Source organism: Coregonus clupeaformis, chromosome 10, assembly GCF_020615455.1.
Source record: "Coregonus clupeaformis isolate EN_2021a chromosome 10, ASM2061545v1, whole genome shotgun sequence".
NCBI lineage: Eukaryota > Metazoa > Chordata > Actinopteri > Salmoniformes > Salmonidae > Coregonus > Coregonus clupeaformis.
Window position 1 is genome coordinate 53,528,087 of NC_059201.1, and position 71,715 is coordinate 53,599,801.

At 42.2% G+C, this 71,715-nt stretch overlaps 4 protein-coding genes and 1 pseudogene across 5 annotated transcripts; 3 read left to right on the top strand and 2 right to left on the bottom strand.

Annotated features, from left to right (window-relative positions):
- Nucleotides 1-7,337: 7,337 nt before the first annotated feature.
- On the top strand, nt 7,338-24,019 carry LOC121575561 (casein kinase II subunit alpha). Its single transcript, XM_041888734.2, has 13 exons — nt 7,338-7,441; nt 9,958-10,242; nt 13,605-13,716; nt 13,850-13,951; nt 14,041-14,091; nt 14,763-14,822; nt 15,135-15,218; nt 15,502-15,612; nt 15,854-15,955; nt 16,200-16,300; nt 19,692-19,840; nt 20,372-20,461; nt 22,534-24,019. Exons 2-13 carry the CDS (start codon nt 10,142-10,144, stop codon nt 22,650-22,652), a joined length of 1,182 nt encoding a protein of 393 aa, XP_041744668.1. The 5' UTR covers nt 7,338-7,441; nt 9,958-10,141; the 3' UTR covers nt 22,653-24,019.
- LOC121576097 lies at nt 14,415-14,560 on the top strand (annotated as a pseudogene).
- Nucleotides 24,020-24,488: 469 nt separating the features above from the next.
- Nucleotides 24,489-31,580, bottom strand: slc2a10 (solute carrier family 2 member 10). 2 transcript variants are annotated; one of them, XM_041888732.2, is made up of 7 exons: nt 31,457-31,580; nt 30,314-30,396; nt 28,195-29,460; nt 27,902-28,024; nt 25,957-26,092; nt 25,790-25,846; nt 24,489-24,776 (listed from the first exon to the last, which is right to left on the bottom strand). In XM_041888732.2, exons 2-7 carry the CDS (start codon nt 30,315-30,317, stop codon nt 24,698-24,700), a joined length of 1,665 nt encoding a protein of 554 aa, XP_041744666.1. In that variant the 5' UTR covers nt 30,318-30,396; nt 31,457-31,580; the 3' UTR covers nt 24,489-24,697. The 2 variants fall into 2 exon arrangements, with proteins under 2 accessions (XP_041744666.1, XP_041744667.1); XM_041888733.2 differs by having other exon boundaries at nt 24,693-24,776; nt 25,751-25,846; nt 31,457-31,579.
- Nucleotides 31,581-31,998: 418 nt separating this feature from the next.
- Nucleotides 31,999-33,072, top strand: tp53rk (TP53 regulating kinase). The gene is made up of 2 exons (XM_041889318.2): nt 31,999-32,273; nt 32,396-33,072. Exons 1-2 carry the CDS (start codon nt 32,048-32,050, stop codon nt 32,887-32,889), a joined length of 720 nt encoding a protein of 239 aa, XP_041745252.1. The 5' UTR covers nt 31,999-32,047; the 3' UTR covers nt 32,890-33,072.
- An 8,390-nt stretch (nt 33,073-41,462) lies between these two features.
- Nucleotides 41,463-58,596, bottom strand: si:ch73-267c23.10 (serine incorporator 1). Its single transcript, XM_041888735.2, has 10 exons — nt 58,325-58,596; nt 56,467-56,628; nt 55,712-55,905; nt 52,406-52,485; nt 51,977-52,114; nt 50,151-50,320; nt 45,449-45,539; nt 44,829-45,030; nt 44,213-44,458; nt 41,463-43,141 (listed from the first exon to the last, which is right to left on the bottom strand). Exons 1-10 carry the CDS (start codon nt 58,361-58,363, stop codon nt 43,003-43,005), a joined length of 1,461 nt encoding a protein of 486 aa, XP_041744669.1. The 5' UTR covers nt 58,364-58,596; the 3' UTR covers nt 41,463-43,002.
- Between the last annotated feature and the right edge of the window lie 13,119 nt (nt 58,597-71,715).

Sequence of the window (71,715 nt, forward strand, 5' to 3'; positions counted from 1 at the left end):
CTGTCACGTCTGTCACATGTGCTCAGTGTGAACCTGCTTTCACCTGTGAAGAGCACAGGGCACCAGTGGCGAATTTGCCAATCTTGGTGTTCTCTGGCAAACGCCAAACGTCCTGCACGGTGTTGGGCTGTAAGCACAACCCCCACCTGTGGACGTCGGGCCCTCATACCACCCTCATGGAGTCTGTTTCTGACCGTTTGAGCAGACACATGCACATTTGTGGCCTGCTGGAGGTCATTTTGCAGGGCTCTGGCAGTGCTCCTCCTGCTCCTCCTTGCACAAAGGCGGAGGTAGCGGTCCTGCTGCTGGGTTGTTGCCCTCCTACGGCCTCCTCCACGTCTCCTGATGTACTGGCCTGTCTCCTGGTAGCGCCTCCATGCTCTGGACACTACGCTGACAGACACAGCAAACCTTCTTGCCACAGCTCGCATTGATGTGCCGTCCTGGATGAGCTGCACTACCTGAGCCACTTGTGTGGGTTGTAGACTCTGTCTCATGCTACCACTAGAGTGAAAGCACCGCCAGCATTCAAAAGTGACCAAAACATCAGCCAGGAAGCATAGGAACTGAGCAGTGGTCTGTGGTCACCACCTGCAGAACCACTTCTTTATTGGGGGTGTCTTGCTAATTGCCTATAATTTCCACCTGTTGTCTATTCCATTTGCACAACAGCATGTGAAATTTATTGTCAATCAGTGTTGCTTCCTAAGTGGACAGTTTGATTTCACAGAAGTGTGATTGACTTGGAGTTACATTGTGTTGTTTAAGTGTTCCCTTTATTTTTTTGAGCAGTGTATTTTGCCGTATCCACTATCACCTTCAACCTGGCATTTCTGCTTTCCACAACCCTGTCGTGTTGATAACCTTACCAATAAAAGCTATGACGTTAACTTTATTCACTATCAAAGTGTCCTTCGACACAGCACATTCATGATCGCAAGATTCGAAACCATGCCAGGACCAGCAGAAGCACCAGGTCCACTTAGTACAGGAACAGCCATGGAAGCTCCATCAGTCCGCACTGTAGTTCCACCAATCTTACAGCCTCTGCGTATGATACATCATGACTAATTCTATACTGAACTAAAATATAAACGCAACATGCAACAATTTCTAAGATTTTACTGAGTTACCGTTCATAGAAGGAAATCAGTCAATTGAAATAAATTCATTAGGCCCTAATCTATGGATTTCACATGACTGGGCAGGTGTGCAGCCATGGGTGGGCCTTGGAGGGCATAGGCCCACCCACTTGGCAGCCAGGCCCAGCCAATCAGAATGAGTTTTGCCCCACAAAAGGGCTTTATTACAGACAAAAATGACTCCTCACATGGCCTGAGAAGTGGTCTGCGGTTGGGAGGCCAATTTCTCTAAAACGACGTTGGAGGCAGCTTATTGTAGAAAAATGACATTCAATTCTCTGGCAACAGCTCTGGTGGACATGCCAATTGCACGCTCCCTCAAAACTTGAGACATCTGTGGCATTGTGTTGTGACAAAACTGCACATTTTAAAGTGGCCATTTATTGTCCCGAGCACAAGGTGCACCTGTGTAATTATTATTATTGATATGCCACACCTGTCAGGTGGATGGATTATCTTGGCAAAGGAAAAATGCTCACTAACAGGGTAGTAAGCAAATTTGGGCACAACATTTGAGAGAAATACGCTTTTTGTGCGTATAGAACAGTGGCGATTTTAGCATGTAATCTTGGTGGGGCAAACAAAAGAAATGTTTTAGATGCATGCCAGCAAAGCCACTACACAACACTAAACAATACATTAAGAGTCCCAACAGCAGTCCCAACACCTTACCACTGCTACACCTGGCTATCAGTGGAGCCTTGTTTGGCAGTGAAACAGTTCATTCAGCCTCATTTACTGCCTTTAAAAAAAACAGCTGATATGGCTGACTTGCTTAAACAATGTGGTTTCTACAGACAATTGAGATGTACAAACTATGGCATAAGAGAGGCAATTCGTAATTTCGATTAAGACATTAATGAGCGAGCTAGGATGGACGTAGTCAATTTAATTATTTGTTCAGCACTTTTGAAACGTACAGTGACAGAATTCAGAACATGGGCTGTTCTTACAGTATTCTCCCTGTATACCAAGTCAAAACCGTAGGATAAATAAAGGGGGCATATAAGCAGACAACGAAAGCTCTTACAATATTTGATGATGACATTTCTCTAAAACAGGCTATAGGCTACATGTGCACCACCAAGTCAGAACAGTAGGCTAAGTTATGAGAGGAAAAGGGACCAAATTATTAGGGTGAGGCACATGGGCTACTAACAGCTTACTACACAAAATACACTTACCATTACTTTCTTAGCTAGTGTATAGATCCACTGCTGTCAGAATGTATTCACCTCTTTCCTTTTTCCACATTTTGTTAGGTTACAGCCTTATTCTAAAATTGATTAAATTGTTTTTTCCCCTCATCAATCTACACACAATACCTCATAATGACTAAGCAAAAACAGGTTTTTAGAAATTTCTGCAAAAAATAAATAAATAATAAACTAAGTATTCAGACCCTTTACTCAGTACTTTATTAAAGCCCCTTTCGCATCGATTACAGTCTTGAGTCTTCTTGGGTATTACTTCTTTTGGCCCCGTGTAGCTCAGTTGGTAGAGTATGGCGCTTGCAATGCCAGGGTTGTGGGTTCGATTCCCACGGGGGGTCAGTATGAAAAGAAAATGTATGCACTGTAAAGTCGCTCTGGATAAGAGCGTCTGCTAAATGACTAAAATGTAAATGTAAAATGACACTACAAGCTTGGCACAACTGTATTTGGGGAGTTTCTCCCATTCTTCTCTGCAGATCCTCTCAAGCTCTGTCAGGTTGGATGGGGAGCGTCGCTGCACAGCTATTTTCAGGTCTCTCCAGAGATGTTCGATTGGGTTCTGGCTGGGCAACTCAAGGACATTCAGAGACATGTCCCGAAGCCACTCCTGCATTGTCTTGGCTGTGTGCTTAGGTTCGTTGTCCTGTTGGAAGGTGAACCTTCGCCCCAGTATGAGGTCCTGAGCACTTTGGAGGAGGTTTTCATCAAGGATCTCTCTGTACTTTGCTCCATTCATCTTTGCCTCGATCTTGACTAGTCTCCCAGTCCCTCCTGCTGAAAAACATCTCCACAGCATGATGCTGCCACCACCATGCTTCACCGTAGGGATGGTGCCAGGTTTCCCTCCCGCTTGGCATTCAGGCCAAAGAGTTCAATCTTGGTTTCATCAGCCCAGAGAATGTTGTTTCTCATGGTCTGAGAGTCTTTAGGTGTCATTTGGCAAACTCCAAGCGGGCTGTCGTGTGCCTTTTACTGAGGAGTGGCTTCCGTCTGGCCATTCTACCATAAAGGCCTGATTGGTGGAGTGCTGCAGAGATGGTTTTCCTTCTGGAAGGTCCTCCCATCTCCACAGAGGAACTCTAGAGCTCTGTCAGAGTGACCATCAGGTTCTTGGTCACCTCCCTGACCAAGGCCCTTCTCCCCCGATTGCTCAGTTTGGCTGGGCGACCAGCTCTAGGAAGAGTCTTGGTGGTTCCAAACTTCTTCCATTTAAGAATGATGGAGGCCACTGTGTTCTTGGGGACCTTCAATGTTGCAGAAATGTTTTGGTACCCTTCCCCATATCTGTGCCTCGACACAATCCTGTCTCGGAGCTCTACAGACAATTCCTTCGACTTCATGGCTTGGTTTTTGCTTTGACAGGCACTGTCAACTGTGGGTGCTTATATAGACAGGTGTGTGCCTTTCCAAATCATGTTCAATTAATTGAATTTACTACAAGTGGACTCCAATCAAGTTGTAGAAACATCTCAAGGATGATCAATGGAAACAGGATGCACCTGAGCTCAATTTCGAAGCTCATCGCAAAGTCTCTGAATACTTATGTAAATAAGGTATTTCTGTTTTTAATTTTTATAAATTTCTAAAAATTTCTAAAAACCTGTTTTCACTTTGTCATTATGGGGTATTGTGTGTCGATTGCTGAGGAAATGTTTTTATTTAATGCATTTTAGAATAAGGCTGTAATGTACAAAATGTGGAAAAAGTAAAGGGGTCTGAATACTTTCCGAAGGCACTGTATCTCCCTGGCATATTACATAATTTATGCAGCAGCATACAATACATTTTTTGACTCACTTGAACAGGAAGGTGGCGCGGCGGTCCTTCGTGGGCAAATTTTGTCATCAAACTTTGTCATCAAAATCTGGCATTCTCTGGATTTATGGTGCTTTCAAGAGAACTGGGAACTCAGAAAAAAACAAGGTTGAATCATGACGTCAGTGATCTTCAGGTCGGAGCTCTAGAAAGAGGCCCGAGTTCCCGACTTGGAATTCAGAGCTTGATGACCGTTCAAAATGTATTTTCCCAGTCAGAGCTAGTTTTTTCCGAGTTTCCAGTTGTCTTGAACTCACTGAAGTCTGAGATTTCCCAGTTCCGAGATTCCAGTTGTTTTGAACGCAGCAGAAGTCATGCTGGATTGGCAGCATGGCCAATGTTGAATGTTTATCCTTTTAAGCTTGGAAAAGAGACCCTTAAACCTAGACTTGGCCCACACACCCACTCCACTGAATAGCAGGCTAGTGATTGCTTTGCAATGCTTGCAGTTATATACTGATTCCTTCCAAACCACTCATTGTTGAATTTGCAATTTGAAACTTGTTGTGTAATGTTCATGTCCAATGGCCAATGAGCACCGACACGTTTTATCTATAATTTATTTTCATAATTTCTCTTCATACGACAATGATTGAAAATAATTTGCCAGTAGATAGTCGAATTTATTCATGATGATGACTGCTAACTTGCTAGCTAAGATTTTGAAAGTATGATGTTGACATCAAAGCTACGGTAGATGCTAAGCTACAGGACTGTTTCGCTAGCACAGACTGGAATATGTTCCAGGATTCTTCCGATGGCATTGAGGAGTACACCACATCAGTCACTGGCTTCATCAATAAGTGCATCGATGACGTCATCCCCACAGTGACCGTACGTACATACTCCAACCAGAAGCCATGGATTACAGGCAACATCCGCACTGAGCTAAAGGGTAGAGTTGCCGCTTTCAAGGAGCGGGACACTAACCCGGACGCTTATAAGAAATCCCGCTATGCCCTCCGACGAACCATCAAACAGGCAAAGAGTCAATACAGGACTAAGATTCAATCGTACTACACCGGCTCCGACGCTCGTCGGATGTGGCAGGGCTTGCAAACTATTACAGACTACAAAGGGAAGCACAGCCGCGAGCTGCCCAGTGACACAAGCCTACCAGACGAGCTAAATCACTTCTATGCTCGTTTCGAGGCAAGCAACACTGAAGCATGCATGAGAACATCAGCTGTTCCAGATGACTATGTGATCACTCTCTCCATAGCCGATGTGAGTAAGACTTTTAAGCAGGTCAACATTCACGGATTACCAGAACGCGTACTCTGAGTATGCGCTGACCGACTGGCAAGTGTCTTCACTGACATTTTCAACATGTCCCTGACTGAGTCTGTAATGCCAACATGTTTCAAGCAGACCACCATAGTCCCTGTGCCCAAGAACACTAAGATAACCTGCCTAAATGACCACCCACCCGTAGCACTCACGTCTGTAGCCATGAAGTGCTTTGAAAGGCTGGTCATGGTTCACAACACCATTATCCCAGAAACCCTAGACCCACTCCAATTTGCATACCGCCCCAACAGATCCACAGATGATGCAATCTCTATTGCACTCCACATTCCTTGACTACAGCTCAGCGTTCAACACCATAGTGCCCTCAAAGCTTAATGATTTTTTAAGGCTCTGCCCCACCTGCCCTGAATGACGGGTCACCACTGGTATGGAACTTCCTGGGATTTTTTTATTTCAGCTCATGAAACATGGGACCAACACTTTTCATGTTGCGTTCATACTTTTGTTCAGTGTATATCGCTGAGCCTCTCTAGCCTCTCTCTGCACCTGGCATCCACCAAATGCTGCACCTGGCATCCCCCCCCTCCCCCCTCCCCCCCCCCCCCTCTTCAATTTCCAGAATCTTCTCTTGCTGAGCCTGACTACCATAAAATATTAGCAATCTACCTTTTCCAATGAACCGGGCTAGTTTGATTTCACCTATCTCTTTCTCTACGCCATTGGTTAGTCAGATAGGGTGTAAATTCTCTCAAGTTCTCTCACGTCACCCCGCTCCTCCGCACACTCCACTGGCTTCCAGTTGAAGCTTGCATCTGCTACAAGACCATGGTGCTTGCCTACGGAGCTGTAAGGGGAACGGCACCTCCTTACCTTCAGGGTCTGATCAGTCCCTACACCCAAACGAGGGCATTGCGTTCTTCCACCTCTGGCCTGCTGGTCCCCCTACCTCTGTGGAAGCACAGTTCCCGCTCAGCCCAGTCAAAACTGTTCGCTGCTCTGGCACCCCAATGGTGGAACAAGCTCCCTCACGACGCCAGGACAGCGGAGTCACTGACCACCTTCTGGAGATACTTGAAACCCTACCTCTTTACGGAATACCTGGGATAGTATAAAAGTAATCCTTCTACACACCCCCCCCCCCCAAAAAAAAAAATATAAAAAGGAATAAAATAAATAAATACTAAAATTATTTATAAAAACTTTTAAATATAAAAATTAAAAATGACAAATAATAAATAAAAAAATATATAAAACAAATGAAAATTATAAATATACTCTAAAAAAATTTAAAAATTTTAAAAAATTTGAAAATATTTAAAAAAAAAATTGTAAAGTGGTTGTCCCACTGGCTATCAAGTAAGTCGCTCTGGATAAATGACCTAAATGTAAATGTACATGTAATTGAGGCCCTATGGTCCCATCAAACACTATCACCACTTTCCACTCCAACACATCATTACTCTTCCTTCCTACCTTGGCCCTCTTTATGCTTTCTTTACTAGACACGCCACTGCTTTCACTATCATGATCTCTCTTCTTCCTCTGTACACTATTTCCACGGCAGACCATTCTGGTCCAGGACCCTCATCCTCCCGCTCCATGTCATCAGAACTGACACCCATATTGTTCGCATTCCAGCACAGCTGTTGCTTCTCCAACGTTTTCTCCATTTCGTCCACACTACTCGCTGCCATTTCCATCCCGAGCGCGTTGTCAAGCCCTCTCTCAAACTCAAACACTGGCCAGCCTTTGTCCAGCTTTCTTCGTAAATAAAAATATGCACTTAAAATAAAAGGCCACGGAAGGCGAGCATCAATGGGTATGACTTGATATCAAGAAACGCCCCTATCAGAAAACGCCCCAAATTGCGGTCTGCAATTACACCCTTCGCGGTAGTCCGCCATATTGTCTCTGAGACAGCAGAAATCAAACGCAAGTACACCGGCGAGAGGAAAGAAAGGGACCCTGCCTTCACTTGGATCCCAAGAAAGGATTTGGGTCGCATATTTGATAAAATAGGTAGCTATACAATGGAAGTTTGGCCTATGGTTTAAAATATTTTATGAAACAAGCAGTCAGTTAGCAATATTAACCGATTTAGCTAGCAAGCCAGCAGTGGGACCCGGTGACTAGCTAGCTACGACGCATGTAAGTTGGGGCGAGAGGGTGATGGTGGGGTAGGGAGACTACCGGTACCTAGTTAACTGTATCTATCTAGTTGGATAAGACGACTATCCAATGTAGTTAGCTACAGATGCCAAACTGCGGGAACCAGCCACACGAGTTAGTTAGCTAGCTAACTACCAGCTGACACGTTGATTTCGCAAACGTTTGCCAATTAACGTTAGCGAACTTTCGTAGAGCTACTTGAAATCTGGGGCACTGGGCTAACTAACTTTTGTTATTCCTCAATATAGCTAGACACATGTTTCTTATCAAACATGACATTAGTTAACTATATCATAGGCAGAGGGCAGCAACACCACTTTTCCCTAAAAGATTGCATCCATTGCAGAAGGAGATTATTAATAGCCACATATTCAAATAAAACTAGCTAGCCTAACTTTATAATATTATGATGTGAAACTCGCCTGTGGCATGTTGCAACGGAAACCGTTTACTCTATGAACCAAACGGAACCAAACGGGAAGGGACCTACAATAATTTGTCCAATAGAAACTCAAGTTTTCGTTGCAAAACGTTTTCCGTTTGGATTAAACAGTTTCCATTGCAAAACGTTTTGCAACAGAAGCCTCGAAATGAATACACCCCATTAATATCGCGCCATCCCTGAAATCTAAAGGTAACTTGTTAATCACAGAGTGGTTGTTGGTTCGCTCCGCATCACTCAGTGAGCGACAGTTGACTTAGATCTCAGGGAAGGTGTGATGTACTCCAGGCGAGTTTCACATCCACTACAAAATACACTCTGTTGTAATGACATGTTAACAGCTTGAAGTAACTGCAGCTAGCTGACAATCCTTGTCCTACTTAGCTGGCAAGTTGAAACAGTATGGACACTAGTCGGTGAGTCTTGTGCAATTAATGTTGCAGATATTACATTCTTATATTCTTACTTTTCCCAGAAGATAATACTTCAGTTCTTCAAGCCTAGTCTAATCTGAGGTGTAAGAACTTGGTGTAGGCCTATAAATAAATAAAAATATGTACCAGGCACATATCTCAAAGCTAGGTAAAATGAGCCTCTGGGTAAAACTGCATTCCCCCAGTTCACTATTACGACCGGGTAAACCACAAATGCATGGGCTGCTTTGTTAAATTGGCTCCATTGAGGATATCTATGATAGGCACCACAGTTATGACCGTTTGTCCATTGCTGGCAAAGATAAGCTTAGGCTTTACTATATTGCAGATGGAATTGGTCTATTGGCAAGAAATATGGATGGATATCTTAATTTAGCAATAGAAGCCTGTTTGAGTATTATGAACCTTTTGCTGAACAAATGGGATTTTCTCAGTTAAAAATAGAATAAAAAGCCAAATGCTATATTATTTTCCCACCTTTTTTGACAATTTCTTTAAAAAGAAGTTGCGGCGTTAATGATGAATTCCATCAAACATATTCATGATCATGGAAGTAAGAGATGCAGGGTTTTTTCAGGATAAAAATGGGGTTTAGGTGGTGGGTGTGGCCAATGGTGCTGTTGGCAACCAAACATTTTTGAGGCTCTCTTGTTGGCCGCAGGTACAACATTTTGCAGTTTTAAAGCACATTTCCTGCAATTCTACACATTTCGCCATGACTTCTGCACTCTGAATGACTCAAACATTATAACAAAATCATGCCATGACAAAAATACTTCTGCATGCATCATTCTTGGAATTTAAAATTCTCTCTGACTGTATAGCTTTTATTTTGTTGATTGTTAGTTCTCAAAGATCTTATAAAAAAAATATATAGGTCCATTATCTTTTCTACATATTTTTTTAATTAACTGTTTGGACATAGATGGCCCGCCGAAGACTTTACTATGCAGAAAAAACCCTGGAATGGATTTAGCGTTTTAAATTAAGTCAATAGTCATATAGCTTATCCCCGCCAGCCTTAGTAATTTAACATTGTGTCAATACTTTTGGGGCGGTGCAGTGACCCATTTTAAAACAACCTACTGGTAGTCAGGCCTGGAATTTTGCATGCAACAATCCATAGCCTTCTAGCTTCTTCACTTTTTTTAGTCTTGTCAACAAATGCAGTGTTGTAAATGTAACTGCATCAAATAGATTTTACACTCACCTGTCAACTTTGTGATTGTCTGCGGGAAGTTTTTTTTTCTTCCACATATCAATGATGCTTATTTGATCTGGCCTAGGTCTCAAATAATAATAATATATGCCATTTAGCAGACGCTTTTATCCAAAGCGACTTACGTTCATGCGTGCATGCATTTTATGTATGGGTGGTCCTGGTAATCGAACACACTATCCTGGCGTTGCAAGTGCCATGCGCTACCAACTGAGCTATAGAGGTCCACGAATATAACTGACACTTTCTTTTCTTCCCCCTGTTGTCTCAGCTGTCCAGAGGTGCCCCTGGTGGCTCCCCTTGCTTACAGCCAAAGCCCCCCCCCCTTACCCCCTGCCCTGTCAAGAAGAGGCACCCCTCCCCTCCCCCCACCTTCCCTCCTCTCCCTCTTCCCTCCTCGTCCTTCTCTGCAGTAAGTGCCCTCCCCTCCCCCCTCCTCTGCCAAGCTGTCGGACATGCCAGGACCCGTGCCGAGTCGGGCCCGCGTGTACACAGATGTCAACACACACCGGCCCAGGGAGTACTGGGACTACGAGTCCCATGTGGTGGAATGGGGGTACGTACCAGCAACACACACACACGCACCCAGTCTTTAAAGTCACAGCAACGTTGGTGCTTGCTAAACTATTATGAGGAGACTGAAATTACTATTTCTCTTCATTCCATTGTCTTGACGTGACTTGTATTAATATGCCGACTGTTATTTATCGAATCAACTATGTTTAATTGTCACTCGATTTAAATTAATCATGTAACAAATAACTCATTAGGAATTTGGGGCACCTCGGAAAAAGTTGTTTAACAAGTTACCATCTCCCAAATTAAACTCTTAGAATATATATATCTAATATATCGATAACAGTCACTTATCAAATAATTACCTCTTATCGGTATCATTCTGAACGTCGCATAATCCTTGAACCTGCAAGAACCCTATCCTTATTGATGAATCAGCAATACACAAATTGCCTTTATTTATTCACTAACGAACTAAATAATAACACAGAATACAAACACACACACACAGGTTATTGATTACTAACGTAATACAATGAGAACAGGTCCCTAGTGGACTGGACGAACAATAGCATGAATGCTTGGGTAGAAGGAGGGTCAGAATGGAAGGGAGAGACAGAGATTCAAACTATTGTTGTTACTTTGGAGACTACGCTCACAGTAATCATAATACTTATGCACCCTAATAACCGCTCATTCGGATTAGAAATGCAACATGTATTTACTTGTAGCTGTCTTCGATAGTTGAGTTGATGATGTAGGACTCTGGTTTGCTCACCAGAGATCCCAATGTCCTTGGTAGAGTTTCTGGTCGTAGTGGTGGTTAGAATGGATACTTCAGCGTACCCTGTAGTTTGTAGAGTTGATCTGTTAGATAAATACATCAGATGTACCAACGGTTGTCTGAGAGGGATTGTCCTTCGCAACTCGTGTCTAGTAAAAGTTCTCTAGACGACTATACATGCCAGCTGCAAACTGGTAATGCAAAGGTCTAGTGTGTTGTCTTCTTCTTCACCTCGTGTAAAGGTTGAGAGTTTCAGAGTTTCACCATTTTACCATATTCAGCTCGCGCTGCATGTCGGCTGGTCTGTAGAGTATCAACCATATTAAGCCGTGGGGCTTCCTGTTCTTGTTCTAACCATTTTAAGCCGTGTAGCTGCAGCTTCACGCTTCCTGGTCTTGTAGAAATTCAACCATTTGCAACATCCATTGCAAAGGTGAATTTCGATACTTGAGTAGAAAAGGCGTCTGAGCGTGGCCACTGACTGAGAACAAATCAATATGGAAACAATCATCTCATCTAGAATGCTAAAATCACATTATCTTCACAAAAGTATTATTATACACTGCTCAAAAAAAATAAAGGGAACACTAAAATAACACATCCTAGATCTGAATGAATGAAATAATCTTATTAAATACTTTTTTCTTTACATAGTTGAATGTGCTGACAACAAAATCACACAAATTATCAATGGAAATCAAATTTATCAACCCATGGAGGTCTGGATTTGGAGTCACCCTCAAAATTAAAGTGGAAAACCACACTATAGGCTGATCCAACTTTGATGTAATGTCCTTAAAACAAGTCAAAATGAGGCTCAGTAGTGTGTGTGGCCTCCACGTGCCTGTATGACCTCCCTACAATGCCTGGGCATGCTCCTGATGAGGTGGCAGATGGTCTCCTGAGGGATCTCCTCCCAGACCTGGACTAAAGCATCCGCTAACTCCTGGACAGTCTGTGGTGCAACGTGGCGTTGGTGGATGGAGCGAGACATGATGTCCCAGATGTGCTCAATTGGATTCAGGTCTGGGGAACGGGCGGGCCAGTCCATAGCATCAATGCCTTCCTCTTGCAGGAACTGCTGACACACTCCAGCCACATGAGGTCTAGCATTGTCTTGCATTAGGAGGAACCCAGGGCCAACCGCACCAGCATATGGTCTCACAAGGGGTCTGAGGATCTCATCTCGGTACCTAATGGCAGTCAGGCTACCTCTGGCGAGCACATGGAGGGCTGTGCGGCCCCCGCAAAGAAATGCCACCCCACACCATGACTGACCCACCGCCAAACCGGTCATGCTGGAGGATGTTGCAGGCAGCAGAACGTTCTCCACGGCGTCTCCAGACTCTGTCAAATCTGTCACATGTGCTCAGTGTGAACCTGCTTTCATCTGTGAAGAGCACAGGGCGCCAGTGGCGAATTTGCCAATCTTGGTGTTCTCTGGCAAATGCCAAACGTCCTGCACGGTGTTGGGCTGTAAGCACAACCCCCACCTGTGGACGTCGGGCCCTCATACCACCCTCATGGAGTCTGTTTCTGACCGTTTGAGCAGACACATGCACATTTGTGGCCTGCTGGAGGTCATTTTGCAGGGCTCTGACAGTGCTCCTCCTGCTCCTCCTTGCACAAAGGTGGAGGTAGCAGTCCTGCTGCTGAGTTGTTGCCCTCCTACGGCCTCCTCCACGTCTCCTGATGTACTGGCCTGTCTCCTGGTAGCGCCTCCATGCTCTGGACACTACGCAGACAGACACAGCAAACATTCTTGCCACAGCTCGCATTGATGTGCCATCCTGGATGAGCTGCACTACCTGAGCCACTTGTGTGGGTTGTAGACTCCGTCTCATGCTACCACTAGAGTGAAAGCACCGCCAGCATTCAAAAGTGACCAAAACATCAGCCAGGAAGCATAGGAACTGAGAAGTGGTCTGTGGTCACCACTTGCAGAACCACTTCTTATTGAGGGTGTCTTGCTAATTGCCTATAATTTCCACCTGTTGTCTATTCCATTTGCACAACAGCATGTGACATTTATTGTCAATCAGTGTTGCTTCCTAAGTGGACAGTTTGATTTCACAGAAGTGTGATTGACTTGGAGTTACATTGTGTTGTTTAAGTGTTCCCTTAATTTTTTTGAGCAGTTTACTTAATCATTCATTTTATACAACAATTAGATGCAAACCTCATAACTGGGAAGTGTACACCCCAATAGATACAGTTATGTTGTTCCACCATCTTTAATGACATCACAACATAGTAACGAATTTGACATGATTGTTCTTTCAGTCCCCTCCGACCATTTCCCACATTATTTGAAGTAGGAATATTGTTTCATTATCCACTTTTGGATGTTGGAGTCTTGGCGGGAAGACTCCTAATACTGCAAGGCACGGAAAAGGTAGTTTCTGCGAGGAATTTACGACCCGTCATAAAACTGGCCCCCAGGAAAGGGGGTGTTCAAACCTTTGCCTAGCCGGCATCTTTGATCCTCAACCCATAAGGGAAAGTCATGACACCATGTTAAATCTCAAGGCTAGATCAAGGTCTGCTCCCTTTGTGTTATTTGCAGTTTAATTTCAAATTCCTTGAATGGTGTAATTGACAAACAATTCTTCCCGCAGAAATCAAGATGACTTCCAGTTGGTGCGGAAGCTGGGACGCGGGAAGTACAGTGAAGTGTTTGAAGCAGTCAACATCACCAACAACGAGAAGGTTGTGGTGAAAATACTCAAGGTAACGATGAGAAATCAATATAGTTCAGATCATAGATTAATAGATTGCCATTCGATACAGACTCGCGTTGGATTCATATTGAAGTAAAACTGCCCTGACAATCAATACAATTGGTCTTTAATTGTGTCTATAGCCCGTAAAAAAGAAGAAAATCAAGCGTGAAATTAAGATCCTGGAGAACCTCCGCGGAGGCCCTAACATCATCTCCCTCATAGACATCGTCAAAGACCCAGTGGTGAGTAGGAATGGCGGGAAAGATGTGAAAACAGTATTGTTCTTTTAGAGGACATGACTTTGATGCAACAACCCCTTCTCTTCTTTCAGTCTCGGACACCCGCCTTGGTCTTTGAACATGTCAACAACACTGACTTCAAGGTAAGCCAGAGCATCCGTTTTTTTACCCCTGAGTCTTATGCACATCGCAGCAAAACATTTTGCAACAGAAAATAAAATAGTTTCTTATTGGACAAGTTCAGGGGTGTATTCACTAGGAACCAAACAGAACCAAACGAAAAGGGGCGGGACCTACCTGAATTTGTCCAATAGAAACTCTAATTTTCAACTGTTTGGACTAATGATTACACCCCAGGTAGTCCCTCTCCGTTTCAGTCTGTTTTCTTCCGTTTGGTGGCTAATAAATACGACCCTGATTCTTGACCGTGTACAACATCTCTATTCTGAAACAAAGCCCTATGAAACCTTCTTTCTTGGCATGCATACTGTTTCCCCGTACTCCTGTTTGTGTGTGTCTGTGTGTGTTGAGGGACAAAAAGGTGCAGTGCAATGTCTTCGGTGTCAGGATGTTTTTTGTCTTCTGGTTCTATCCTCAGTCGCTGGTACACGATGATCAAGTTTGGTGTTGAATTACTTAATAGTAGACCTAAGTGTTACCAGTCAGATGCCCAAGTTGATAGCTTGTGATTTGAATAATATGTTAATTATTTGTATTGGATAATGGGTTCCGGTTGCGAAGACGGATACGCATGTACTGTGCAGGGATGAGTTAAATCACTGTATTGATTCACTGCATCTGTTTTTACTTGCAGCAATTGTACCAGACCCTAACAGACTATGACATCCGGTTCTACATGTTTGAGATCCTCAAGGTGAGTCTCGTATTTTTGTAATTTGGGTGAACTATCCCATTAATTTGTGCTAGAAGCCCAGAGACTTTGCCAGACATGAGTCAGCATTTCCCACTCTCAAAACAAGAACATTCAGGTGCTTAGAGTATATAGGCCCCTTGTTTGTCTTTGTCCGACAGTTACATACCAGCCCTCTATTTTCCCATCATGTTTGTGCGCCCAGACGGGTACACAACGTCTGTTTTGTTATTTCTGCCTTTATTTAATTACTGTGTTGAGTAAATCCCCAGCCTCCTCGTTGCTAACCGGCGGCCATTTTGGCTCTGTGCACAGGCCCTGGACTACTGCCACAGCATGGGAATCATGCACAGGGACGTGAAACCCCACAACGTGATGATTGATCACGAACACCGCAAGGTGAGATTTTACGACCAATGCAGCGGAGGCACAGTTATTCCCCCTATCTGATTCTCCCTAGTCAAGACCTTTGTCATCCATTGAATGTGACTACAATATGTAGGTTAGTTTATATAGAAATTGGAGCTCTAAGAAATGAGATATTGTACCACGACAATCCTCAAAACAATACCCCAAAGTCCAAGTAGTCCCTCCCAGTTTCACTCTGTTTGGTGCCCAAATAAGCGCAACCCTGTTATATTTCTCTCAATATTGACTTGCCTCTGTTTGTGTATTCTTCCAGCTGCGCCTTATTGACTGGGGTCTGGCTGAGTTCTACCACCCAGGACAGGAGTACAATGTCCGAGTGGCTTCTCGCTACTTCAAAGGACCCGAGCTTCTGGTTGACTATCAGGTATGTTGTCCTGCTACTGTTATGAATTGTGTGACGTGCTCAGTTTATATTCTTTGCTGTTGTGTAGATCCCATATATATATATATATAGATAATTACAGATACCCTTTTCACAATACTGAGCTGTGCTGGGCTGTTTACGCATCCACCATAGTTACTGGAACCGTGCTGGACAGGGAAATGTGAAAACCAAATATCTTGACCTTTTTTTCTAACTTATTGATTTCACTATCTTTGTCCAGATGTATGACTACAGTCTGGACATGTGGAGCTTGGGCTGCATGTTGGCCAGCATGATCTTCAGGAAGGAGCCTTTCTTCCACGGCCACGACAACTACGACCAGGTAAACACACACTCCAATACTTTGTCCACCATGTCTCAAAGGACATACTCATTATCAGTGAAGAAAATAACCTTGGGCCTGTTCAGGAGGGTGCAAGGTTACAGAACCTACAGTTAGAAATAGACTGTGTAGAACAGATATGATTCTGTCGGGTCCATTTCTATCTGCAATGGTCAGAGCGTTTCACGTCACTGAATACACCCCAGGTGAGATGAATGACTAGATGTTTTTTCTCACTTTGTAGTTGGTGAGAATAGCCAAGGTGTTGGGAACGGAAGACCTGTATGACTACATCGACAAGTACAACATTGAGCTGGAGCCTCGGTTCAATGACATTCTGGGAAGGTGCGTTGTCTGTCTTCACTAGTGTGCGTTATTGTACACTTGGTTTATAAACTTATACTCCTTTCACATAGGATTTACGATATGTTGCCTGTAAAAAAAAATAAAAAAATGCAATGTTTATGACCCCCCTTTCAAACAGGCCCATGTTTACCACATTCTTGCCTGCATACGCCTTTTATACCTCCTGTGCGCATGCCGGTGACGAGTGGTAGATGAGGGTGGGCGTCTATTTTATTAACTCCAATGAAAATACACCATCACAAAGAAATCCATTATTCATTAGTTAAGACAAATAAAATGTGTTTTTAAAAGAATACAATAGTATATTTTGAGTTTCATTTTGTTACTGGTCTGTGCAGCCTATAGGCTACATAGCTGTGCCTTGCAAATTAAATCAATAGTTTATTTTGTTCATTAAAACAGATAATACACACACATTCCCCTGTCCTGATCAGTCAACACACATATATTTTATAGTAAGAATATAATGTAATATAACAATAAAATAGAAATTAAAAAAAATCACACAACTTGAGTGTCACAGGATCGTGTGGAACCGCGGTCATATACAGTGCCTTGCAAAAGTATTCATCCCCCTTGACGTTTTTCCTATTTTGTTGCGTTACAACCTGTCAATTAAATCGATTTTTATTTGGATTTTATGTAATGGACATTCACAAAATAGTCCAAATTGGTGAAGTGAAATGAAAAAAATAACTTGTTTCTAAAAATTCTATAAAATAAATAACGGAAAAGTGGTGCGTGCATATGTATTCACCCGCTTTGCTTTGAAGCCCCTAAATCAGATCTGGTGCAACCAATTACCTTCAGAAGTCACATAATTAGTTAAATAAAGTCCACCTGTGTGCAATCTAAGTGTCAAATGATCTGTCACATGATCTCAGGATATAAACACCTGTTCTGAAAGGCCCCAGAGTCTGCAACACCACTAAGCAAGGAGCACCACCAAGCAAGTGGCACCATGAAGACCAAGGAGCTCTCCAAACAGGTCAGGGAATAAGTTGTGGAGATCAGGGTTGGGTTATAAAAAAATATCAAACTTTGAACATCCCACCATTAAATCCATTGTTGAAAAATTGAAATAATATGGCACCACAACAAACCTGCCAAGAGAGGGCCACCCACCAAAACTCACGGCCCAGGCAAGGAGGGCATTAATCAGAGAGGCAACAAAGAGACCAAAGATAACCCTGAAGGAGCTGCAAAGCTCCACAGCGGAGATTGGGGTATCTGTCCATAGGACCACTTTAAGCCATACACTCCACAGAGCTGGGCTTTACAGAAGAGTGGCAGAAAAAAGCCATTGCTTACAGAAAAAAAATTGGCAAACACGTTTGGTGTTCGCCAAAAGGCATGTGGAAGACTCCTCAAACATATGGAAGAAGGTACTCTGGTCAGATGAGACTAAAATTGGTCTGGTGCAAACCCAACACCTCTCATCACCCTGAGAACACCATCCCCACAGTGAAGCATGGTGGTGGCAGCATCATGCTGTGGGGATGTTTTTAATCGGCAGGGACTGGGAAACTGGTCAGAATTGAAGGAATGATGGATGGCGCTAAATACAGGGAAATTCTTGAGGGAAACCTGTTTCAGTCTTCCAGAGATTTCAGACTGGGACGGAGGTTCACCTTCCAGCAGGACAATGACCCTAAGCATACTGCTAAAGCAACACTTGAGTGGTTTAAGGGGAAACATTTAAATGTCTTGGAATGGCCTAGTCAATGCCCAGACCTCAATCCAATTGAGAATCTGTGGTATGACTTAAAGATTGCTGTACACCAGCGGAACCCATCCAACTTGAAGGAGCTGGAGCAGTTTTGCCTTGAAGAATGGGCATAAATCCCAGTGGCTAGATGTGCCAAGCTTATAGAGACATACCCCAAGAGGCTTGCAGCTGTAATTGCTGCAAAAGGTGGCTCTACAAAGTATTGACTTTTGGGGGGTGAATAGTTATGCACACTCAGGTTCTGTTTTTTTTTTTTATTATTTCTTGTTTGTTTCACAAGAAAAAATGTTTTGGATCTTCAAAGTGGTAGGCATGTTGTTTAAATCAAATGATACAAACCCCCCCCAAAATCCATTTTAATTCTAGGTTGTAAGGCAACAAAATAGGAAAAATGCCAAGAGGGGTGAATACTTTCGCAAGCCACTGTAACAAAATAGTGATATTTTTAAACAAAGCCCATGCCGACACCTTTTTGAGAAATTGTATGTGGTTGAGAAACCTTAATCAGCTCTTTCTGATCATGTAACTAAAATCTAAATCTGACCTGAATGAACCTCTATAATTTGAAAGTCACTTTTGATCCACGTTTCATTTTGTCCTATCCTCACACTGCGTTGTTAGGGAGTGATAAAAAAATCTAGATTTTAATGTTCATATTTCACAACCTCTGCAGGCTTTTGGAGTTGCCTATACCCAATCAAGCAAAATAATAGGCCTACACTTGATTTAGGCTACATTATTGCATGCTAAATGTTTCTGATCTGTGATAGATGAGCTACCACCTCCATGTATTTATTTGCCCAGCCAGGGACCAATTAACCAAATATACAAACAGATTCTGTGAAACAAAATCACATTGCTTGATTATCAGGCAAGTCACAGGCTTTTGGTTGGGAGTAGGCTAAAAAGTGAGTGAAGAGAAAAATAATCCACTTGTTAAGCTACATAACTTGCTAGCAAAATGTTCTGATTAGTGCTAATACAGCCAACTAGACTACAGAGGATCATGAGCAGTACTCACCTCGACCTAGCTAACATTTCCCCAGCCTAATTGTAACCAAATATCCAAACAGAGATTCAGTGAAAACAAAAATCTGACATTGATTGATTTTTCCAGAGTCCCCACGCTTGTCTGTGGCACTGTCCCAATCAAAACAGTGCTGAAATGATCATATAGTTGACCACACGCAGGTATTGCTTAGAATGTATTATAACGATTGGATAACTTGGAGTTTCAGTAAGCAACAATTTGATACATGCCTGTCAGTGTAGTGTGCGCCAATGCTGCTTAAGCATTACTGCCATTTTTGTGTTTAACATTTTTCATAATGGCAAGAACAAGTTTGATGTCGGACTACAACAATAGAATGTTCATGATTTAATGCATGCCAAAGACGGTAAGATGAAAGGGGACTTTTCTTTTATACTGAGGGGTTGGTGAGACTTTTAAACACATTGCGCCCCCCCCCCCCAAAAAAATAAATAAATATGAAGTTGGCTGCATGCCAAAGGTTTTCGTCTTGGTTTGAAAGGGATGTTAGTTGTTCCTGCCAAAACCAACACCTGAATCTAGACACACTGCTGTGCATAGGGGTTTCTCTTTCTTTTTTGCACTGCTGCTAACCTGCTCTCCCCTTCCAGACACTCTCGTAAGCGGTGGGAGCGCTTCGTCCACAGTGAGAACCAGCACCTGGTCAGCCCCGAGGGCCTGGACTTCCTGGACAAGCTGCTGCGCTATGACCATCAGGCCCGGCTGACCGCCCGTGAGGCCATGGATCACCCTTACTACTGTAAGTGCGAGGAGGGATCCGGTTGCCAGTATATTTAGCCAAACTGCAAAGTCAAAATTGGCTATATCGTGAAAACATAAATGTAAGGCTAGGGGAGGGATCCGGTTAAGTATAGGGTTAATAAATGGTTAAGTATAGGGTTAATTTTTTACGTCAGACCTCGGACCCATATTGATGAGATTGGAAGGCACCTGTGGTTTATCGCAGGGGTGGGCAAACTACGGCCTATTTAAAAAATAAAAATAAAAATAAAAAAAAGATTTAGTTTTTGGGGTAGGGGGAATGATTATTTTGGTTTAGGCACACAAGCAAAACGTTTTACAACGGCAAACGAAAACAAGCGTTTCTTGTTGGAAACGTTCAGGTAGTGGCTCCTCGGTTTACTCTGCTTTCCTTAATTTTGTGCGTAATGAACACGACCCAGTTCACTGGTTATCAGCAGTTCCTTATGACCATCTCCTTGCAGTGACTAGGGACTCGAGACTAACGATTGTTCAGTGTTTAATTTGAGTTGTTCTTTTGTCCACAAAGATCCCATTGTGAAAGACCAGGGTCGCATGCCGGGGTCGGCTAACCTGCCCAGCGGAAATACAGCCACAAGCACAGCCAACATGATCACTGGTGAGCGCAAACACACACACCCTAATCATCCTAACCCCCCACCCATGTGGCTTCATCTGAACTCCCAGAGACTCCCATCACTCAATGTTAAGAAGGATGTTTTGTCTGCGGGAGGCAGAGTTTGGAAATTAAATCGAATCAAGCAGCCGACTTGGTCTGTGTTAAGATTGAATTAAGCATGTTCGGCTGCTGTATTTGTCCACGCTAATTGGACTATCTTCCATCAAGGATTACCACATTGTCATAATTGACATACTGTAATTCAATCCAATACATTTCATAAGAGCTAAACTCACCATATGCCAGTGCATCCGTTGTCATCTTTCCTATGTAGCTCATTGGTTATATCGTAGTTCACTTCATCATCAGAACTCCCTTGGAAGAGTGTTTTCTAAGTAACCCGCATGGTTATCTCTGAGATACAGTGGGGAAAAAAAGTATTTAGTCAGCCACCAATTGTGCAAGTTCTCCCACTTAAAAAGATGAGAGAGACCTGTAATTTTCATCATAGGTACACGTCAACTATGACAGACAAATTGAGATTTTCTTTCTCCAGAAAATCACATTGTAGGATTTTTTATGAATCTATTTGCAAATTATGGTGGAAAATAAGTATTTGGTCAATAACAAAAGTTTCTTAATACTTTGTTATATACCCTTTGTTGGCAATGACACAGGTCAAAGGTTTTCTGTAAGTCTTCACAAGGTTTTCACACACTGTTGCTGGTATTTTGGCCCATTCCTCCATGCAGATCTCCTCTAGAGCAGTGATGTTTTGGGGCTGTCGCTGGGCAACACGGACTTTCAACTCCCTCCAAAGATTTTCTATGGGGTTGAGATCTGGAGACTGGCTAGGCCACTCCAGGACCTTGAAATGCTTCTTACGAAGCCACTCCTTCATTGCCCGGGTGGTGTGTTTGGGATCATTGTCATGCTGAAAGACCCAGCCACGTTTCATCTTCAATGCCCTTGCTGATGGAAGGAGGTTTTCACTCAAAATCTCACGATACATGGCCCCATTCATTCTTTCCTTTACACGGATCAGTCGTCCTGGTCCCTTTGCAGAAAAACAGCCCCAAAGCATGATGTTTCCACCCCCATGCTTCACAGTAGGTATGGTGTTCTTTGGATGCAACTCAGCATTCTTTGTCCTCCAAACACGACGAGTTGAGTCTTTACAAAAAAGTTATATTTTGGTTTCATCTGACCATATGACATTCTCCCAATCCTCTTCTGGATCATCCAAATGCACTCAAGCAAACTTCAGACGGGCCTGGACATGTACTGGCTTAAGCAGGGGGACACGTCTGGCACAGCAGGATTTGAGTCCCTGGCGGCGTAGTGTGTTACTGATGGTAGGCTTTGTTACTTTGGTCCCAGCTCTCTGCAGGTCATTCACTAGGTCCCCCCGTGTGGTTCTGGGATTTTTGCCTACCGTTCTTGTGATCATTTTGACCCCACGGGGTGAGATCTTGCGTGGAGTACCAGATCGAGGGAGATTAACAGTGGTCTTGTATGTCTTCCATTTCCTAATAATTGCTCCCACAGTTGATTTCTTCAAACCAAGCTGCTTACCTATTGCAGATTCAGTCTTCCCACCCTGGTGCAGGTCTACAATTTTGTTTCTGGTGTCCTTTGACAGCTCTTTGGTCTTGGCCATAGTGGAGTTTGGAGTGTGACTGTTTGAGGTTGTGGACAGGTGTCTTTTATACTGATAACAAGTTCAAACAGGTGCCATTAATACAGGTAACGAGTGGAGGACAGAGGAGCCTCTTAAAGAAGAAGTTACAGGTCTGTGAGAGCCAGAAATCTTGCTTGTTTGTAGGTGACCAAATACTTATTTTCCACCATAATTTGCAAATAAATTCATTAAAAATCCTACAATTTGATTTTCTGGATTGTTTTTTTCTCAATTTGTCTGTCATAGTTGACGTGTACCTATGATGAAAAGTACAGGGCTCTCATCTTTTTAATTTGGAGAACTTGCACAATTGGTGGCTGACTAAATACTTTTTTCCCCCACTGTATATGGTGTACAGTGGTTAAGCTAAATTTCCCCTTTCTCTCTCAAGGTATCTCTGCCTTGCCAGCTGCTACTGCCCTGGGCAACCTCACCGGCTCGCCCGTCCTCTCTGCTGCCACCAACGCCCTGAGCACCCCTGTGCCCGCTGCCGCTAGTGCCCCCCAGTGATGGCAACCTATGGCTGCCACTCATGCAGGCACGCACCAACATCTCTTACTCACTTATTCACTCGGTCCGACTGCCCTTAGATCCAGGAATGCCAACCTCTGAAGGCTTTCTCGCCTGAACAATGTTTATTTGTTTCTCCTTTAATGAACTTGAGTTAACCTGACATGAAATGAATGTTCTGTGTAATTGACACATGCAGGTATTTATTTCATCTTGATGACTGGGGCTGTGTGTGGCTATGTCCACAGTCCGAGAATGAGTCACGAATCCAAGGGTGATGTGGGTTCCTCCCCCCAACACGTTTTTTTGTTGTACATTACTGACAAGTAGTTAGTGGAAGATAACAGGAAAGGCATGGTAGCATTCAGACCAAAAGGAGCAGTCTGCAGTTTACCAATGCAACCTTGTCAAACGAGCGCTGGCGAGCACACCTTAAACAATTCCCAGATTTAGTCCAGTCTGCTACTCTATACCACCATTATGAAAGACTTCCCCACAGTATTTGGAAGTGTTTGGTGCTGTTCTGTGCTCCAGTCGTGTGTTGAAAAACTGAAGCTTCCTCACTCAACGTATCCAAATGACACTTCAACACTTCAGCCTGAATAGTATGTCTTGCCTTTCTACCGTACTGGATACCTAGTTTTCTTTTTGATGTAAGGGTTCCCTGACAGTTTTCCTTTTTTGTACTGAAATGCTGTGGTATGCTGGATGGGTTTAATTTACAGTGGCAATGGTTTGAATGCAGTATTGTCATTCGATCCCTTCGAAAGCCAGGCAAAGCCATCCGTTTGGTTATTTTGAAAAGTTTATCTCAAACTTGCTGCTGTCCAGTTCCTTGAATTAATTAAAGTCGTAAAAAACTGTTTCCTCAATCGCTAGAAAAAGAGGAGATTGACCAAACCTTTTTTGTTTTCTCTGGGAGAGTTAGAGTTATATGTGGAGAAAATATGGACGGTGTTAGGTGTAAGATCACAACTGAATATGAAGGCACCGGAGTCCTGGTTAAGTTGGCTTGAAATGTATTTGTATCCATCTGCTGTTAGTACCTGAGAAAAGTGGTTTTCTTTTTGTATTTAGTTTGTTTCGGGGCTAGGTTTCTTGGATCGATCACCATGTATTGAACTTGAAGGGGTTGAATTTTCCCTGCGTTTTAGTGCCAGAAATGGGAATCCTGTGTTAGTATAGACTCTGCTGTACATATGCATACTTTTTTCATTGGAGATCTCAACATATGAAAAATACATGCATACATCGACATAATAAAGTTGAGTCCTTACATCACTGTATATATTTTTATGTCCTTATGTAGAAGACTAGTATTTGAAAATATTTGTGTAAATAAACACGTGTTTTATTTATCAAGTAAATCTGATTTGTATTGATTTGTTCACACAATGTCTCCTGATTGTAAGGTTTTACAAACATTACTTTCCTTATAGTATCTTTTGAGAGGTCACTTACATGTTTTGCTATGTTTTGAAATGAATTGTGACAGTGGTGATACATGTTTAATTAGACTACTGTTTTAGAGCTTCATAATCTGGCAGAGTGCCGTTTGATGAATTCTAGTGAACGTGAAAGACTAATGACTTTGAATGACTAATTAGATTAGATCACCAATTGCATCATAAAGGGGCAGTTAAGGAGCCCCAAGCGGCCATGGAGCCGAGGTTACAGATTTATTTGACCATTTCAAACAATACAACCACACGTGGATAATGCATTTTTTGCTTTGTCTTGGCCAGGTCGCAGTTGTAAATGAGAACCTGTTCTCAACTGGCTTACCTGGTTAAATAAAGGTGAAATAAAATAAAATAAATAAATAAAAAAATTTAAAATCTTTGAGGATGACACAAGTTTGAAAACATATTTCCATTGTGGTCCTAAATGGTTAAAAATTTAACAAACATAAACATGGTAGGCTAGGCTACACAGTAGACCAAGCTGACTAGGCATACTTGGGTTATACGTATTACACAGAACAAAACAGGATAGGATGACATTGTCATAGGTTGGAGCAAGACTCCCTCAGTAGATCCGCGATCTCAGGCTCCTAAACTGATGATGATGACCCCCGTGTATGTTGACTTGATGGAAATGGAAAACTGCTGTTTTTCTTGCAGTCTATTGAAAGGTAATAGAAAGGCAGAGTGTTTTATTGCAATTTTCATTTGCGAAAACAAGTGACAGAATTGTCCACAAGCATCCGAACAATAAGTTTTAAATACCAGTGCAATAAAAGCATTGTTCAGTCATGTCATAAGCTCTGCTATGGTAACTGGAGGATTACTATGCTAAACTTTTCAATACCGACATTAGCATCAGTCTGTTGTTTCAATCAGATTGCAAGAGTGTAAAAAATTACCCCATCCCTTCTAAATATACTTAGAATACTAGATACATTAATAGAAAGTTACTCAAGTAAAAGTCTCCCAGTAAAATACTACTTGAGTAAAAGTCTAAAAGTATTTGGTTCTAAATATACTTAAGTGTCAAAAGTAAATGTAATTACTAAAATATACTTAAGTATCAAAAGTAAAAGTATAAATCATTTCAAATTCCTTCTATTCTATCCTATTCTATCCCATATTCTATTCTATCCCATAGGATGGCGCACAATTGGCCCAGCGTCATCCGGGTTTGGCCGGTGTAGGCCGTCATTGTAAATAAGAATTTGTTCTTAACTGACTTGCCTAGTTAAATAAAGGTAAAATAACAAATGTCTTGTTTTTAAAATGTATGGCTAGCCAGGGGCACACTCCAACACTCAGACATAATTTACAAAAGATGCATTTGTGTTTAGTGAGTCCACCAGATCAGAGGCAGAAGGGATGATCATGTGTTGTCTTGATAAGTGTGTGAATTGGACCATTTTCCTGTCCTGCTAAGCATTGAAAATGTAACGAGTACTTTTGGGTGTCAGGTAAAATGTATGGAGTAAAAAGTACATTATTTTCTTTAGGAATGTAGTGAAGTAAAAGTTGTCAAAAATATAAATAGTAAAGTAAAGTACAGATACCCCAAAAAAATACTTAAGTAGTCCTTTAAAGTATTGTACACCACTGCTTAGAATATAACACTTGGATAGATTTACTCAACATTGGGTTGCTGAGCTAACAATGTGCACTCTTTGATACCCGGGGGAGTCGATTCTCCTGCTAAGGATGTTGCAGCATTCTTCACTGTTGTGTACCCTACAAAAGAAGAAGCAGATAAGTTCCTAGATCTAACTGCATTTCAGATCACGTTGAAAATAACATTTCTATTTGTACTGCATAATAATAGACTGGAGTTTAAGATGTACCTTTTCAAACAGAGCTCCCTGTCTATTTGCTCCAGTGATTTCCCTTTGGTCTCTGGTAACATGAAGTAGAAGAACACCACCGCTCCCACTCCAATCAGCCCATACGAAAGGAATGTTCCAGACAAACCAATCACATCTGGTGACGAAACATAATCAACTTAATTGCCAGGTAGATTATTTGTATCTAAAGATACTGCACTACATTCTAGGTTGAGTGCCATTGAAGGAGTATAGTTCAATCTTTGAAGACTAAACCAGTTCCTGTCTGATACATCTTCCCATGCTCGTACTACCAACACATACAGTGCATTTGGGAAGTATTCAGACCCCTTGACTTTTTCCACATTTTGTTACGTTACAGCCTTATTCTAAAATGGATTAAATTGTTTTGTTTTTTTCTCATCAATCTACACACAATACCTCATAATGACAAAGCAAAAACTGTTTTTTAGAAAGTTGCAAATGTATTCAAAAGAAAAAAACGGAAATATCACACTTACATAAGTATTCAGACCCTTTACTCAGTACTTTGTTGAAGCACCTTTGGCAGCGATTACAGCCTCGAGCCTTCTTAGGTATGATGCTACAAGCTTGGCACACCTGTATTTGGGGAGTTTCTCCCATTCTTCTCTGCAGATCCTATCAAGCTCTGTCAGGTTGGATGGGGAGCGTTGCTGCACAGCTATTTTCAGGTCTCTCCAGAGATGTTCGATCGGGTTCACGTCTGGGCTCTGGCTGGGCCACTCAAGGACATTCAGAGACTTGTCCCGAAGCCACTCTTGTGTTGTCTTGGCTGTGTGCTTAGGGTCGTTGTCCTGTTGGAAGGTGAACCTTCGCCCCAGTTTGAGGTCTTGAGCGCTCTGGAGCAGGTTTTCATCAAGGATCTCTCTGTACTTTGCTTCGTTCATCTTTCCCTCGATCCTGACTAGTCTCCCAGTCCCTGCCGCTGAAAAACATCCCCACAGCATTATGCTGCCACCACCATGCTTCACCGTAGGGATGGTGCCAGGTTTCCTCCAGATGTGACACTTGGCATTCAGGCCAAAGAGTTCAATTTTGGTTTCATCAGACCAGAGAATCTTGTTACTCATGGTCTGAGAGTCCGTTAGGTGCCTTTTGGCAAACTCCAAGCGGGCTGTCATGTGCCTTTTACTGAGGAGTGGCTTCTGTCTGGCCACTCTACCATAAAGTCCTGATTGGTGGGGTGCTGCAGAGATGGTTGTCCTTCGGGTAGGTTCTCCCATCTCCACAGAGGAACTCCTCCGCTTTCTCAGTTTGGCCGGGCGACCAGCTCTAGGAAGAGTCTTGGTGATTCCAAACTTCTTCCATTTAAGAATGATAGAGGCCACTGTCTTCTTGGGAACCTTCAATGCCGCAGAAGTTTTTTGGTACCCTTCCCCAGATCTGTGCTCGACACAATCCTGTCTCGGAGCTCTATGGACAATTCCTTCGACCTCATGGCTTGGTTTTTGCTCTGACATGCACTGTCAAATCAAATTATTTCAAATCAAATTGTATTTGTCACATGCGCCGAATACAACAGGTGTAGACCTTACAGTGAAATGCTTACAGCGGGACCTTATATAGACAGGTGAGTGCCTTTCCAAATCATGTCCAATCAATTGAATTTACCACAGGTGGACTCCAATCAAATTGTAGAAACATCTCAAGAATGATCAATGGAAACAGGATGCACCTGAGCTCAATTTCAAGTCTCATAGCAAAGGGTCTGAATACTTATGTAAATAAATGTGCAACAATTTCTATAAACCTGTTTTCGCTTTGCCATTATGGGGTATTGTGTGTAGATTGATGAGGAAACATTTTTATTTAATCAATTTTAGAATAAGGCTGTAACAAAAAGTCAAGGGGTCTGAATACTTTCAGAATGCACTGTAACAAACCAGACTTGATTGAATGTGAATTCATAGAGGTAGATGCTTACTGATGACATTCAAGAAGGAGAATGTGACAATTAAGTTGGCAGCCCAGTTGAAGCAGTTAGTGAAGGCAAACGCTCTCCCTCTGACCGCAGCAGGGAATATTTCACTCAAAATGAGCCAGGTCACTATGCAACAGAAAATTCACAAACATTCATCTCTAGTCATTCACAAGACAACGCCATATGATTGTCAAAAGCAAGTTCTAGCTAACCTTAACAATAATCTTGTGGCCCCACATTTCAATAATTTGCCAGAAATACGATAATTATGAATCATCCCAGGAGAAAGTACTTACTTGGTCCAAATCCAACTGAGTATGCACTGACGACTGCCATCATACAGAGTAAAATGATCCAGTTCACCACTCCATTGTGGACAGCTGGAGAAGGCACTGGCATCAACGTACCTAAGGATATCACATCATCGTACACAATATCCCTTACTTCGGTCCAATCGTGACGTCCATGGCGTTGACTGACAGAAATGTCAAAGCTTGATTGATTGTCCAGCGTTAGCTGTGTTAGGGGTGTGCTGTTTTTGACATAATCCCCAGCACTACAGGGTGTCTTGGTGTTGACCACTGAACGCCCGCTCAAAAGTCCTATGGTGATCAAACACACGGACATTACCATACATCCACCAATGAGCAGAGGCCTCCTGCCAACCCTATCGGCAAACACCATGGAGACCAAGGTGGCGATCACCTTGACTACCCCCAAGCCCAAGGACGCCAGCAATGCCGAGGCGTTGCTCTCGAAGCCCACTGAATGAAAGATGGTTGAGGAGTAGAAGAGCACATTGGGCTGACCTGTGAACTGTTGAAAGATCACCAAGCCCAGGGCAATGATAGTCCTGGTCCTCATGTTGTCCTTCTGTTGAAAGAGGTTCAGAAAGCTGTACTGTGGTTTATCGAGTCTGTTGGAAACATGTGCCGAATTCTCCACTTTGTGATTCTCAATGGAGTGAATAAGGCCTCTTTGGCTTTGAGCGCCTGCAGCAGGTGCTCCGGCACTGGACGGGAGGAACCAAATGGAGACAAACTGAGCCAAAGTAGGCACGATGGCTAACGCAAACATATACTTCCATCCCTGCCTGGCATCGGACAGGATATAGTTTATGGCGTAAGCTCCCAGGATGCCCACGGTGATACCAACTTCATACAGAGTCACCAAAAAACCCCTGTGCTTGGGAGTGACCATCTCCGACACGAAGATACAGCAGGCCATGGAGGAGATGCACATGGCGAAGCCCACCGTGATTCTGCCCACCACCAGTGCCAAGTAAGAGTTGCTGACCAGAACCAAACTCCCGGCCAGGATGAGGACGTTGCTGAGGAGGATGGAGTTCCTTCGGCCATAGCGGTCGATCAGCCACCCACCGACCAGGGAGGCCAGTAAGGCCCCGATCAGAAGGGCACTGACCACAGCCTCCTGCTGGACACAAGTCAGCCGGAACTCGGCCTGGAGCTGGAGGAGAGCCCCGGAGATAATCCCCAGCTCGTAGCCAAAGACCAGGCCACCAAGCGTGGACACCACACTGGAGAGGGCCAGGGTGGAGCAACCTAGGGAAGAAGATAGAGGTTTGGATTATATGAGTATAAAATTCATTATGTGAGTTTGGAATCATTTCGTTAACATTTGAATGATCCTTGGATGATGTGATACAATTGATAATGGTTTCCACAGAAGGTAAAAATAACAGGGTGCAACACTATGTAATAATTTGTGTCTATTTTTATATTATGTGTGACTATATGGAGGAAATTTAGTAAAGCAGCTAAAAAAAATGGGCTTATCATACATATTCTGTGTCCCATTGAAGAAACATGAACTATTCAAATGTATGTTCATGTTTGGAGAAAGGACATTCATCATTTATTATATTCTTCATGTCCAGGTGTATATGTTGTATATGCAATATCTATTTCTGATTAATCTAGCAAAACTCCAGGATAATGGTTGCAAACCCTACAAAGCATCTTCAATGATGCTGTTTTTTTTTTTTTTTTTTTTTACAGCTCTGCATATGCATAAGTATTGCATACATGTACTGTTAGGCCTACTGTACATCAACAATATTTTTGAGTTGTTAGTGGTTGTCTATTTAGGCAAAAATTGTTTTATGTATTTTCTATGCCACATGGTTTTACTCCATGAAGGGGTTTTACCAATGATTTATATATACATCATTGGGTTTTACGCACATCCAATGAAATAACAGGAGCTGGACAGTAGAACGATCAAAATACATCGGGGGAAAAATGGGTAATTTGGTTTTAGTTCCCATAGGGTCAATGTGCTAATATTTCACCTAGAATTTACAATTAGTGGTCCCATAAGTTATTTTGTGTAATTTCATAACAGCTTGCCTTGATGTTGTAAGATAATTAGGTTGAAATAATCAAAATAACTTACCCATTATTTTGAGTTGATATTCCTTCAACTAAAAATACACTTCAATTGAAGCAAGGCTTAGTCCATGTTTACATTTCTCGACTCTAAAACAGAAGCAAAAAGAATCCATGAAACATAAAAAATTATGTTTATAAATTGAGAAATAAAACGCTTATGAGCTCGCGCTCCCAAAAGGCGACGTCCTGCGGCTCATGAATAAGACACGGAGCGCAAAAGAGGCGGCACAGCTCTGTAGTCATGACAACTCCCCTGTTGATGCCGCTGATTTCATTAGACAAGACCACTTGAGATTGCCTCAACAAAATGCACTCTGGCGGTTAATCATTGCTCCTTTTCTCTGTTTGGAAAAAGCACCTTATGCATTGGTAGCAAATTGAATATTCCTTGCAAATAGGCTGCAGAGGAAACATGACACTGCATTGATGAATTTAACGAATTTAATTTAATGTCTTTTCAAAATACTGCAGCAGCGTTGTTTCAATTAGAATAATGGTAATACATTGATTACAAGGCATTTTAATCTATTATATTCCATCTATTCTATTTCATGTACAGTATAATAATATTATATTCCATTCCATTCCATTCTATTCTACTCTGTCACCATTCAAACACCACACAGTTTTCTTGCATGCTCAAAACAAACATAGGCCTATGGTTCATACTAATCGGCTATATGGAAAATAAGAAATACATTGAAGGTACAAAACACATATGATATTCCCACTATTTTGCATGTTGCCATTATTGACGCGCTTATCACTAAAACACCAGTATGTTTTTATCTTTATCATATCAGAAGTGTAAAATTGATTCTTGCTTGATTGTACATTTTTGGACGGTAGGCAAAAAACGACTATGGAATACCGTTATTCAATGTTCGCATATTAATAGGCTAAAGCACAGAGACAGGCTAGACTGTAGCTTACATACACTACCCTTACCAACATTGCGTGAAAGTTTAAATCAAAGAAGAAACTACGAGTTCAACAAAGTTTAAGATTTCCCATCCGGAGGATAGACTCTCAAAGGCAAGTATCCCGTTAAACTTGTGACTGCAGAGAACGCGCTCGAGTGCACTCATTTATGTAAGGCAATGACTAAGACGCTTTTGTCAAAAATTTTTGGAGTATATTTGCTTACCATGTTGTTACAATGTTTCTGGTGAAGATGCATTTGGTTAAATTCGGAGCAACACAATGTATGACTTTACATCAGGAAGTTGAAGCTACGTGGCAAGAGAAAAGCGTCTCAAATTTCAAGTCTCAAATTGCAAGACTCCTTTTCAAACTTTTGACACCAGGGGCCGACATCTCGACAACATTTCAAAAAATTTCCAAGGAATTCGAATTCTAAATGAAACTTTCCCCATGCTTCACTTAGTGAAACTATCGTGGGAAAATAGTAGGTCCATACCATAGGCCTAGCAAAACATTTGACTCATAAATCGATTAAGCCCATATGAATGACAACACGTATGGAAAAACGTAATGTGTGATAGTTATTTTACAAAATAAATAATAAACCTCGCAGTAGGATATAATTTGCCGTTGTGAATTATTCCTACAGATGTGATAGTGATAACATCTGTGACCTGGCTGAATCTCCAGTGTTCTTAAATTTCGAAATATTATCCCTGTCAGTTTTACGCCGAAACTCAGGGTGGCAGCACTTTTAAATACATGCAATTGTCGCACCTGTCTGCAAGAGGAAAAAAAGCAGCGATTTGTTGACATGGCTGTTGAGGCGAACAGCGTGGCCCTCCTGCAGTTTCTAAAGAAAATAGAACTGATAAAACAGGGTGCAGAAGCTCGTGTATATCGGGGGCCGTTTTTGGGCAGGCCGACCATTGTTAAAGAAAGGTTTCCTAAATTGTATAGGCACCCGCTGCTGGATGAAAAACTCACACATCGCAGAACCGTGCAAGAGGTGCGCTCAATACTTCGCTGTCGAAAAGCTGGTGAGTGACTGCTGGGGTTCTAATCATGGTTTCAAATCATGAAATAAATCGAAGTTGCAGAGCTGCACCTACCCCTGAGCTTTATTAGTGTCTAATATTTCTCTATCTCTCTCCCTCTCTAGGCATATCTGCACCAGTCATCTACTTTGTAGACTACACCTCCCACTGCATCTTTTTTGAAGACATTGTGGGCTCCATCACCGTCAGAGACCACATCGCCTCCACGCAGCTCTCCTCCACCCAGAAAAGCCCAGAGGAACGTCTGGACCAGCTCGCTAAGAAGATGGGTCAGATTCTGGCCAAAATGCATGACGAGGATGTCGTCCATGGAGACTTGACCACGTCCAACATGCTGCTGAAGGCTGGCGCTCAGAGTGGCGAGACGGAGCTGGTCCTCATTGACTTTGGCCTGAGCTACATATCGGCCTTGCCCGAGGACAAGGGAGTGGACATGTACGTGCTGGAGAAAGCTTTCCTGAGCACCCACCCCAACACAGATGTTCTATTCGAGAAGCTGCTGAAGGCCTACGCAGCCTCGTCCAAGAAGTCCCACGCCGTTATCAAAAAGCTTGACGAAGTTCGGTTGAGAGGGAGAAAGAGGTCGATGGTTGGTTAAAGGGAACCTATGAGATCGTTTGTGACAATGCATTTACAAGGACATGGCCCGTTTGGCACTGATTTGTTAAATGTTCTATTTGATATTTAGATGGAAGCATATAGGCATAGATAGTGGAGAGGCTGTCGGTGTGACAATGTTACTACAAATATTTGTTTTTGAAATAAAACACCCTTGGCTTTATTGGTTTGTCTTTTTTCTTAACATAATAATATACGCTATTTAGCAGACGCTTTCATCCAAAGTGACTCACAGTCATGCATTCTAAGTATGGGTGGTCCCCGGAATCCACTATTCTGGTGTTGCAAGCTCTATGCTCTACCAACTGAGCTACAGAGGACCACTTTACATTTTAGTCATTTAGCAGACGCTCTTATCCAGAGCGAATTACAGTTAGTGAGTGCATACATTTTTTTTTTTATATATATATTTTTTATACTGGCCCCCCGTGGGAATTGAACCCACAACCCTGGCGTTGCAAACTGGTTAATTCAATGTGATGAGAATCTAGAATGGGGTTCTTCATTCTGCCCCACACGACGTGCCCGCAGGCAATTTCTCAATCCCATTTCTATTGTGCCTTTCTGATGGCCCACAATCATATTTACTGTTATGTAAGGAAGGCCTTACTTGGGATATTTGATGAGCTTTCCTGTTTCAATTGGAGCTGGGAAATCACATGACTGAGATAGGCATGTAAATGTTTGCTTTCAGAATTTCTCTCCAGTCCTGCCACGGTAAAAATCCCAACCAAAGGTGAATCCCAATGAATAGCAGCTGGGATATTAACAATGTCATCCCAATTATGCTCATCCTTTTGGATTGTAAAGGTAAAGAGGAAAAACACTCAGTATTTTGATTGTCTTTGTATTTTCACCAGGGTTTTCTTAGAAGTATTGGGACAAAGGTCAGTCAGCCCTACAAGCAAACAACAGAACTTGTCTTGGCTACGAAACAAGTTCAGTTTTCAGTTTTTAATATTGTTGTATTACTAAATGTATGCGAAGACATCCTACAGTAGCTGTTTATGCTTTGCATGTTTTTTTATGGGGATATCTTAAAATACCTGCAAGATACATGCTGCAGTCTCACATGCAAGATAGAGAGGTCACTTTTCAAATACTGCAGCAAGGCACTTAAACTCCATCCCAAACTATCATTCCAATGCAGAAAGATATAACCCAAAGTGGTTTGTGTTTTGGACTTTGTAGGTGCAATGGCAGAGCCTACAAAGAAGTTAACCATCTTAGCTGGCACTGACGTTACCCTATACTGTCCTTTTATCAAGCTGGACCATGTACAGCTGAAGAAGATCACAGTTGAGTGGGGGATCATGGTGGATAAAGACACCATAAAGTGCCTGGTGTATACATTCCAGAATGAGACTGCTAAGGTTCATGGTGAAGGTTCTCAGGTGGACCAAATGGGGTTGCTTCAGGGCAATGTCTCCCTTCATCTGTTGAATGTGACCGTGGCTGACGAGGGACTCTACCACTGCAGAGTGATCATCGATCCCAACACGTGCAAATTCTCCTCTCAGCTGGAAGTGTTAGGTGCTGTCTGACAAGCTGTGTTTGCCCGTTCTTTTGTACATTTGATGACCATTAATAATTTGGACCAGTGACAAATAGCACCTCTATACACCTCTGCAATGTTATTGATATTGCTGTGAGAGTAAGTGGAATTGCTCAGAATAGGCCTACAGTATTATCCTAATTAGTGTGTCTTGCATATACAATAAATTTGTTTGGGTAAGGCTTTATCTTACATTCACAGTTGCCGTTAATGTGTGACATCACAGGATTCTACCTAGAGAAGCTGGCAGTGACCGGGTTGATCCAAAATGGCTCCCGGGAGCATAGCCTGCAGGGCCCTCTCACAATACATGTGTACCAGAATGGCTGTGTCCAATCCAGACGGCATCTACAGTGTGAGCAGTCAAATCAATGTCCAGGCTCCCCAGGGAGCGGAGGAGCCATTGACAGTGCATTCGGAAAGTATTCAGAACCCTTTACTTTTTCCACATTTCGTTACATGACAGCCTTATTCTAAAATGGATTACATTGTTTTTTCCCCCCCTCATCAATCTATACACAATACCCCATAATTACAAAGCAAAAACTGGTTTTTAGAAATGTTAGCAAATGTATTTAAAAAATAAAAATAAAGATCACATTTACATAAGTATTCAGACCCTTTACTCAGTAATTGTTGAAGCACCTTTGGCAGCAATTACAGCCTTGAGTCTTCTAGGGTATGACGCTACAAGCTTGGCACACCTGTATTTGGGGAGTTTCTCCCATTCTTCTCTGCAGATCCTCTCAAGCTCTTGGATGGGGAGCGTTGCTGCACAGCTATTATCAGGTCTCTCCAGAGATGTTTGATCAGGTTCAAGTCCAGGCTCTGGCTGGGCCACTCAAGGACATTCAGAGACTTGTCCCGAAGCCACTCCTGCGTTGTCTTGGCTGTGTGCTTAGAGTCGTTGTCCTGTTGGAAGGTGAACCTTCGCCCCTGTCTGAGGTCCTGAGTGCTCTGGAGCAGGTTTTCATCAAGGATCTCTCTGTACTTTGCTCCGTTCATCTTTCCCTTGATCCTGACTAGTCTCCCAGTCCCTGCCGCTGAAAAACATCCCCACAGCATGATGCTGCCACCACCATGATTCACCGTAGGGATGGTGCCAGGTTTTCTCCAGACGTGACCCTTGGCATTCAGGCCAAAGAGTTCAATCTTAGTTTTATCAGACCAGATAATCTTGTTTCTCATGGTCTGAGCGTCCTTTAGGTGCTTTTTGGCAAACTCCAAGCGGGCTGTCATGAGCCTTTTAACTGTGGGACCTTATATAGACAGGTGTGTGCCTTTCCAAATTATATCCAATCAATTGAATTTACCACAGGTGGACTCCAATCAAGTTGTAGAAACATCTCAAGGATGATCAATGGAAACAGGATGCACCTGAGCTCAATTTTGTGTCTCATAAAAAAGGGTCTGAATACTTAAGTTATTTCTGTTTTTTATTTGTAATACATTTGCAAAAATGTCTAAATGTTTCTGCTTTGTCATTTTGGGGTATTGTGTGTAGATTGATGAAGAAGTGTTTTTCTTTCATCCATTTTAGAATAAGGCTGTAACGTAACAAAATGTGGAAAGAGTCAAGGGGTCTGAATACTTTCCGAATGCACTGTACACCTCTCACATCACACACAGGTCCCACCCTGATGGGAACTACAGCAAAAGCGTATTGTTGACCGTGTAAGATGGGAAGCCAACACACCACTCTCCTATGAGCTTTATTCTGGGATTAATGACAAATAGTGCATTTCGTCAGGTAATCAACATATGAAGAGTTTATTTCCAAAATGCTATATATCCACAATTCTTTCATATTTGTGTTTTTTCATCAGAAATTAATGCTTGCTTATGGGTACCTTTCTGTGTGTGTAAAATATGAATGTCCTCAGATTTTTTAGTAATAGATTTTAGATGTGTATTACAATTGGTTTGTTGCAAAACGCTATATATCCATTGTTTAGCTAGAATGGAATGTTCGTATGAGTCTAGCCTCATGCTATAGTGTTTGGTTAGAGTTAGGTCTCATCCCAAATGAAACCCTATTCTCCATAGTTCACCACTTTTGACCAGAGCCCAGATCTCATATTACTGTATTGATCATTTAAAAAATATTTTTCTAAATATCGATGTCACAAATGTAAAAAATCATACAATGTGATTTTCTGGATTTTTGTTTTAGATTCCGTCTCTCACAGTTGAAGTGTACCTATGATAAATATTACAGACCTCTACATGCTTTGTAAGTACGAAAACCTGCAAAATCGGCAGTGTATCAAATACTTGTTCTCCCCACTGTATCTCGTTTTGCCACAAAATATGATTGTTTGTCACTCTGAAATGAAACCATCTAGTGATAAGTTTCAGACAAATATATGTCTGTCATTCAACTCTTTCATAAGTTCTTTAAACAAAAAAAAGCTAAATATAGCGTTTTGGAATGAAACACTTCAATAAGCTTATATCTCCTCTCTCTCTCTCATCAGCTCCAAAAGAACCAATGTTGTAACACTGGTGGCAGTTACCAGTGTTAATATTGTTCTTCTCTGTCATTGGTGGTGTATTGGTCCTCTACAGGTATTTTCACACAGGTACGTTTACATCCAAGAAGTGATTAGTAGTAGGTTCAGGTTAGTTTGTGCTGGGGTGAAACAAAAGCCTGCACACTTTGCAGCATGGTGACTACCGATGTAAAAGAGTATGTGAAATGGTACAAGAAAACAGCCAATAGGGACTGTTCTGCAGTCTCTAACAGCCACTCCATGGTGCTGTTATGGAGCCACGAGGACCTGAGTGACCAGGCTGACATCCACTCTGAAGGCATGTACCACCCTGTCCATATGCCTGTCTGTCAGTGAGGACCAAGCTAAGTACCAGTGTGTTGTCCTGTACAGAGGCAGGAAGATCACCAGAGAGACCACTGTGAGTGTAAAAGGTAATGATATAATGGAATGGAATAATAATAAACATGTATAGGGGGAAGGGGAAACCTAGTCAGTTGCACAACGGAATGCATTCATCTGAAATGTGTCTTCTGCATTTAACCCAACCCCTCTGAATCAGAGAGGTGTGGGGGGCTAAGGTAATGGAACCAGTGCAGTCATGCTGAACTGTTCTGTGGTCAAAGTCAGTTAGTAGTCCAGGCTTGAAGTGGGCCTTGAGAGCAATATAAATGAGTTGACATATTAATATTCATATTGCTCCTCATCAATCGAGTAGAATTGAAGACACTGTCATTCTTAAAGCACAACCAACATTGGTAACAAAGTCCAGCCAACTGAATCTGTGGCATTATCTAGAAATGTGTCACTTTTGACTTAGAATTAACACACTCTTTTCACTTTCCCCAGTGGATCCATCATTCTTTCACATCTCCATCATCCCTCAGATCCCAAATGTGGAGAATTTGCTGGTGCTATGCTGTTGGGTCGAGAAGTTCTACCCGGACAAAGTCCATCTCGAGTGGTTGAGAAACGATGGGGAGCAGGTGTACAGCGTGTGGAGTAAAGTCGAGCTGACCATGGCTCAGGAGGACGAGAGGGCGGTCTACACGTGCCGCGTGTATCACTCCAGTTTCCCTGGGCCAGTATACTAAGACGTTCTTGATCATATCAACACACAAGGTAACTAAATAATCAGAGACATGATGGCCATTTTAGCTCCGGGTCACAAACTCGTTCGGCCCAGGGCCCACATTCTGGCACTCGGGACGCCAGTTTGAAACCCCTGTTTTAGTTACTTGCTTACATTTATCTTACAAATGTATTCTGCCAATCAGAGCTTGGCTATATGGTGGTAATTGTCATAAGGATGGAGTGTAGATGAAATACGAGTTAGTGGGCAAGTTTTCATCCTGGAAATTGAATTCTACATGTTTGGTTTTCATAACGTTGCTCATGAGAATGCATCAACAGAGACAAAATATAACTGATGGAGCTGATATTCAAGATAGCCTTAAGTTAGTTTCTTCTTATAACTTTTTAGCGCAAACGTAATGTGCATCATTTAGGGCTTATCATAGCAAAACGTTTTGCAACCTAAAAGTCCAGCTACTCCCTCCCTGTTTCTATAAACTATCTTCCATTTGGTGCCTAATGAATAGGACCCCCGTGTCTTCTTCAACAGGTACCCCTCTGAATGTGGTGTTCATCAAGTGTGAGCCACTACGCCCTCTGCCGGATGAGGATTGCACGCTCAACCTCTGCGTCCCGAACAAGTGTCGGTCAGCTGGTCTAAGGACGGACAGAAGGTCCCTGCTGGCCAGGTCTTCAACTCACCGCCCAGCCAGAACGTCAACGGCCTGTACTGTATGTGGAGCTTCCTCAAACTGAGTCCCACCACGGAGGACTATGTCTCAGAGTTCAGGTGCCGAGTGGTCCACAGTGCCCAGAAGGAACCGGAGGAGAGGGTGTTCACACTGTCAGATATCATAGGCACATAATAATAATAATTTGGTGGTTGCTGATATTTGTCCTATTTCACGCATGTACAAATGTGTATTATACCAATGTGTGAATCTGAAATGTTTTCCTGAGACACCCTCGGAGAGTGCCGACACAGCCCATAGGCCTAGTGTATACACAAGTTGTACAACTGACACGCTCAGGTTGTACAAAGCATTTGACACAATGGTTGTGATACAATAGTTGTGTGATGACTGCAAAAACATCAGTTGTATCACAACCATTGTGAAAATGCGTTGTACATTTGAACAGTGAGAGACAGAATAACAACAAAAAAATCCAGAAAAATGCATGTCACAAATGTTATAAATTGATTTGCATTTTAATGAGGGAAATAAGTATTTGACCCCCTCTCAATCAGAAAGATTTCTGGCTCCCAGGTGTCTTTTATACAGGTAACAAGCTGAGATTAGGAGCACACTCTTAAAGGGAGTGCTCCTAATCTCAGCTTGTTACCTGTATAAAAGACACCTGTCCACAGAAGCAATCAATCAATCAGACTCCAAACTCTCCACCATGGCCAAGACCAAAGAGCTCTCCAAGGATGTCAGGGACAAGATTGTAGACTACACAAGGCTGGAATGGGCTACAAGACCATCGCCAATCAGCTTGGTGAGAAGGTGACAACAGTTGGTGCGATTAACTACACAGGAGGATCTTGTCAATGATCTCAAGGCAGCTGGGACCATAGTCACCAAGAAAACAATTGGTAACACACTACGCCGTGAAACCTGAAATCCTGCAGTGCCCGCAAGGTCCCCCTGCTCAAGAAAGCACATATACAGGCCCGTCTGAAGTTTGCCAATGAACATCTGAATGATTCAGAGGAGAACTGGGTGAAAGTGTTGTGGTCAGATGAGACCAAAATCAAGCTCTTTGGCATCAACTCAACTCGCCGTGTTTGGAGGAGGAGGAATGCTGCCTATGACCCCAAGAACACCATCCCCACCGTCAAAAATTGAGGTGGAAACATTATGCTTTGGGGGTGTTTTTCTGCTAAGGGAACAGGACAACTTCACCGCATCAAAGGGACGATGGACAGGGCCATGTACCGTCAAATCTTGGGTGAGAACCTCCTTCCCTCAGCCAGGGAATTGAAAATGGGTCGTGGATGGGTATTCCAGCATGACAATGACCAAAAACACACGGCCAAGGCAACAAAGGAGTGGCTCAAGAAGAAGCACATTAAGGTCCTGGAGTGGCCTAGCCAGTCTCCAGACCTTAATCCCATAGAAAATCTGTGGAGGGAGCTGAAGGTTCGAGTTGCCAAATGTCAGGCTCGATACCTTAATGATTTGGAGAAGATCTGCAAAGAGGAGTGGGACAAAATCCCTCCTGAGATGTGTGCAAACCTGGTGGCCAACTACAAGAAACGTCTGACCTCTGTGATTGCCAACAAGGGTTTTGCCACCAAGTACTAAGTCATGTTTTGCAGAGGGGTCAAATACTTATTCCCTCATTAAAATGCAAATCAATTTATAACATTTTTGACATGCATTTTTCTGGATTTTTTTGTTGTTATTCTGTCTCTCACTGTTCAAATAAACCTACCATTAAAATTATAGACTGATCATGTCTTTGTCAGTGGGCAAACGTACAAAATCTGCAGGGGATCAAATACTTTTTTCCCTCACTGTATAGAAGGATATTACCGCTGATGGATTCTGTTAAAATGTAACATGTTCCAAGTTAAACTGTAGTTTGTTTGTATCCTGTTTAGTGAATGATTACTGTGAGTATTAATGGAGTTTAGGCCATGAAACTGTGTGTATGCTAATTTGGAAAGGTTGACCTAATCAGATAAGAGGAAATTGCCTCGGATCAGGGAGCAGGGTCAGGCCCATGACAATGAAGATGGACGGGTTGTGATTCTGACATCTAGCTAAACAAAGAGAGGACCATGGACATTCCACAGGGAAGAGAAGGGAAACTCATTGGGGTCATAAATGTATAGCTGGGGAGGTGACATCTACAAGAGGGTGGTGACCAAAAGGAGGGAGGAGTATAAGATGTGTGACCAAAAGGAGGGAGGAGTATAAGATGTGTTGTGAACTTTCTAAATGTATGCACTCAACTGATGGCATCCTTGGTATTAAACACTTGAAACTTGTTTTGGTCTCAATTCCTTATTGCAAAGAGGTTGCAATAGCATTTTTCTTTTTAACACTGCTAAGGTTTGTAGCATTATGTCGTTATTTTTGTACTTTCAGTAGTTTGATGTGCTTATCCTTGTTTTGTTTATTTCATTCGCTCTATTCATCCTCAAAAGATGGGAAATGTTGACGCGAGTATGTATGCTGATCTATGATCAGATGATCCCGTGTGTTATACATTATGATCTAAAAGGCTAAACTGATCCTAGATCAGTACTTAATGAATACGAGCCCTGATCGCTGAAATGATGCCCTGCTGTGTTAATAGAGAATTACAGTCAGCGTTCGTTAGTTACTCGTAATTCTCTTGTTGCTGGACAGTTATAGACTACAGGGTAGTATGTAGTATACTGCTAAAACAACAAGAAATATACCTCACAGTTGCACCAAACATTTGTAATAAACTTTATTTTTATTTATCGTACATAGCGTCCAAGACTTTCTAAACAGTTGTGGTTCAATGGGAACTGAAGCATGTTCCACAAGCAGACTCTCATCACAACTATAGCTTACAGAAGGTTTTGGTCCAGAATGAAATTAAATACTTATAATACATTTTCATCAATATCACAATGGCAGTGTTGCGCTATAAACCATCATGCTCCAATCAAGGCCATCAACATATTTCAATATCTTTGTATTTGTGGTCATAACTGAGCTTGAGGACATCATTCTAATTGTGGTATGTGTATATGACATAATGTCTGTCAATTTGGAACTGAACCATTGGCCTAAATGCAAAGCGTAAATTACAAAAACATAAGTAGATGGCTTGTATAGGCCTACATTTATTTTTTTAAATTACGATGTGTTTTTGTTGTAGATCCTGTACATGTATTTCAAAATATGCTTAAGTTCCTTCAGTAAGCATGGCTTCAGCCTATTGATTCAGTCAATGACATTCATACATTCAATCTCCAAGACACAAACTTAATAAAGCTGACAAATATTTGGCAGAAGCATAAATAATTTAAGTAGATTGTGGATCGCTTTCAAAAAAACATATTTTTCAACAAACATTGATTGCTACACTTATTTTGTGTTGATTTCAATTCAACGATTCAAAAAACACAAACATTTACAGATACGTAAGGCATTGGAAGGCATAGCAGCTTACTACAATATCAAATCATGTAAGGATAAACCTATGCAAACTCAATTACTACTGAACAGTGTTGGCTACGATTAAATAAGCATCTGTAATACTGAAAACTTTGAGGGTATAAGTGCAAACAAAACAGTTACCGAACATCATGTCACCAAATGTCATACTAAGCGACTTCTTCAAACACAAAGATAAATATAACAGTAAAGGGAATAAATGCTTTTGAAAATAACAATTCAACTCAGATATCAAGCAATAATTGTGACATAGTCGATAGATGTGATTATAGGTGCTAAATATTTGTGGGCTAAATATAACATTGTTTAAAAAATATTTGTTTATTCTCCTCTTACCACTTACGGTCCTTGGAGAGGGTCAGGAATGGTCAGAATTGTAGTTTGAGTCTATTCTTAAGCCTATATTTCCCATAATGCAGGAATATAACATCCATAGACATATATTGACTCATGAGATAAATTATATATATTTTTAATGAAAGATGTTCCTTTGACATGAAGGTCAACTATCCCTGTGTTTGGTCCCAAATTGCACAAAATGTCAAATGTACCAACACAAGGCTAGAGATTTAACACCAGGTTCATGTGTGAATCTATCTCTTCTAATAGATCTAAAATGCTAACTACAGAGATATTTTTATGAAAAACCATCAACATCTAGTACACAAAAACACAGTCCATTTTGACTGAAAATCACGTGATATGTAGGCAATAAGGTCAATGTTTATGTAAAACGTAAAAAAACTAAGCAAAATCAGGAATCAAGATAAGAAAAGTGAAAGATGAATACTGCGTTAGCGGAAACCTTTTCAGCTAAAGTCCCGGTTGATGAGTATCATGGGGGCGACCAGGGTCCAGACATAGAGGGTGAGACACACCCAACTGGAGCTGATCTTCACCCAAACCGCCGGCCACTTGCTGGTCATGGCATTGTATTCTGCATCAGGACTATATAGGAAAAAAATAAGATTTCTATATTAATATCTGAACAATTGTTATGGTGTGAATCTGTAAGAGAAATATCCATGGTAGAAGTATTGCGTTGCAGCATTGCTGTGTTGCTTTGCGGTCGCTTCCATGTTAGAGAGCTAGAGCTGCCTCGTGTTGCGTGAGAGAGTTGAAATATAAATGTTGAACTATAAAAGACACATTTGATATGTTATTTCCTCTTTAGTGACAGAATGTTGTGGTTCCCGTTGACATACATAATATCAACAATGGGAGTACAAAAGAACTTCACCTCAATCAAAATGTGCATGACCAAACTTGACACCATGGCTGTGTCTGAAAATGTTACTAACTGTCAAATCCTTGCTTCCTCAATTACTTTCAAAGCTCATTGGAGGAGTATGACCGAGGCAGGAACCTTGGATCCTCTCCAAGGTCTGTCAAGAATAAATCCTCAAGGGGAATCAAGGAAACAAGGACGAAGGAAGCAAGGGCTTGACAGCTAGTAACGTTTTCAGACATTCCACTCCATGACGTTGGTCATCTGTGTAGTTTGGCCATACTGACCTATACATGTCCGGTCTAAAGGGACATCTGTGTAGTTTGGTCACTAATCTGGTGTTCGTTGCCCCACAGAAAAAAAAAAAAAAAAAAATTATATTACATTTGTTGTTGTGCAATTAATGGTATTTCCTCTTTAGTGACAGAACGTTGTGGTTCCTCTCCATTTTTGACATACATAATATCAACAATGGGAGTACAGAAGAGGAAGTCAACTTCACCTCAATCAAAATATGCATGACCAAAATTGACACCATGGCTGTGTCTGAAAATGTTACTAACTGTCAAATCCTTGCTTCCTCTGACCTTATTTCCTCAATTACTTTCAAAGCTCATTGGAGAAGGATGCGTGAGGGAGGGACCTTGGATCCTCTCCAAGGTCTGTCAAGAACAAATCCTCAAGGGGAATAAAGGAAACAAGGACGAAGGAAGCAAGGGCTTGACAGCTAGTAACGTAGCACTTCATGACGTAGTTTGTGTAGTTAATCTGTGTAGTTTGGCCTTACTGACCTATACCAGTTGGTGAGAGTCATCATGATGTAGAGCGAAGCCAGGAAGAGCATGAAGTGGAAGAAGGAATAGCTGTACTGGACCGTGTCCCTCTCGTTGTCCTCCAAACGCCTGGGTCCCTTCCTCCCCGTCCCCGTCCCTCCCACCTCCTCGTCCGGTGTGCCCGCGTTACTCTCCTCCAGGATCACCGTGTCATTGGAGGTCATGGTCAACTTGTTCACCTGGCTGGTGTTGGACGAGCGGATGCTACAAGGAAGTGAGCATTTATAAGCATTATAAGAATTACAATTCATAAGTAATTATAACATTTATAATAACTTCTAAAGCATTTATAAGCATTTGTATATATTTATAAGCATGTATAATTATTCAATAAAGTTATAATGAAGTATAACCACAGGTATTAGATTAACAAGTCACAATCATGGGTTGCATTGATATAGCGCTTTTCAGAATGCTCAAACGGCAAACTGATATTCATATTCCAAGAACGGGGGCGTCACCAGTCACCAAATCCACTGATACTGTGTAGCAACAACAAATTGACATTACTTCTATTTCCCAAACCACTATGTGCTATAGCAGTACCAAGGTCTGCCTTGCTGACCAATCATACCTGGAGTAGAGGATGCAGAGGACGAAGATGGACAATCCCACGATGCTCTGGGCGTCCCACCACTGCAGATAGGGAGAGGACAGGATGGGCTCCTCGGTGCCGACGATCACCACGGCCGTCTGGTTCTCAATCTCCAGAGGGGCCAACGTGGGCACCAATGTCTGCTGGAAGATGCTCAGCAGGCTGGGGTTGCATGTCCGGTCTAAGGGGGGTCCGGGGGTGGTTTCCCCACGGGGATTTTTGTTTTTAGATTTGAGAGATATTGTTTATTCTTATTTCTTTCATTTATATTACAATATTAATAATTATCATCATATCATTCCTTGTTTAGGAGGGGGTGGTGACCTTTGAGTGTAACTCGAGCTGAACAAATACATTTGCAATTAGCGTGGAGAATGGCGATGTGTTTGCAATTTATGGGCAAATGTTTCAAAGGATGTTAGTCTGACTGAGAAGCTATTTGATTGTTCCCAATAATTATTCATATGATTGCATTTAAACGGTTAGATATATGAACAATGAACTGTGAATTCATTAGGTATTAATGAATAATGAACATAGATGACCAAGTCAGGGAGGCAGTGCTGTTGGGCAGCAGCTTGTATAACAGTGGCTCTCACCAGGCTCGTTGGTCATGGCAGACCAGGTCAGATACATGGTGTACATGGTCATGATGGAGGACTGGAGTAGACCAGATCGGGGCTGGGATTCCTAAAAAAACATTAAACAAAGTAACTGTGATTTACAAAGGGAAACCAAACATAATGGAAATGCCGTCTGAGTAGGCATCAGTGGGGGGTTTCTCCAGGTGGGAAAGGGAGGATGGACCTCCGTACATTTTTTAAAAACAACAATACATATCCTTGTAATAAATATTTAAAAATAATAGTGTTTAAGTCATCAGCTGCCACTGGCAGACGTGTGTTCTAATTAGGACCCAGATTTGTTCTTGACCACATTACATTTTAAGATGTACTTTAAGCTGACTAGGCCCACTGTGATATTCACAGCCATTTTTGATAACTTAAAATTAGGCTGCAGCTGCGCCTTGCATCACAAAGTTGGTCACAACTCAGAATCAACTGAATGTGAGTTGAAACTTAGTTTAGGCATGTCTCTTCACTAATGCACACTGACTCTTGCAAATGGGTGACAGGTAGCATAGTGGTTGGAGCGTTGGGCCAGTAACCAAAAGGTTGCTAGATCTAATCCCTGAGCCGACAAGGTGAAACATCTGTTGATATTCCTTTGAGCAAGGCACTTAAGCCTAATTGCTCCAGGGTTGCTGTTGATAATAGCAGATCCTGGTTGTGACTCCACTCTCTGACGGTGTCTCAGGGAGAGTTGGGATATGCAAAAAACACATTTCTAATACACCCTTGTACAAATATAAGCACACATTAAATTAGTGTGCATTCTTTGTGTCAATGGTTTGCCTTTTGTTTATCAATTCCGATTAAATATATACTCAGTATTGAAGTTACCGTTTATCCCCGCATTTCCCCAGTAATCTAGGATGTTTGGTTACGGTGACTTCTGTTAACTCATTGAATATAATATTACATTCATTTACCATTCTCATTCTCGTAGTGGAGCTCAACAACTGCGCGAAACACTTGTGATAAAGAAGCGTAGGTTTATTTAATAGTCAATTTCTTAATTATCTTTGTTTGGAGCACATCTGGTTTCTCTGTTTTGTCTAATGGTGTGTGAGCGCATGCGCTTAAGCGTGCATAGATGTAACTGGCCTGCGTGCAAGGATAGGTGTGGCTTATGGTATTTACAGTGCCTTTAGAAAGTATTCATACCCCTTGACTTATTCCACATTTTGTTGTGTTACAGCCTGAATTAAAAATGGATAACATTTATTATTTTTCTTACCCATCTACACACAACACCCCATAATGACAAAGTGAAAGCATGTTTTTGCAAAGTTATTGAAATAGAAATACAGAAATATATAATTTACATAAGTATTCACAACCCTGAGTCAATACATTTTAGAATCACCTTTGGGAGTGATTACAGATGTGAGTCTTTCTGGGTAAGTCTCTAAGAGCTATGCACACCTGGATTGAACAATATTTGCCCATTATTCTTTTCAAAATTCTTCAAGCTCTGTCAAATTGGTTGTTGATCAGTGCTAGACAACCATTTTCAAGTATTGCCATAGATTTTCAAACAGATTTACAGTACCAGTCAAAAGTTTGGACACACCTACTCATTCCAGGGTTTTTCTTTATTTTTACTATTTTCTATATTGTAGAGTAATAGTGAAGACATCAAAACTATTAAATAACACATATGGAATCATGCAGTAACCAAATAAGTGTTAAACAAATCAAAATATATTTTATATTTGAGATTCGTCAAATAGCCACCCTTTGCCTTGATGACAGCTTTGCACACTCTTGGCATTCTCTCAACCAGTTTCACCTGGAAGGCTTTTCCAACAGTCTTGAAGGAGTTCCAACATATGCTGAGCACTTGTTGGCTGCTTTTCCTTCACTCTGCGGTCCGACTCATCCCAAACCATCTCAATTGGGTTGAGGTCGGGGGATTGTGGAGGCCAGGTCATCTGATGCAGCACTCCATCACTTTCCTTCTTGGTAAAATAGCCCTTACACAGCCTGGAGGTGTGTTGGGTCATTGTCCTGTTGAAAAACAAATGATAGTCCCACTAAGCCCAAACCAGATGGGATGGCGTATCGCTGCAGAATGATGTGGTAGCCATGCTGGTTAAGTGTGCCTTGAATTCTAAATAAATCACAGACAGTGTCACCAGCAAAGCACCCCCACACCATAACACCTCCTCCTCCATGTTTTACGGTGGGAAATACACATGCAGAGATCACCTGTTCACCCACACGCGTCTCACAAAGCCACGGCGGTTGGAACCAAAAATCTCCAATTTGGACTCAAGACCAAAGGACACATTTCCACCGGTCTAATGTCCATTGCTCGTGTTTCTTGGCCCAAGCAAGTCTCTTCTTCTTATTGGTGTCCTTTAGTAGTGGTTTATTTGCAGCAATTCGACCATGAAGGACTGATTCACACAGTCCCCTCTGAACAGTTGATGTTGAGATGTGTCTGTGACTTGAACACTGTGAAGCATTTATTTGGGCTGCAATTTCTGAGGCTGTTAACTCTAATGAACTTATCCTCTGCAGCAGACGTAACTCTGGGCCTTCCATTCCTGAGAGCCAGTTTCATCATAGCGCTTGATGGTTTTTGCGACTGCACTTGAAGAAACCTTCAAAGTTCTTGAAATTTTCCATATTGACTGACATTCATGTCTTAAAGTAATGATGGACTGTTGTTTCTCTTTGCTTATTTGAGCTGTTCTTGCCATAATATGGACTTGGTCTTTTACCAAATAGGCCTATCTTCTGTATACCCCACTACCTTGTCACACAACTGATTGGCTCAAACGCATTAAGAAATTCCACAAATTAACTTTTAAGAAGGCACTCCTGTTAATTGAAATGCATTCCAGGTGACTACCTCATGAAGCTGGTTGAGAGAATGCCAAGAGTGTGCAAAGATGTCATCAAGGCAAAGGGTGGCTATTTGAAGAATCTCATAAATAAGATATATTTTGATTTGTTTAACACTTTTTTGGTTACTACATGATTTCATATGTGTTATTTAATAGTTTTGATGTCTTCACTATTATTCTACAATGTAAAACATAGTAAAAATAAAGAAAAACCCTTGAATGAGTAGGTGTGTCCAAACTTTTGACCGGTAGTGTAAGTCAAAACTGTAACTTGGCCACAAAGGAACATTCACTGTCTTCTTGGTAAGCAACTCCAGTGTAGATTTGGCCTTGTGTTTTAGGTTATTTTACTGCTGAAAGGTGAATTAATCTCCCAGTGTCTGGTGGAAAGGTTTTCCTCTAGGATTTTGCCTGTGCTTAGCTCCATTCCGTTTATTTCTATCCTGAAAAACTCCCCAGTCCTTAACGACTGCAAGCATACCCATAACATGATGCAGCCACCACTATGCTTGAAAATATAGAGAGTGGTACTCAGTAATGTGTTGTATTGGATTTGCCTCAAACATACTGTAACACTTTGTATTCAGGACAAAAAAGTTAATTGCTTTTGCTACATTTTTTAAAGTATTACTTTAGCACCTTGTTGCAAACAGGATGCACGTTTTGGAATATTTGTATTCTGTACAGGCTTCCTTCTTTTAGGTTGGTATTGTGGAGTAACTACAATGTTGTTTATTTATATGTTGTTGATCCATCCTCAGTATTCTCCTATCATAGCCATTAAACTCTGTAACTGTTTTAAAGTCACCATTGGCCTCATAGTGAATTCCCTCAGCGGTTTCCTTCCTCTCCGGCAACTGAGTTAGGAAGGTACGCCTGTGTCTTTGTAGTGACTGGGTGTATTGATATACCGTCCAAAGTGTAATTAATATCTTCCCCATGTTCAAAGGGATATCCCATTCAACGTTAGCTTTTTTTCTTCCAGTAGGTGCCCTTCTTTGCGAGGCATTGGAAAACCTCCCTGTGGTTGAATCTGTGTTTGAAATTCACTGCTCGACTGAGGGACCTTACAGATAATTATTTGTGTGGAGTACAGGGATGAGGTAGTCATTCAAAAATCATGCTAAACACTATTTTTGAACAAAGAGTCCATGCAACTTATTATGCGACTTGTTAAGCACATTTTTACTCTTGAACTTATTTAGGCTTGCCATAACAAAGGGTTGAATACTTATTGACTCAAGACATTTCAGCTTTTCATTTTAAATTAATTTGTAAAAATTTAGAAAAACATAATTCCACTTTGACATTATGGGGTATTGTGTGTAGGCCAGTGACAAAAAATCTAAATTTAATACATTTTAAATTCACGCTGTAACACAACAAAATGTGGAAAAAGTCAAGGGGTGTGAATACTTTCGGAAGGCACTGTAAGTGCCCGTTTGGGTATGTTCTGGTCAGTTCTGTTTGACGATTCGTTTGGGGAGGCTGCAACTGAGTCTAGTAGACCCTACCTGTGTCTTTATGCTTAGGACTGGTTATGCCTGATTGAATTCTGACATTTTGAAGTCAGACGTTTGTAAATATATCAACTTGTGAATTGATCACCATCATCACCAGCGCTGTCAAAAATAAATCCAACACTAATTTCCAACTCTACCTCCTGCTAATTCTTTTGTCCTTGCGACTGCTACAAGGTCCCTATTTTACACTCTCTAATAGTCCTATCTGTTCTATACAGTAACTTTGGAGCAATTTCATCAAATGAAATGATGAATATGAACGTTGAACCAGCATTGAATGAGCGTTGAACGAGGGCTCACCTGTACTCTGGGCAGGACAGACACAACAGAGGCTACGGCACAGAGGAGCAAGTTGAAGCTGATGAAGAACTTGTTTAGTACACAGCCCTCTGACTGCGTGTAGAACAGGTACATCAGGATGACGGCGATGAAGGCCATGACGTAGTTGAGTCCAGTTACAGCGAGCAAGGCTAGACACAAGAGGATACACTGAATCAGAATCAAGTTGCATTGTTATTATGAAGCAGAACAGATTCTGTCTAAGAGCACTCTACAGAGTGTAAGCACTATTGACACCTGAACTTACTGTATGTTACGGTTAACCATTTATTTAGCTGGTATCTCTCCCTCCCATCCCGGAGGACCTGAGCCCTAGGACCATGCCTCAGGATGTGATGAGGTGTGAATGACGGAGTCAGGCGCAGGAGGTAAAACACCGAAATCCAGAGTTTATTCAGTGTACATGAATAAAGCGCAGCAAGCGTCAAAACGAAACTAGCACAAGGGAAACATCCACCTTGGCTACATACAAGGAAAGAGTAGCTCAACCGAGCTACTCACTCTCACAATGAACAATCACTCACAAAGGACAAGGGGGCAGAGGGAACACTTATACACAGACTAATGAGGGAATGAGTACCAGGTGTGTGTGATTGACAAGATAAGACAAGACAAATGGAGTGATGATAAATATAGCAGTAGTGGCTTGCAAGCCGGTGACGACGAACGCCGAAACCTGCCCGAGCAAGGAGGAGGGGCAGCCTCGGCTGAATTCGTGACACAGGACTACCTGGCCTGATGACTCCTTGCTGTCCCCAGTCCACCTGGTCGTGCTGCTGCTCCAGTTTCCACTCTTCTGCCTGCGGCTATGGAACCCTGACCTGTTCACCGGACGTGCTACCTTGTCCCAGACCTGCTGTTTTCAACTCTCTCTCTCTACCGCACCTGCTATTTCAACCTCTAAATGCCCGGCTACGAAAAGCCAAGTGACATTTACTCCTGATGTACTGACCTGTTGCAACCTCTACAACCACTGTGATTATTATTTGACCCTGCTGGTCATCTATGAACGTTTGAACATCTTGGAGAAAAATCTGCCCTTAATGGCCATGTACTGTTATAATCTACACCGGCACAGCCAGAAGGGGACTGGCCACCCCTCAGAGCCTGGTTCCTCTCTAGCTTTCTGCCTTTCTAGGGAGTTTTTCCTAGCCACCGTGCTTCTATATCTGCATTGCTTGCTGTTTGGGGTTTAAGGCTGGGTTTCTGTATAGCACTTTGTGACATCTGCTGATGTAAAAAGGGCTTTATAAATAAAATTTGATTGACTGATTTGATACAGTAATTACTCTTTTGGATTCATTCAAATAATTACTGTTATGTGCTATTTGGTACCAGGTAGTTACCAATTGTAATTGAAGGTTGAGTCATGCGTCCTCCGAAACATGACCCGCCAATCCACGCTTCTTAACACCCGCCCGCTTAACCCGGAAGCCAGCTGCACCAATGTGTCGGAAGAAACACCGTTCACCTGACGACCCAGGTCAGCCTGCAGGCGCCCGGCCCGCCACAAGGAGTCGCTAGAGCGCAATGAGCCAAGTAAGCCCCCCCCACGGCCAAACCCTCCCCTTTCCTGGACGACGCTGGGCCAATTGTGCGCCGCCCTATGGGACTCCCGTTCACAGCTGGTTGTGATACAGCCCGGGAACGAACCAGGGTCTGTAGTGACGCCTCTAGCACTGCGATGCAGTGCCTTAGACCGCTGCGCCACTCGGGAGCCCCTGTAAGTGGATTTTAAATAAAGTTTGATTGGATTTGATTTCCAGCAAAGTGCCAGAAAGACTCACCTGCGTACCAGCCCCTGGAGTTCCCTCTCTCCATGTTGTCCACCCAGGATTCATTCCAGGAGTGGGCAAAGTCCACCAGCAGAACCAACTGGATCAGGATGAAGCAGAACGCCCCACAGGTACCCACCACGAACCACACTGCACACACACACACACACACACACACAGAGAAAGAGACCATCATCATATTACACTTATCCACAAGCAGTTCCTAAAAATATTACTGTTACTTATTACATGATTATCATTGTGTATATCAATAATTAATAGTGTTAATATTACAATACATTTTAATATCAAAGTATATCATGTATGCTGATTGTGCATGGTATGCATGGTCAAGGGCTGCATTGATAAATCATAATAATATACAAATATCAATCACATCATAAACTATGACAGAAAGGATTTCAATTGTGTCAATCTTACTGCGAGTAAAAGGCCCTTCAGGAATGTAAAAGGCACCGACTGTCACCGCAACCATGGCAGCCATCTTAAAGAACCAAAACCTGGAGGGGGGAGAAAAGTAATTTGTCAACTAGTAAATATACATGAATAGGCTGCTACTGAAAACTCTAGTTCAGTTATTCTCCTCCTCAGCACGGTGGCCTGAAGCACGTTAGCTCAGTGACCCGTTGTGTATGAGATTATTTCACTAATATTGCCCTTGGTTGCGGCAGTGCGTGTAGCAGTGTGATAATCATATGACTGAAAGAAAGTTGTCAGCAAACAACAGTGTCTTATCAGCACCTCATTATGAGAATTGTTAAGTTACAAGCAGTGTTATTTTGAGGTAGCACTTTACAATCGTACCCGTATACGGGTTGAAAATTGCAGATAAACGCCTTAATTGGAACACAGTGGCTGTACAGTAACATGCTATACATGACGTCAGAGCTCTGGCTCTGTGCTTCACAGTGCTGTATGGGTTTTGACTGACAGCCATTCTGAACTTGAGCACCTCACGCGACAAGAAGTTGCCCCCATCCATTTTTTGTTGTCTGTAAATGCTGGGAAATGCTGTAAATTAAGAGGACTCAATGTATTTTCAAAGATGAGACGTTGAGGATTATAATAAATACCGCTTCGATGTCATACAAGCAAGCCAAACAGCCGTGACTCCAAACGTGCACTTCACATTTACATATCATAAAACTCATCTCATATACAGTGTCAACGTTTATGATCACTATGTTTGATGTACAGTTACAAGATGACATGGTGTCATACATACCCTTGGTTGTTCTGAACAGAATGAGCCTGTTTGTCTATTGTGAAGAAAATATGCCTCGGCACAAGCACCTGATGCACTCATGATTCCTTTCTGTGGGCACCAAAATTATGATCTGTTACCCTGAATTACATTGTGAAAGCCCAACACTGTAATATCGTATTTTATAACTTAGCTACTCATGTTGGCAATAGAACAGGCTTTCAAATGATGCCCACCTCACCCAGATTGCGATTTATAATGGACCGTTTTTGGATTGTGTAAACAACATCAATAATTGTGTGAGAGTGGTGATGCAGGGTTGTGTTACAAACAAAACAAATACAAGTGTGCTTGCTCTAGTTCCTCAACGGCAGAGGTAGGAGAGCAACAACAACTAAAAAACGTATAGTTGAAGATTCTTCGAGTCATAAAAGTGCATTGAAATTACTTAGGAACTGTGCACACTTTGGAGAGGTGTGTGGCCACTTGGAGACACCAGTTAGTCCTCTCACTCAAACCCTTGTAATGTTTTTTGTCTTATGTTGCACCTACAGTGAGGGAAAAAAGTATTTGATCCCCTGCTGATTTTGTACGTTTGCCCACTGACAAAGACATGATCAGTCTATAATTTTAATGGTAGGTTTATTTGAACAGTGAGAGACAGAATAACAACAAAAAGATCCAGAAAAACAAATGTCAAAAATGTTATAAATTGATTTGCATTTTAATGAGGGAAATAAGTATTTGACCCCTCTGCAAAAATGACTTAGTTTGTTGTTTTCACACATCTCAGGAGGGATTTTGTCCCACTCCTCTTTGCAGATCTTCTCCAAGTCATTAAGGTTTCGAGGCTGACGTTCGGCAACTCGAACCTTCAGCTCCCTCCACAGATTTTCATTGGAATTAACGTCTGGAGACTGGCTAGGCCACTCCAGGACCTTAATGTGCTTCTTCTTGAGCCACTCCTTTGTTGCCTTGGCCGTGTGTTTTGGGTCATTGTCATGCTGGAATACCCATCCACGACCCATTTTCAATGCCCTGGCTGAGGGAAGGAGGTTCTCACCCAAGATTTGACGGTACATGGCCCTGTCCATCGTCCCTTTGATGCGGTGAAGTTGTCCTGTCCCCTTAGCAGAAAAACACCCTCAAAGCATAATGTTTCCACCTCCATGTTTGATGATGGGGATGGTGTTCTTGGGGTCATAGGCAGCATTCCTCCTCCTCCAAACACGGCGAGTTGAGTTGATGCCAAAGAGCTAAATTTTTGTCATCTGACCACAACACTTTCACCCAGTTCTCCTCTGAATCATTCAGATGTTCATTGGCAAACTTCAGACGGGCATGTATATGTGCTTCTTGAGCAGGGGAACCTTGCGGGCGCTGCAGGATTTCAGTCCTTCACGGCGTAGTGTGTTACCAATTGTTTTCTTGGTGACTATGGTCCCAGCTTCCTTGAGATCATTGACAAGATCCTCCCGTGTAGTTCTGGGCTGATTCCTCACCGTTCTCATGATCATTGCAACTCCACGAGGTGAGATCTTGCATGGAGCCCCAGGCCAAGGGAGATTGACAGTTATTTTGTGTTTCTTCCATTTGCGAATAATCGCACCAACTGTTGTCACCTTCTCACCAAGCTGCTTGGCGATGGTCTTGTAGCGCAATCCAGCCTTGTGTAGGTCTACAATCTTGTCCCTGACATCCTTCGAGAGCGCTTTGGTCTTGGCCATGGTGGAGAGTTTGGAATCTGATTGATTGATTGCTTCTGTGGACAGGTGTCTTTTATACAGGTAACAAGCTGAGATTAGGAGCACTCCCTTTAAGAGTGTGCTCCTAATCTCAGCTCGTTACCTGTATAAAAGACACCTGGGAGCCAGAAATCTTTCTGATTGAGAGGGGGTGAAATACTTATTTCCCTCATTAAAATGCAAATCAATTTATAACATTTTTGACATGCGTTTCTCTGGATTTTTTTGTTGTTATTCTGTCTCTCGCTGTTCAAAGAAACCTACCATTAAAATTATAGACTGATCATTTCTTTGTCAGTGGGCAAATGCAAAATCAGCAGGGGATCAAATACTTTTTTCCCTCACTGTACCCAACATTTTCCAGGAATATTCTTATCATGTTACTGAATGTATCCAGATTATTTTCAGATTTGAAATGTGGTGAAAAGTACAGTAAATGTAAAATTAACATAAAATCAACAGTGTAATGTTTGGATTCAGTCTTGGTGAACTGCTGTGTTCTCACCTTTGGTCTAATAATTTTACCATAACTCAAAACTGTTCCCTTTCAGTTGCTACCATGGTTATGCATATGCTTTCCATATTTCTTCTGTAAGAAACATTTCAATTTAGCCATTTCCATAGACCAATTCCCACAAGTGTAAAGGGTTAATAATAAAGGGATTTCACCGAAATACTGACTTTGAAGTCAAAGTTGGCATTTCAGTTTTATTACATGTAGTAGCATGTAGGCCCTTTTACTTTTTTTGAGGGGTGCGTTGTGTGATGGGTGGTTACCCGTTGTGGATGGCGGCGCGCGGGTCTCGGCTGTTCTTCACGTTGATCATGATCAGAGCAAACGCCAGGAAACACATGCTCATCCCGAAGCACACCCGGTACACGGCTTTGTAGCCCACTAAGATCGTACAGTTGATGTTTCCATTGATGCCTGGGATAGAGGAGCCTGCTCTGTCTTCACAGAACCCAGGAATCTACAGGCACAGACGGACATAGGCACAAAGCATTCAGGTCAGTCTTATCTACTGTCCATACCAGCATTACCATAGTCTGGCTGTGCGATTCTGCATTCAATAACGTAACATTTTTGCTTTGGTACTGTAAATCAATAACAAGTTGGCTACTATCATTACTGTACCACAAAAGTCAAATTTTCACAATTCATCCGTAACCAACCATAGTCATTCAACATTCCCATTTGGAATGAATATGTGTCAATGTTTCAATTTAGGCCGAGTTGCAATGTAAATGCAACCTTAACATACAGTAAGGTTGCATTGGAAGTTGCAACTCTGTGTGTAGGCCCCCACCGTGCTATACTATGTGTGACTTGACTCTTTCCACCAATAGCCTCCCCGTGTATTCAAGCATTATTAAAGTAACAAATGATCATTCACCATGTACGAACATCTACTATGACACAGCATGATTCATCGTCTCCATAAGCCCTCCACACAAAGACACACACGCACACGCAAACGCGCACACTTCCTGTCTCACTCAGATGGATTGAATTGATTTGACCCGTCTCCTACCTTTTTTAGCTGCTCGTCCACTCCTGGTGACAGCATGATGCAGGCTATAATGGTCCCTAGCAACAGGATGAAGGCGTAGATGACTCGCGTCACCGTGGAGTTCTTGCTCTGGGGACAACATCTGCACATCAAGCATGTCGCACTGCTACACAGACACGGCACCTAGACGGAAAGAGACAAGGGAAAACCATTGCCAAATGTTCCTGTGAGGTTGTAGATAGAGGGGGAAACCATTGTCAAACGTTCCCCTAACGTTGTAGGTCAGCTAGGGACAAGCCAGAGTCAGTGCAGACACTCAAGTGGACTGATTAACCTTAGTCGTGGCACTTCAAGCTCTACGTACTGCAGCAATGTGGTAGTAGGCCGGAACCTAATCCAAACGCAATCAAAACAAGTCGACAACTGTCTTTTGGACTGTGGGGGTAAAATCAAGTGTACTTAGGAGAAGTTGAGATATTGCTGTTCCTTACTTATTCAACCAAGACAGAGAAACAATAAATATGTCTAACCCACCGCAACTGTGATACAACAGTGTTACAGCATGGCCATTGCCTAACCATTACAAAGGGATTACGGCGTTGTACCCTTAAGACACCTGACTCTGAGGAGCCCTAGGTAGCCTACTAGCTTGTAAACAACTTAATACCCCAGGCAGACAGACACAAGGTCAGTTTAGCCATGGGAAGCCAGAATATGTGCAAGCCAGCGAGACAAATCTTTTACACATGACTGATGAGGCCATCCTGTGGTTAACATAAACCTGACCTGCTTTAGCTGGGTCAATGTGGAGAAGAACCAAGAATCACAAGTTGACTGTCTAATAGCCAGACAATTAAAATGGAGGTTGGAAGACATTGGATTAGACTTGTTGTTGTATGCGTTTGTCTCAATCTCAACACTACCCCTCAGCAAAAGCCTAAATTCGTATGTCTAGCTGCATGTACCTGAGTAGCTACTGAACGTCCTGGCCTACTAATGTTTTTGAAACTATTCATGGAAACGTTGTGTGGTGGTTGTGTATTTGGTGGCTCAGCCTACACTTATTAGCTGGGCCTGAGACAAAGTACGACTGTATATCTTATCTCTGAGCTGCGCCCAATGCAGGACCAATGCCCCTTTGTCCTCTTGTTGTTACATCATGACATATTTTGCTCTAGTCTCTAGTCTAGGCTATAATATGACAATAACACTGTATGAGATGACCAAAAGATGCATTTCTTACATGTAGACTATTATATGTACGTTATTACATGTAGGTTATATTGCTCCACATACATATTATGGCAACGGTTTAAGCATGCCATGGCCTTTGTTTTTGGACTAGGACAAGGCAGCAAGCACTGTTAATCCAATTAATCATGAGTAGAGCAGATGACTACTAGTAGTATGATTAACCCTTTAGGATTTACAGTAGTCCCATACTATGTGTGTATTGTCGGCTACTTGGGGGAGGCAAATAGGTTTTATTTCCCTTTTCCCTATGAAAATGTATATTCTATTCTATAATGTAAACAAATATTGCGACCTGAAATTTGAGGAGACCAGTGCAAGCCAGAGCAAAAGCAGAGGCAAATCAAAACCTTCTTTTCACACAAGCAGATACATAACCAAGTCCTAGTCAATCACATAGGCTACCACCATCCGAGTCCGTTTGTTAATGTAATTCGTTTCAAGATGAGTGACAGGCTCCTGCGCCTCCTCATGATTCTGACCTGTTGCTTACGTGACATAATCCTGACAACCTTGTATGAGCTCAGTTGAAGATTGGGATACTAAACCATTCTTTATGTTTGTCACATATGTCAACCTGGTTTTTGTGCACAGATATGTTCGTGATATCATATGAGAAGAAACGTACCCAGCTTGCGACAGAAAAGGCGGCCAAGACAGCTCCCATAATATTCCAGTTTCGGCACAGGAGTGAACACAATCTATAGCGGTTTTCTTCCAGGAACGGCACCCGTTACTTTTCTGTCCCTCCAGGTTGAATTCTCAATGTATTTACAATTAGAGCACCAACTTTTGAAAATGATAAATATTTTAATTAAACGATTTTGTTGTAGTGTCGTACAAGCGAGCCCTACTTTTCCAACTCGAGCAATCGTCTACGCTTTCTTGGATATTGCAATCCGGGATACTTGGGCAGTGTTGCCGACTCCTCAGTAAGGAAAGTAGCTATTGGCTGTCCTAAAAGTCGGTAGAAGTCGCTAAATGACGTCATCGTCTAATTTGCATAATTGGCCATGTACATGTAATTGTGATGGATGCTGTAGGAGAGAGGAATAACGTCTTGGGAGAGACAAAATGTGAGTAAAAAACACCCTAAATAAGTTTAGAACTACAAATGAACTTTCTTCTGTCGAGTCTTGTTTTTTTTTATGTCACAATTCCAACCCTCCTCCTTTATCTGGGCTTGGGACCGGCAAAAGTGACCCAAAAGAGACACTCTGGCGGAGTTACTTAAAAAAAAAAAATTGTATTTATTTATTTTTGTTGCATGCTTCCCGCATGCGCGATTCATTTGCAGTCTGGACGCGGAGGTCTGACTGCAGCTGGGAGGACTGGGACGCCTGTGAGTGCTTTGGGACAGGGGTGGGGCCCACGGCAGCACACGCTGCTCATTGAGAAGAGTAAGAACAATACGTGCTTTCACGTCAGAGTCTCCAAAAGTCTCCAATAACACCAGAAAAAGTCGCTAGATTTGTCGCTAGTCGCTTTTTTGAAAATGTGTCGCTAGAGGGGTATGAATACTCGCTAAATATAGCGACTTGGTCGCTAAGTTGGCAACACTGTTAGGACGTGCATACCCTAAACCCTAACCTTAACCCTTATCCTAACCCAACCAGAACCATAACCCTTACCTAACCCAAACCTTAACCTTTGATATAATGGCGCCGGGGAAGATGGCTGCCGTTTTACAGCCCTCTAACCAATTCTACTATTATGTGTGTTTTTTGGTGTTATTTGTAATTTATTCTGTACATAATGTTTCTGCCACCGTCTGTTATGACCAAAAAGAGCTTCTGGATATCAGGACAGCGATTACTCACCTCGTATTGGACGAAGATTTTTTCTTCAATGAGTCGGACGAGAAGGATATCCTACAGACACCCGACAAGGCCAAAATCCCCGTCATTCGCATGAGAAAGAGATGGAGATATCGTGGACGTAGGTCGGGGTGCTTGTAAGGATCCGACGGCGAGCGAGTAAACTGCCTCTTCCATCAATCCTATTAGCCCATGTTCAATCATTTGAAAATAAGGTAGACAACCTAAGATTACAGTTATCCTACCAACGGGACATTAAAAACTGTAATATCTTATGTTTCACTGAGTAGTGGCTGAACGACGACATTGATAACATACAGCTGGCGGGATATACGCTACATCGTCAGGATAGAACGGCTGACTCCGGTAAGACAAGGGGTGGCGGTCTGTGTATATTTGTAAACAACAGCTGGTGCAAAAAATGTAATACTAAGGATGTCTCAAGGTTTTGCTCGCCTGAGGTAGAGTATCTCATGATAAGCTGTAGACCACACTATTTACCTAGAGAGTTTTCTTCTATATTTTTCGTAGCTGTCTATATACCACCACAAACCAATGCTGGCACTAAGACTGCACTCAATGAGCTGTATAAGACCATAAGTAAACAGGAAAACGCTCATCCAGAGGCAGCGCTCCTAGTGGCCGGGGACTTTAATGCAGGGAAACTTAAATCCGTTCTACCTAATTTCTACCAGCATGTTAAATGTGCAACCAGAGGAAAGAAAATTCTAGACCACCTTTGCTCCACACACAGAGATGCATACAAAGCTCTCCCTCGCCCTCCATTTGACAAATCTGACCATAACTCTATCCTCCTGATTCCTGCTTATAAGCAAAAACTAAAGCAGGAAGCACCAGTGACTCGGTTAATAAAAAAGTGGTCAGATGACGCAGATGCTAAGCCACAGGACTGTTTTGCTAGCACAGACTGGAATATGTTCTGGGATTCTTCAGATAGCATTGAGGAGTACGCCACATCAGTCACTGGCTTCATCAATAAGTGCATCGATGACGCCGTCCCCACAGTGACCGTACGTACATACCCCAACCAGAAGCCATGGATTACAGGCAACATCCGCACTGAGCTAAAGGCTAGAGCTGCCACTTTCAAGGAGCGGGACTCTAAACCGGACGCTTATAAGAAATCCCGCTATGCCCTCCGCGAACCATCAAACAGGCAAAGAGTCAATACCGGACTAAGATTGAATCGTACTACACCGGCTCTGACGCTCGTCGGATGTGTCAGGGCTTGAAAACTATTACAGACTACAAAGGGAAGCACAGCCACGAGCTGCCCAGTGACACAAGCCTACCAGACGAGCTAAATCACTTCTATGCTCACTTCGAGGCAAGCAACACTGAAGCATGCATGAGAGCACCAACTGTTCCGGATGACTATGTGATCACGCTCTCCGTAGCCGATGTGAGTAAGACTTTTAAGCAGGTCAACATTCACAAGGCCGCAGGGCCAGACGGATTACCAGGACGTGTACTCTGAGCATGTGCTGACCGACTGGCAAGTGTCTTCACTGACATTTTCAACATGTCCCTGACTGAGTCTGTAATACCAACATGTTTCAAGCAGACCACCATAGTCCCTGTACCCAAGGACACTAAGATAACCTGTCTAAATGACTACCGACCTGTAGCACTAACGTCTGTAGCCATGAAGTGCTTTGAAAGGCTCGTCATGGCTCACATCAACACCATTATCCCAGAAACCCTAGACCCACTCCAATTTGCATACCGCCCCAACAGATCCACAGATGATGCAATCTCTATTGCACTCCACACTGCCCTTTCCCACCTGGACAAGAGGAACACCTACGTGAGAATGCTATTCATTGACTACAGCTCAGCATTCAACACCATAGTGCCCTCAAAGCTCATCACTAAGCTAAGGATCCTGGGACTAAACACCTCCTTCTGCAACTGGATCCTGGACTTCCTGACGGGCCACCCCCAGGTGGTAAGGGCAGGTAACAACACATCTGCCACGCTGATCCTCAACACGGGGGCCCCTCAGGGGTGCGTGCTCAGTCCCCTCCTGTACTCCCTGTTCACCCATGACTGCATGGCCAGGCACGACTCCAACACCTTCATTAAGTTTGCCGACGACACAACAGTGGTAGGCCTGATCACCGACAACGATGAGACAGCCTATAGAGAAAGGTCAGAGACCTGGCCGTGTGGTGCCAGGATAACAACCTCTCCCTCAACGTGATCAAAACAAAGGAGATGATTGTGGACTACAGGAAAAAAAATAGGACTGAGCACGCCCCCATTCTCATCGATGGGGCTGTAGTGGAACAGGTTGAGAGCTTCAAGTTCCTTGGTGTCCACATCACCAACGAACTATCATGGTCCAAACACACCAAGACAGTCGTGAAGAGGGCACGACAAAGCCTATTCCCCCTCAGGAGACTGAAAACATTTGGCATGGGTCCTCAGATCCTCAAAAAGTTATACAGCTGCACCATCGAGAACATCCTGACTGTTTGCATCACCGCCTGGTATGGCAACTGCTCGGCCTCCGACCGCAAGGCACTACAGAGGGTAGTGCGTACGGCCCAGTACATCACTGGGGCCAAGCTTCCTGCCATCCAGGACCTCTATACCAGGCGGTGTCAGAGGAAGGCCCTCAAAATTGTCAAAGACTCCAGCCACCCTAGTCATAGACTGTTCTCTCTGCTACCGCAAAGCAAGCGGTACTGGAGCGCCAAGTCTAGGTCCAAAAGGCTTCTCAACAGCTTCTACCCCCAAGCCATAATACTCCTGAACAGCTAATCATGGCTACCCGGACAATTTGCACTGCCCCCCACACCCACCCCGTCCCCCTTTTTTACTCTGCTGCTATTCTGTTCATTATTTATGCATAGTCACTTTAACTCTACTCACATGTACATATTACCTCAATTACCTCGACTAGCCGGTGCCCCCGCACATTGACTCTGCACCGGTACCCCCCTGTATATAGCCTCCCTACTGTTATTTTATTTTACTGCTGCTCTTTAGTTATTTGCTTTTCTTTTTTTTGCTTAACACTTTTTTTATTTGTTTTACTTTGCATTGTTGGTTAAGGGCTTGTAAGTAAGCATTTCACTGTAATGTCTACACCTGTTGTATTCGGCACATGTGGCAAATAAAAATTGATTTGATTTGATTTGATTATCAATTTCAGCTTCAATGGGGTGAGTTGGGACCTACAAAGTATCCCACATAGCAAGGGATGTGCTTTCTTTGTGCGAATGATTTTTTACTATGCATAACACAGGATGATGTCATTACGTTAAGATCAGTACAGTAGATACAATGTTGATGCTGCTGTGGCTTCGAATGCGAATGTCATTTTGACTTTCGAATGAAACCTTGTAGCAACCGGATTAATCTCGTAATGCTGTCTGTCATTGGTGTAAAATCAAACATTTGAATTCCAACCTCAACATAAAGTTTAAGCTACAATTGACATTTTATTTAGTAACCTACACAAACACAAATCTGTCATCAATAAAATGTAAATATTAATGAAGATTTCCTCTGTGGAGGCTAACAGTCAGATGTAATTTACAAGATCTTGATGAAAGATATTGTAGACCTAATAAACCTTGCATTCAACTTCCCATGACAAAACAACAACAAGATAAAATGTTGTCATCTTTAGGATGATATGTTAGCCTTCACGAACACAAAGCGTACATTGGTAACAGTTTATTTGAACTGTATGTCATAACAGTGTCATAACATGGTCATAAACATGACATAACAAATGTCAAAACATGTCATGACATCTTATGTGACAAGGAATGGAATGATGCAAAATATAAATGTATGTTGGCATTACTGACGGTGGCTCCCGATAGTGGCTAATATTGAACATGATACAAATTGTAAAATAAAAAATATATTCAAAACATTCTAAAGCGCATACATCAACTTCGTAGGTTCAGCCTTACAGCCTATAGCTTGGGTCTCCAAATTTCATCCACACAATTAAAATTCAAAATAACGGCACAGCTATTTATTTCCTGTCATGTTAATATGATTTTCAGTTTGCTTCCATATGGCTGGTTTCACATTCGTCTCCAGTAGGGTTGTCCCCGAATAAATATATATTTGTCGACCGAAAGTCGTCTGTTCTTTCGACCAATCGATTGCTCAAAATTTTTAAACGTGTATTTTTCCATATATAGACACACCCTATGTGTTTTAACAAAATCAACTATATGCATTGAGCTTGTCTTATGCTTACGTTTTGATGCCTCAAGAGGGCGCCAGAGATCTAGATAACCAGAAGAAAAAAAACGTAACCTGACCCAACTATTCGCCTCCAGCTCCTGCTGGCTTTCGCAGATTCTGCCATTACTCACTGAAGTTGCCAGTAATAGGCTACACGAGGAGTCGGCAACCTTTCTCATGTGGAATGCCAATTTATCTTACTATTTCTACCAATCTGCATGCAAGTTATGGTTTTAATATGCACATTTTCGTGAAACAGTTTAATTTATAATAATGTCTTCATATCTCAAAATCATTGTCATGTGGTTAATCAAAATTATATCCAAATCTAAATGAAAATGATACAAACCTAAAAAATAACTTCTATTGCCATTGCCAACTATGTAAAAATTGCCTACATAAAGCCAACAAATAAAAACATTGTAGCCTGCAGGTAGAAAATATCTTGATAAAAATAAATATCCATAAATCACATTGGCTACACATGGCCTGTCTGCAACGAACTTGAAACATTGTATCAACTATTAACTTGGGTCCGGCCCGAAGCTTGTCAAACTTGTAAAGTATAAAATATTCTGGGCCCTCATAGTTTACAGCGCAAGTGAACTCGGGACAGACACAGCTGTAGGCTATTTGGGCAAGGGATAAGAAGCAGTGCTTGACTTGTGCAGGAGCTCACCGGAGCTAAGTACTGGCACCTCAAATGTTCTACTGCTTGAGCTCCTGTAATGTGGAGCTCCTGCACCTAAATATAAACAATACCAGCACCCAAAATGAGTACCGGAACCTATTTCAGTCCAAGCCAAGCACGGATACGAAGCCTATTTTATGACGTTTCCACTGGATCAGAGCATTACATGTTTCCCTTTCACGCTGAGTGGTTAACGAAAGGGAGAGAGCTGGAAAGATTTTTCAAATACATTGAGGAACTATTGTAATTCTCAATAGATGTAAAAACAGACTTCATTTGCTTGCTGTTTTGAGGTGAATAAAACATTAATTTGAGAAGCTCCACAGGTCATTACCGCTGGTGCGTTAAGCCAATCAGAAATACTATCGGATCCCCAAATGGGCACATTTATATGCCTACATTTGCGCGCAGGCCAGGTAGCCTATAGGCCTACTTCTATGCGTGCGCGTCCTTACTCAACATTGACAGGAGCGCTACAAACAAAAGACAATTACTAAATTGACAAATTAAATAAACCAAAACTTGTTTCTCACAAGTGTAGCCTAGGTTGTGCACTCTGCAAACAACGTGTCCACTCCTACAATGAGAACAGGAAGACTGGAATAATAATATTGAATGCATTAAAATAAATGACCATAACCAAAGTAACAAACATTGTAGATTAGACATTATAGGAATTAATGGTAAATGTACTACTGGTGATATATGTAATGGGGAATTGATATACACTAACAATCAAACGCAAACAATTCACACAATAAGTTCAAGGTCAGAATACGCATAGAGAGAAAAGAGCATGAAATGGGAATTACGTTCCATTTAGGCGAGCTTAACTCGGGTCACCATCTAAAGTCTCACTGTCTAGACAATTATTTACACAGTTAACAGAGCCTGACTGTAGTGGTTAAAGTCACGTGATTCAATGAAAGGGAATATACTGTACAGTTACTTTTTGGTTGTCGTTTTTTTTCTATGTTTTGAATATTATTTATTTTATGTTTTGTTTTAGAAATGTAATATGCCTGTAGAAAATAATTTACAAAAATTCACAAGGGAACTTCAGGAAAACAACGCCATCTTGAGGGGATATAATATAGTGTTATTGACCATTTCTAAAATTGAAAAGATTTGGTAAATAAACCCATCTTCAAGGTTATGATGTTTTTATTTGATAATTCAGGATTCTCCACTAACGAACAGCGAGTGATACATTTGATTATAATTTGTGCCACATATTACATCCATATACATTTTTGTTTTTAAATTATGTGAAAAACTCTTAAGAAAGTAAGCTCTGTAAGAACAAGTGTAGCACAAGGCCATTAAATCTATTCATGAAATATATATATATATATATATACACTACCAGTCAAAAGTTTGGACACACCAACTCATTATAATAGTGTATGAAATAACACATATGGAATCATGTATTAACCAAAAAAGTGTTAAACAAATCAAAATATATTTTATATTTGAGATTCTTCAAATAGCCACCCTTTGCCTTGATGACAGCTTTGCACACTCTTGGCATTCTCTCAACCAGCTTTATGAGGTAGTCACCTGGAATGCATTTCAATTAACAGGTGTGCCTTCTTAAAAGTTAATTTGTGGAATATATTTCTGTCTTAATGCGTTTGAGCCAATCAGTTGTGTTGTGACTAGGTAGGGGGGGTATACAGAAGATAGCCCTTTTTGGTAAAAGACCAAGTCCATATTATGGCAAGAACAGCTAAAATAAGCAAAGAGAAACGACAGTCCATCATTACTTTAAGACATGAAGGTCAGTCAATATAGAAAATGTAAAGAACTTTGAAAGTTTCTTCAAGTAGCCACCCTTTGCCTTGATGACAGCTTTGCACACTCTTGGCATTCTCTCAACCAGCTTCACCTGGAATGCTTTTCCAACAGTCTTGAAGGAGTTCCCACATGCTGAGCACTTGTTGGCTGCTTTTCCTTCACTCTGCCGTCCGACTCATCCCAAACCATCTCAATTGGGTTGAGGTCGGGGGATTGTGGAGGCCAGGTCATCTGATGCAGCACTCCATCACTTTCCTTCTTGGTAAAATAGCCCTCACACAGCCTGGAGGTGTGTTGGGTCATTGTCCTGTTGAAAAACAAATGATGGTCCCACAAAGCCCAAACAAGATGGGATGGCGTATCGCTGCAGAATGCTGTGGTAGCCAAGCTGGTTGAGTGTGCCTTGAATCCTAAATAAATCACAGACAGTGTCACCAGCAAAGCACTCCCACACCATAACACCTCCTCCTCCATGCTTTACGGTGGGAAATAAACATGCGGAGGTCATCCGTTCACTCACACTGCATCTCACAAAGACACAACGGTTGGAACCAAAAGTCTTCAATTTGGACTCCAGACCAAAGGACAAATTTCCACCGGTCTAATGTCCATTGCTCGTGTTTCTTGGCCCAAGTAGGTCTCTTCTTCTTATTGGTGTCCTTTAGTAGTGGTTTCTTTGCAGCAATTCGACCATAAAGGCCTGATTCACACAGTCCCCTCTGAACAGTTGATGTTGAGATGTGTCTGTGACTTGAACTCTGTGAAGCATTTATTTGGGCTGCAATTTCTGAGGCTGGTAACTCTAATTAACTTATCCTCTGCAGCAGAGGTAACTCTGGGTCTTCCTTTCTTGTGCTGGTCCTGATGAGAGCCAGTTTCATCATAGCACTTGATGGTTTTTGTGACTACACAAAGTTCTTGAAATGTTCCGAATTGACTAACAGGTGTAGACTTTACCGTGAAATGCTTACTTACAAGCCCTTTCCCAACAATGCAGATTTTAAAAGAAAGACACATTTGCTAAATAAAAAAGGAAATAGTAACACAATAAAATTACAATAATGAGGCTACAGTATATACATGGAGTCCCGGTACCGAGTCAATGTGCAGGGGTACGAGGTAATTGAGGTAACTGAGGTAATATGTACATATAGGTAGGGGTAAAAGTGAAAAAGCAATCAGGATAGATAATAAACAGAGTAGCAGCAGCGTATGTGAAGAGTGTGAAAGTGTGTCTATGTTTGATTGTGTGCGTTTGGCGTCAATGTGTTTGTTTTGTGTGAGTGTATGTAGTGTGTGTGTGTGTGTGTGTGTGTGTGTGTATTGGAGTGTCTGTGTAGTATGTATGAGTGTGTAGGTAGAGTCAATGAGTGTGCATAAAGCCAGTGCAAGAGAGTCAGTACAAAAAAAAGGGGTCAGTGCAAATAGTCCAGGTAGCCATTTGATTAACTGTTAAGAATTCTTATAGCTTGGGGGTAGAAGCTGTCCAGGAGCCTTTTGGCGCTCCGGTACCAGACTTGGCGCTCCGGTACCACTTGCCATGCGGTAGCAGAGAGAGCAGTCTATGACTTGGGTATAGAGGTCCTGGATGGCAGGGAGCTCAGCCCCAGTGATGTACTGGGCCGTAAGCATTACCCTCTGTAGCGCCTGTAGCGCCTGTAGATGCAAAGCAGTTGCCGTACCAAGCGGTGATGCAGCCAGTCAAGATGCTCTCAATGGTGCAGCTGTATAACCTTTTGAGGATCTGAGGTCCCATGCCAAATCTTTTGAGCCTCCTGAGGGGGAAGAGGTGTTGTTGTGCCCTCTTCACAACTGTGTTGGTGTATTTGGACCATGATAGGCCCTTAGTGATCTGGACACCGAGGAACTTGAAGCTCTCAAACCGCTCCAGTACAACCCCGTCGATGTAGTCCACGATCAACTCCTTTGTCTTGCTGACGTTGAAGGAGAGGTTGTTGTCCTGGCACCACACTACCAGGTCTCTGACCTCCTCCCTATAGGCTGTCTCATTGTCATCAGTGATCAGGCCTACCACTGTCGTGTTGTACTCAAATGTAATGATGATGTTGGAGTCGTGCGCGGCCACACAGAAGTGGGTGAACAGGGGGGGACTAAGCAAGCACCTCTAAGGTGCCCCGTGTTGATGGTCAGCATGGCGGATGTGTTGTTGCCTACCTTCACCACCTGGGGGCGGCCCATCAGGAATTCCAGGTTCGTTGCATCACAGACATTCCTCTTCTGTCGGCATGTCTGGACAGCACCTGTATAGACACCACCAGTCAGAGTCTGACTGTAGCTCCCCTTCGCTGCTTGCTGGTCTCGCAATTCTTGTTCTCGCTGTCTCAACTCCTCTTCAGTGTATTCCGGCTCAAATTAATAGAGCAGTATGTCCCTATCTGATTATGTAAAAGAACATCAAAAACAGTTTTTTCGTCCAGTTCTTCTTGGAAAGAGGAATCATCAGATGCAGCCATTGTAATTATTTAGCTAGCCATCTCAGATAGACAGTGCACAGTAACATAGCTCCCGTGAACCTGTACAAACTAGTACCACCTCCATTTAGAAAAGCCTGCCCCTCGAGGGTGGGAACACAATTGGACAAGGAGGTAGGGCTCCCGTCTGGCTGTAGTCTTTACAAAGCCAGGGAAAATGAGTCAACCTAGGTATCTTGCAATGTTGTGGCAGATAGGAATATCATTGAGACAAGTCCAACGGCTCTATTGAACAAGGCCAACCAAATCTACTCACTGCTAGCGTGGTCGTGAAATCAGCGAAACACAAAGGCCACAATAATTGCTACAAAACATGACTCCATTCATTTTTTTTTATCAGACAGCACACTCAATCAACCAATGAACTCTCCCAGTGCAAAAATTACAAAAATACCGCTATGGTGTTTAATTATGTCTGAAACACCTCTCATCCAGTGGCTGATATAAGCATGTAAATCTTGGTGGGGTAAACACATGTATTTTTATTTTTATGCATGCCAGCAAACCCACTACACAACACAACACTAAATAATACATTAATTGCACTATAATGGTGACAAATGGTGCCCACAAACTTTTAGGGCCTACATAAAGTTGTCCCAACAGCAGAGTCCCAACAGCAGTCCCAACACCTTACCACTACTACACCTGGCTATCTGCGGAGCCTGGTCTGGCAGCGAAACAGTTCATTCAGCCTCATTTACTGCCTTTAAAAAAAAACATAGCTGAAATGGCTGACTTGCTTAAAGAAATGTGGTTTCTACTGATAATTGAGATGTACAAACTATGGCATAAGGGGACGACGAGCGGATAAGAGGCAATCCGTAATTTCGATTAAGACATTAATGAGCAAGCTAGGATGGACGTAGTCAATATAACTATTTGTTCAGCACTTTTGAAATGTACAGCGACAGAATTCAGAACATGGGCCGTTCTTACAGTATTCTTCCTGTATACCAAGTCAGAACAGTAGGATAAATAAAGGGGGCATATAAGCAGAGAATGAAAGCTCTTACAATATTTGATGATTACATTTCTCTATAACAGGCTATAGGCTACATGTGCACCACCAAGTCAAAACATTAGGCGAAATTAGGAGGGGAATGGGCTACTAACTGCTTACTACACAACATACACTTAGTATTACTTTCTTAGCTACAGTATACATATCTCCCTGGCATATTAGATCATTTTTGCAGCAGCATACAATACATATTTGGACTCACCTTGTTGTGCTGTGCTCATTTGAACAGGAAAGTGGCGCGGTGGTCCTTCGTGGGCAAATTTTGTCATCAAACTTTGTCATCAAAGTCTGGCATTCTCTGGATTTATGGTGCTTTCAAGACAACTGGGAACTCAAGTTGGATGACTGTTCAAAGCGTATTTTCCCAGTCGGAGCTCGTTTTTTTTCAGAGTTCCCAGTTGTCTTGAACTCACTGAAATCAGATTTCCCAGTTCTGAGTTTCCAGTTGTTTTGAGCGCGGCAGAAGTCATGCTGGGTTGACAGCATGGCCAATGTTGAATGTTTATCCTTTTAAGCTTGGAAAAGAGAACCTTAAACCCAGACATGGGACCACACACCCACTCCACTGAATAGCAGGCTAGTGATTGCTTTGCAATGCTTGAAGTTAGCCACTGATTCCTTCCAAACCACTCATTGTTGAATTTGCGATTTCCAACTTGTTGTGTAACGTTTATGTCCAATGACCGATGAGCACCGATACGTTTTATCTATAATTTCTCTTGATTATTTCTCTTCATATGACAAGGATTAAAAAGGATTTGCCAGTAGATTGTCGACTTGATTCATGATGATGACTGCTAGCTTGCTAGCTAAGATTTTGAAAGTGTGAAGTTGACATGATCAGTCCAATCAAAACTGCTATAGATATAATGTGATTTGACGTCATTTTATCTGTGGCCTCAATCATTTTATTCAACTACAAATACACCCAAATCTGCCAAACAGCCCCCACACACACACACATTTTTTTTTTTAGCTACTGCTCCCATCAACCATAATTATTTACAGGGACTGGAAAAAACACAAATAGTGCCTAGTGGTGAAGTTTCCCTTTAACAATATTTAACATTTTTCAAATGAAAAATATCATGTTGTATTGTATCAATGTTCTGTCATTATTAATTTGTTTTACATTTTGCAATAAAAAGCAAAACAGTTATTGTAAAATAGATCTGTTTTTCACAGATATACAGTACCAGTCAAAAGTTTGAACACACCTACTCATTCAACAGTTTTTCTTTATTTTTACTATTTTCTATATTGTAGAAAAGTAGTGAAGATATCAAAACTATGAAATAACACATATGGAATCATGTAGTAACCAAAAAAGTGTTAAACAAATTGAGATTCTTCAAATAGCCACCCTTTTCCTTGATGACAGCTTTGCACACTCTTGGCATTCTCTCAACCATCTTTACCTGGAATGCTTTTCCAACAGTCTTGAAGGAGTTCCCACATATGCTGAGCACTTGCTGGCTGCTTTTCCTTCACTCTGCCGTCCGACTCATCCCAAACCATCTCAATTGGGTTGAGGTCGGGGGATTGTGGAGGCAAGGCCATCTGAAGCAGCACTCCATCACTCTCCTTCTGGGTAAAATAGCCCTTACACAGCCTGGAGGTGTGTTGGGTCATTGTCCTGTTGAAAAACAAATGATGGTCCCACTAATCCCAAACAAGATGGGATGGCGTATCGCTGCAGAATGCTGTGGTAGCCATGCTGGTTGAGTGTGCCTTGAATTCTAAATAAATCACAGACAGTGTCACCAGCAAAGCACCCCCACACCATAACACCTCCTCCTCCATGCTTTATGGTGGGAACTACACATGCAGAGATCATCCATTCACCGCGTCTCACAAAGACAAGGCGGTTGGAACCAAAAATCTCCAATTTGGACTCCAGACCAAAGGACACATTTCCACCGGTCTAATGTCCATTGCTCGTGTTTCTTGGCCCAAGCA

What these genes read in the sequence shown, in the direction of transcription:
- LOC121575561 (XM_041888734.2), top strand. Translation starts at nt 10,142, where the DNA reads ATGCCAGGACCCGTGCCGAGTCGGGCCCGCGTGTACACAGATGTCAAC. An exon ending in TCCCATGTGGTGGAATGGGG is followed by an intron (nt 10,243 to 13,604) that starts GTACGTACCAGC and finishes TTCTTCCCGCAG; the next exon opens with AAATCAAGATGACTTCCAGT. An exon ending in TTCAATGACATTCTGGGAAG is followed by an intron (nt 16,301 to 19,691) that starts GTGCGTTGTCTG and finishes CTCCCCTTCCAG; the next exon opens with ACACTCTCGTAAGCGGTGGG.
- slc2a10 (XM_041888732.2), bottom strand. An exon ending in AGGGAGCTCTGTTTGAAAAG is followed by an intron (nt 25,847 to 25,956) that starts GTACATCTTAAA and finishes CTTCTTTTGTAG; the next exon opens with GGTACACAACAGTGAAGAAT. An exon ending in AGGAGAATCGACTCCCCCGG is followed by an intron (nt 24,777 to 25,789) that starts GTATCAAAGAGT and finishes ACCTTTCAATAG; the next exon opens with ACTGCAAGAAAAACAGCAGT.
- tp53rk (XM_041889318.2), top strand. Translation starts at nt 32,048, where the DNA reads ATGGCTGTTGAGGCGAACAGCGTGGCCCTCCTGCAGTTTCTAAAGAAA. An exon ending in ACTTCGCTGTCGAAAAGCTG is followed by an intron (nt 32,274 to 32,395) that starts GTGAGTGACTGC and finishes CTCCCTCTCTAG; the next exon opens with GCATATCTGCACCAGTCATC.
- si:ch73-267c23.10 (XM_041888735.2), bottom strand. Translation starts at nt 58,363, where the DNA reads ATGGGAGCTGTCTTGGCCGCCTTTTCTGTCGCAAGCTGG. An exon ending in TGCCATGACCAACGAGCCTG is followed by an intron (nt 45,031 to 45,448) that starts GTGAGAGCCACT and finishes GACCCCCCTTAG; the next exon opens with ACCGGACATGCAACCCCAGC. An exon ending in CTCTGCATCCTCTACTCCAG is followed by an intron (nt 44,459 to 44,828) that starts GTATGATTGGTC and finishes ACTTCCTTGTAG; the next exon opens with CATCCGCTCGTCCAACACCA.